Here is a 61277-nt window from a genome sequence, read left to right as displayed (position 1 = left end):
TGGCTGGCTTAAACAACACACATGTATTTCTCACAGATCTGGAGGCTGGAAATTCAAGATCAAGGCTCTGGCAGAATTGGTGTCTGGTGACAGACCATTTCCTGGTTCACAGACTCCATCTTGCTATGACCTTACATTATGGAGGAGAGAGGGAGCTCTCTGGGGTCCGTTTATGAGGACACTAATCCCATTCATTAGGGCTCCACCCTCATGACTTAATCATTTTCCAAAGACCCCCCACCTCCTCATACCATCACACTGGGTGTTAGGGTTCAACATGAATTTGGGGGCAGAGGACACAAACAATCCGGGACCAGAAAAATGACATTAGAGGGAGAAATGGTGAAATCCAAATAAGGTCTGTATATTAGATAATAGGATTGTATTGATGTTAATTTCCTGGCTTCAATAACCTGTCTTGTACCATAGTGACGTAAGATGTTCACATTAGGGGAAGCTGGGTGAAGGGCATTAGGGAACTCCACTATTTCTGCAGAAATAGCTCCCTCTTTGCAGCTGGCTGCTGTGGACCGTTAGGAATTGGCTCCATAAATTGGAGGCCGGCAGACCTATTCTGTGTTAAACACAGCAGGATTCCCTTATATCCCCATAACCTCAGCGCTGTGTTTAACCAGCCTGTCGCTATGGAGGATTCAACTAGTGGCCAAGTGCTTTTGCTAACAAGGTATTTCAGTTGTGAGTGGTCTTGAGTTTCCTACTCAAAGAGGGGTAGGTGTGTGTGTGTTTTCAGAAAGACTGAGCCCCAAGCCTCTTGTTTCTCCGTTTTCCTTTTTGCCTCCAAAAAACAAACAAAAAACTGAAGGGATTAAAAGAAAAAAAAAACCATCATTCCCAAGATCCTGCTTTTTGATCATGACATGAAATCTAGCAGTCATAGAGGAAGAAAAGATTTGATAACATGAGTATCACGACTCTTCTCTCCATGGTCAGGACACCATAAACAGGGTGGGTGAGGACATAATAAAGAGCATGCATGAAGGAGCTCCCTTGTGGTGAATAAACAGCGCTGTATTTTCTTTTTGGCCGCAGGGCATGTGAGATCCTAGTTCCCCGACCAGGGATCAAACCTGGGCCGCCTAAAGTGGAAGCACGGAGTCTTAACCACCTGACCCACTGGGGAAGTCCCCAACAGCTCTGTATTTTGACTGTGGTGGTGGTTCTAGGAATCTGTACAGGTGACAGTGTGGAATAGAACTACACACACACAAATGAGTGCATGTGAAAGCTGATAAAATCTGAATAAGGTCTAAAGTCTAGTTAATTGCGTCGTATTCACATCAGTTTCCTGGTGTGACAGTGTGCTAGGGTTAGGTAAGATGTAAGCTGGGTGAATGAAGGGTACACGGGACTCTGCACTGTTTTTGCAACTTCTCATGTGTCTGTAGTTGATTTTAAAAAAACAAACAAAAACAGAGGCTTCCCTGGTGGTCCAGTGGTTGGGACTCCGAGCTTCCGCTGAGGGGGGCATGGGTTCCATCCCATCCTGGTTGGGGACCTAGGATCCAGCATGCCTCGAGGTGTGGCCGAAAAAACAAAACAAAACACCATACAGCATTATAAATCAACTATACTTGAATTAAAAAAATAGAGAATTTTTAAAATACCATAAACATGTTCGAAAGGCAAATGACAAACTGGGAAAGTATCTGCAAACGATATGAAATGGGTTTTTATGTCCATCGCTTATGGGTTTTTGCCAGTTAGGGAAGAGCTGAGCACTTCCACCAAGAAAGGACTCGAGCACGTACACGGGTGACCTGAAACAGAGCGGGAACCCTCCCTCAGATGGAAATCCCACCAGTGGTGGAGAAAACAAGTGGTCCTGTTTCAACCATGAAGAAAACAAAGGTCTCTTAACCTGCCACCTCCAAGACCAAGACCTTCTGCCAGCAGATACTTGTCCTTTTGTAGCTGCCCATTCCCCATCCCCCCATGTCCCTCCCCAGGCCTTGTTGTCCGGGCAGGAATACAACTGACTGAAGTTTGGCCGATGGATGCTGAGTACTGACCGAGGAAGGTAGGGGTAGTAAGTTCCGATGAAGAGCTCCTGCTTGAGGGGCTTCCCTGGCGGTCCAGTGGTTGACTCCAGGCTTCCACTGCTGGGAGTGTGGGTTCGATCCCTGGTTGGGGAACTAAGATCCCGAATGCTGTGAGGCACGCCCCGCCCCACCCCACTCCCACCCCTACCCCTCAAAAGTTCCTGCTTGAGACAATTACAGGGCGCGGTCTGCCAAGCCTCGGCGGGCAACACCAGTGCCCCCTTGCTCACCAGCTTCTGTCATTCTGTGACTTGTGACTAGTTGCCTCTCCACTTTCTTTCACAGCGGACTAAGGGCAAGACATCTTCTTGTTCCTGAGATGATTTTAAACATTCACTGGCTGAGATTCCTACCCATAAAACAGTTTGAGATCAGCAACACAGTTCAACTTGCAATATGTATGACCATGGACTGATTTCCTTCATATATAAAGAGTGTCTACAAATCAGTGAGGTCAGTAGATCAAAAGAAAGGTGGGCAAATGATTACTCCTAAACAAGTGTCTTAAAGCATGAAAATATTCGTACACATAAATGTGCATTTGAATTACAGTGAGAGGCCACGTGTCACTCCTAAGATTGGCAAAAATAACACGTAGTAATGAAGGAATGGAGGAGCAAGCACACTTCACCACGAAGTGTGTACACTGAAGCATTCTTTAGAAGGTAATTTGCAATATTCTTCAAAATTAAAAATATGCCTTTTTATAATTCTAGGAATTTATCCTATACTCTCAGACATATGCCCCAACCATGTTACAAGGCTGTTTGTTGTAGGATCCTTTATACCAGGGGTTGGTCAATTACAACCTGTGGGCCAAATCTGGCCGGCTGTGTGGCTTTGTAAATAAAGTTTTATTGGCACACAGCCACGCCCACTCATTCACACATCACCCCTGGCTGCTTTTGAACTGCAAGGGCCAGAGTTGAGCGGTTGCAACAGAGACTGTCTGGCCTACAAAGCCTTAAATATTTACCATCTGGCCTTTGACAAAGTCTGTTGATTTATACAAAAAGCCCAGAATAATCTATGTTATCCCTTGATAGGTGCCTGGCAAAATAAATTATGGCACATTCACAGGGCAGAATAGAAGGCAGGTATTAAAAAGAGAGACTGGGGAGGGGTTACCTCTCGGGGGGGAGGGGTTACCTCTCGGGGGGGAGGGGTTACCTCTCGGGGGGGAGGGGTTACCTCTCGGGGGGGAGGGGTTACCTCTCGGGGGGGAGGGGTTACCTCTCGGGAGGGAGGGCGTATTTTCCTCTCTGTATCCTTTTGTACTGGTTTGTTTTCCTCTTTAAGCCATTAAAAATAAAACTGGACCTTCCGAAAGGATGGAGCAGGTGATGGCACAGGGAGAGGCCACCGTGCTGCTAGAAACTCAAGTACCAAGAGTGCCCTCTGCGCAGGCATGGTCTCCGGTCTCCTAGTCTCTCAGCTGTTAGGACAGACATGAAGAGGGGCACGGCCTGCCCTCCCTTATCGGTGTGTCCTGACCCCCAACCGCTGAGTCAAGTCTCCAGACAAGGAGAGGTGCAAAAAGGAAGTAAGGGCCAGGCCACCCATGACACCATGGGCTGGGCACCTCGGAGGCACCCACGGGCTGCCTCAGGACCTCTGGGCCTGTCCTTACTGGGCCAGTTGGCTGAGGGGTGGTGCCCCATGCCCCCACTTCGTGCCACGGCAGCACCGCTGGGCAAGCAGCGCCCCCATCCTTGGCTGCAAGGACTGCCGTGCCCTTGGCCCAGTCTCCTCCCAGGAGCCCCGCCCACTCAAGGAGCCCCCATCACCAGCCCCAGGGGTTCAGAAGGAACCTCAGGCAGGTGGCGACGCTTCCATCTGGCATCGTTTAATGAGTCTACTTCTTACACGCGTAATTATAAAAGAATAAGAATCGACAAAAATATTTTCTTTTCATAATGTGTAGAGGTGGTTCGTCTCTGGTGGGGGTTTTTTTTGTGGTTTTTTTTGTTTTGTTTTTTTCCCTCCGCGCCCGTGGCAGAACTCTTGGCGGGAGGAAAAGGAAGGAGTAAGGATAACCCTGAGGCGGGGAGGGTTCCACTCCCAGCCCTGGAACCCCGGTCTGGGCGGCCGGGCCAGGCAGAAACGTGTGGCCAGAGGGCGAGAATGGGGCTGGGCGCGCTTCAGAGCCTGCCTGAAAGCCGGGCCGGACGGCTGCCCCGCTGCCCTGCGCACCGCTCACGGCCTGCCGGGCACGACTCCCGCTGTGGGCTTTGGGTGCTGGCTGGGGTGAACCCTGTGGCCCGGCGGCAGACCCCGAATCTAGATTTAGGCACCCCTTGCTTTCTTTTAAATAATTAAGAAAAATGCCCACCCCCCACCCCAAAGAAAAACAAAACGAAACACAAATATGAAGTGGGCGGGTGGGGAGGAAAGGCGACGCATGCTCTGTGCCGGTGGCCGGGCTGGGCCTGGGGGTCCCCGGGGCAAAGGCCCGGCTCCTCCGAGTCTCTTCTGGCCTCCGGTGCCCAGTGGAGTTGAGGCTCCTGCTCCTGGACGACAGGGAGAGGAGGAACGTGCCTCGTGGACGTTGGCCTCATCTCTCCATCCTGGCCACGAAGAAGCAGCAGGCAGAGACTCCAGGAGCGTTAACGAAAACAGTAAAAGGCGTTGGGGTGAAGGCGGCAGCTCCCGGGGCAGGCGGTCGGGCAGGCGGTCGGGCGCGGGGTCGGTGGGAGGAGGCGCTGCACAGGGCCTGTGGGGCCGCTCAGTCCCTCCTGCCTCGTCCCCCACCCCCCTCCTGCAACGGCGGCGGCGGCGAAGCCACTTGGGCTCTGACTGTGCAAGCTCCGCGTGTGGCGGCCCGCGGGCTCAGAGGTGCTCCTGTAGAAAGTGCAGCAGCGTGACTTCATAGTGCTCGCCGGACTCGGGGCAGCGAATACTGTGTCTCTCGTTGGGGTAGATCTGGGTGGACAGAGGAGGCAAGGCTGGTGGCACCGAGGCACCGCTCCACCCCCGCTATCCCCGAACCCCTCCACCCCCGGGCTCAGAGTGTCCCTCCTCAGGGCCTTGGTCCCGCCCCCCCGCCCCCCGGGGAGGGTGCAGAAACAGAAGAGGTCTTGCTCCGGCACTGAGGGACCCAGGTTCGAATCCCCCCTCCATGGCCAGCTTGCTGCGTTAATTCTGGGCAAGTGACAGCCTGCTTGACGGCAGCCCTCCATAAAAGCTGAGCGAAGAATTCAGACCCTGTAGGGTCTTTGTGGCCTGGGCAAGCTAAGGTCTCAAACACAGAGGACTTGCACATAGGAAAGCCTGAAGAAACTGTGCTGCTGCTCTATCCCCCAAACCCAGGGAGCTGCAAGGAACCCAGCTCTGTGGAATGCCTGTGGCTTCACGTCTCACAGACGCTTGGTGCCTCCACCTGAGTCAAGTTCAGTTCACCAACAGGCCCCGCTGGGGATTATACACGCTAAGGCCCCAGGACAGCCTCCCCACCCCAGGCTGTGCCAGGTGCTTTCCTGGGTCTGCTCACCACCCGAGGGGGGGCTCATCCCCAGAGAGAAACGGCAGCATGCTGGTGCCAAGGGCCATGCCCAAGGAATCACCCAGTCCCTGAGACCTGGCTGAGCGCATGTCCAGGCTCTTGGGTAGATGGTGACAGGGATGTGGGTCTCGCCTCTGGCTATGAAATGAGGGCTCCTGCACCCCAACAGTTCTCGGAAGAGCCCTGAGGGCTCATGGGGTAGGCGTGAAACCTGCTCCAGAGTCTAGGAATGCATTACCCTAGGAATGCATCAAACTACCCAGAGATCTCCCCTCCTCCGCCCTTGCCTTGATGAATCCATCCTGGATGAATCACAAGTCTGATCATACGGTCCCCAGCTCAGAGGTCCGCAAGGACTTGCCAGCTTGAGATCAAGACCTGGACTCCTGGGTCCTGCTGCCCCTACAGCCTCACGGGCCCCACTCCTTCCAGGCCCGGGGCAGCGGCACTGCCTGCGACAGACCCCGCTGCACCCACCCCTTCGTGCCACCCTGGGTCCTGGGTGTCTGGTTACGTCCTCCTTCTGGGCTGTGAGGGCAGGGAGAGGGGCCATCTGGCTCCCCACTGCTCCCAGCCCCCAGTCCCAGGCCTGACATCTGACAACAAACGTGACGCACCGACAAGCTGGGCTGGCCTCCAGGCCAACTGCTGCCGGTGTCTGAAGAGCAAGCTGGGCGTGCTCCACCTCCCCCACTCGCAGCCCCCAGGGCAGCGACTTGTCTCACCTTCAGTTTCCCCTGGGGAGGCAGGGGCACAAGCCTCTGGGCCTCCCTTGTGTGCCAGATGCTTTTCCCGAGAGAACTCATTTGACCCTCCCAACCTCTGGGAGGCAGGGCTTATCACGCCCATTTCACAGATGCGGAGACAAGGCCCAATCTTAAAGCACCTGCCACCAATGGCCGCACGGAGAGGGAGCGGCTATGCCAGCCGCGAGGCTCAGGGCTTGAGGCTCAGAAGGGACAGGTGAGGATCCACCCTGCCCCCGCCTGACTCCTTTGCTCTGATGTGCAGCTGCCTCTGGCCTGTGTTTGGAGAGCACGTGCAGCTGGGGGCGGGACTGCCAGGCGGCGCCCAACCCAGCTCTTCACCCCCAGGGAGCCCCGCCTCCCTCCGGCCCTGTCTGGCAAGAGCATGCCCAGCCAGAGGGCCCTCGGCCCGTCCCTCCTGCCCGGCGACCCTCAGTTTCCCCGTTTGTTGAATGGCAACGTGTCTTCCCCTGACAGGTCAGAGCGCATGGAGGCGTCCGGGAAGCGGAAAGACTGCGTGGTGGCAGCGGGTAATAAAATCTGTCCCTCTCGCCTCCAGCACACCCCCACCCTCCTCCGCATCCACCAGGCCTCTCGCTCCCCACTCCCGTCCCCTTTCCTGCCGGGACAACTGACTGTGGCTCATGTCCCACTGGCCCCCATGGGCCTCTGTCTACAGGGCTGCCAGAGGGATGCCTGACACCTCGCCTCACCCTTCGAAACACAACAGCCCTCCCGGGGCCCACCCCTTACCGCCGAAGTCCCGCCCACGCGGCTTGCCATGCCGGTCACCACACCCTGCTCCCCAGCTGTTCTCCTGCTGGCTCCAGCCACCCTGGTCTCCCGTCCTGGAGCTGCTCCCTTCTACTAATTTCCTGTCTGGTGTCTTCCAAAGCCGCCCCCAGGCCTATATGAGTCCCCACTTACTCTTCAGCACCCTTAAATGTCACCTCTTCGGGGAATTATTTTCTGACCCCCGTCAAGGAACACCCCCCCCGCCCCGCCCCGCCCCGCCCCCAATGCTTTCAGCATTCTGTACAGTTCCTTCAAAGCAAGGTTCCTGGCGCGCATGCGCACTCATTTCGGTAACATCGGCCTCCCTCCACCGGGCCCAGTTCCCAGGTGTCGCCAGCAGAGGGCGGCGCGGACCCGGAGCGATCAGCGCACGACTGCTGAACGGTGGTCGGGACTCAGGGAGCCGGCTAAGTGTGGAGCCAGGCAGTCAGGTGTGAGGGTTGGGGGTGGGGCACGGGTGCCCCGACCCACTGCTGCCCAGCCTGCGGGCTCCTGGGAGGAGCCACTCACCTGGAGCTGGTAAGGCTTTCCTGCTCGGATCAGCTGGGAGACGAGGAAGTTTGTGTGGAAAAAGTGCACGTTCTCATCCAGGAAGCCGTGCAGGATGAGCAGGCGGTTGGGCCTGGAAGACAAGGTGGGCCTGAGGGTCTGGGGCGACGCCCCCTTCTCCCGCCCATAGGCAGTCGCACCACAGTCCACGCTCAGCCAGGGCTGGAGGCCCAGGGTCCCGCCCAGCCCCAGGACAGCGAGGGCAGAAGCAGCAGCTCAGCAGCAGACCGTGGCGGAACTCAAAGCCCGTGCACGGCGCACGACTGGCGGGTCTGGGAGACCCCTCACTTCCTTCCAGGAGAGGAGGGCAGGGGTGTGCGCAGAGGCTGTGCCTGGAATGCCCTGAGCTCGGGGAAGCTTCTGGAGCAGTGCTGCCCATGGGCGCTCTGAGACGATGGAACGTTCTAGACCTGCGCCACCCATCGCCGCCAGGTGGCTACCGAGCGCCTGACACGTGGCAAGGGTGGTCGAGGAAACTTACTTTTTAAAATTTTGGTTTATAAATAAAAATAACTCATTGAAGTTACACTCACACAACCTAAAATTTACTCATTTTAAAGGGATTTAGGGGCATTTGGTGCATTCGGCGTCATGCAACCATCACGTCTATCCTGAGTTCCAGAGCACTTCCATCACTCTGGAGCAAACCGCCGTGCCCATGAGCAGTCACTCCCTACCCCGGGCGACGACTGGTCCTCTGTCTCCATGGTTTTACTGTTCTAGTGAATTGGGATGAATGTGAACGTAAATCGGAGTGGCCACGGAGCAGTGGGTTCTGAGCTTGGCTGCACGATAGCACGCCACCGTGGAGCCCAGGCCACCTTCCAGACCAGAGAGCAGCCTTGCGGGGAGAGGGGCCCTGGCGGGGTCAGCCTGGGACGAGAACACTGGCACTAAAAACGGGGCCCAGGTTCATCAGACAGAGCCACGCCAGAAACTGGCCACACCAGTTTCTTTTTGATCGGCGAATCAGAAGCCAATGCCCAAAGTGTGACATGGGACATCAGAGCTGGTCCAACACACCTACATGTGTGTTCACAGAGATTAGAACCTGTGTGGACCTGTGTTCACAGAGATTAGAACCACAGAGGCCGTTCAGGTTCAAAACTGACTCAGGGGGTCCATGGTAGGCCGTGTGTTTGGGGGATGAGGGGAGCCAGCACGTGCAAGGTGCGACTCTAGACCTTCCCTTCCATCTTTCTGGGGGCAGGGCTGGGGGGGCTTCCCTCCCTCCTCGCTTCAAGAGAACCCAGGCACCTGCTTTCAGTGAGGAGCAGTGAGGAGGGGGGCTGCGGGAGTGGAGGGGACCAAGGGGCAGGCAGAGTGGGAGGTATGGAAGCCACACCCAGCCGGTCACAGACGGGCCAGCTTTGTAGACAGCCAGCCCTGGTGACCCTGAAGTCAGGGCAGGTGGGGGCCTTACTCATTGGGCAGCTTCTCCACGTGCAGGGCCACGGAACCCGCCTCGTAGCCAAGCTGGTTGTTTTCTGGGACGTCCATGTAGCGTTCTGTGTACCCTGTGTCGTAGGCCATCCAGACTGTGACCGGAGCGCCTGCGATGGCCACCTGAGGGCCACAGTGGATGGAGCGGGGGGAGAAAGAGAGAAAGAAAGAGAGAGACACATACAAAGGTCAGGTCCTGGGAGCCTGCGCTTGGCCGGCTGTCCCGGGGCCTCCCCCGGAGGACGTGAGGAGCGGGCATGCACACGGGGGCTGCCAGGGGAGGGGCCCTCAGATGTGTCTCCCCCGTGGACCGTGCATTGTCTCGGGAGGGTGGGTGAGCTGAACGAGCGCGCCGGGGCCAGGATCGGCCCCTCCCTGGGCCCACTGCCTTCCTGCCGCCTCCGCCTCCTCATCGCCGCCCCGCGGTGCCCTGACAGTGCCGCCGGCCTGGGGGCCCCTCCCCCGACGCTCTTCACACCATGCCCCACCTCTGCCCATCCGAGGCCGGGGTCCCGGGCTCAGCCTCCCACAGAGAGCTGCTGGCGGGGTTTTGTGCAGCCGGACGCCATCCTGGGGTCAGCAGTGGCGGGCAATGAGGAGGGGGGCTCGGCCCCATGGGGCTGCTGCGGGGAGAAACAGCCACGTGGCAAGGCCCCTGCCAAGATGCCTCCCCCGGGGGGGCGGGCTCCAAGGGGCACGGGTGGGCGCTGGCAGACAGGAGGGAGGAGGCGGGGGCAGGACCCACCTTGAACACCTGGGGCTTGTGGATCAGCCCCATGAGGGAGAGGAAGCCTCCATAGGACCAGCCGTGGATGGCAACCCGGCTCAGGTCAATGAAGCCGTACTTCTCGGCCACGAAGTGCAAGCCCTCCACCTGGTCCTCGATCTCCACCTGGCCCTGGGGGATGAGGCCAGGCACCTCTCAGCGGTCTCCTCCCAGGCGCGCGCCCTGCTGTCCCACCTCTTCCCTTGCAGGGAGCCCTCTTCCTCTGGGATCAAAAGCAGCTCTCTGGAAGCTACCCCTCTCCAGGCCCCATGCAAATCTGCTGTCTGGGGTGCCGGTCAGACAGGCCTGGCACCAACCCTGCCCCGCCATCCCCTGGCTGACTCTGAGAAAGTCATGTCCCTTCTCTGGGCCTCAGTTTCCTCATCCCCAAAACGAGGACGTTAACATGAATAGGACCGAGTCTACAGTGGGTGTGAGGATGAAAGGAGATGCTGAGTGTCCTATACTCTGAGGCCTGGCGTATGCTGAGGCTTGATGAACAGCTGGTGTTATCACCGTCATCACCACCACCAGCACCACCACCGCCAGCACCATCGCCATCATCACAACCACCATCAATATCCTCATCACCATCATCATCATCATCACCACCGTCCTCATCACCATCATCATCGTCACCACCACCACCATCATCACCACCATCCACATCCTCATCACCATCATCACCACCACCAACATCCTCCTCATCATCATCCTCAACACCATAATCATTGTCACCACCACCACCATCCTCATCACCACCACCATCATCACCACCATCCACATCCTCATCACCATCATCCTCATCACCATCATCATCGTCACCACCACCACCACCATCACCACCACCAACATCCTCATCACCATCATCATCATCATCCTCATCACCATCATCATCATCATCATCCTCATCACCATCCTCATCACCACCACCATCAACATCCTCATCACCATCATCCTCATCACCACCATCCTCATCACCACCACCATCATCACCACCATCCACATCCTCATCACCATCATCACCACCATCAACATCCTCATCACCATCATCCTCATCACCATCATCATTGTCACCACCACCACCATCATCACCATCACCACCACCATCATCCTCATCACCATCATCAACATCCTCATCACCATCACCATCACCACCATCCACATCCTCATCACCATCATCAACATCCTCATCACCATCACCATCATCACCACCATCCACATCCTCATCACCATCATCACCACCACCATCATCCTCATCACCACCACCATCACCACCAACATCCTCATCACCATCATCACCACCACCATCATCCTCATCACCATCATCATCATCAACATCCTCATCACCATCATCATCACCACCACCATCCACATCCTCATCACCATCATCATCAACATCCTCATCACCACCATCATCATCACCACCACCATCTCCATCTTCATCACCATAATCATCAGCATCACCACCACCATCACTATCATTATCTGCCTCATCACCATCATCACCATCAACATCCGCATCATGATCACTATTGTTATTATCACCACCACCACCACCACCATCACCACCATCAGCACCACTTCCATAGCCACCAAGTGCCTGTCTTGCCCAACCCTTGGGACTTCCCACTGATCAGGCCTACACTGACGTATCTGGCTGCATCTGGGTTTTAGGCACCAGGTGGGGCGTGTGACTACCTGTCTCCCCACAGGCCCAGCTCAGAGCTGAGCAACAGAGTGGATGTTCCCTCTGGTTCCAAAGGCTGCCCCACTTATGACTGACATCCTGGCCAGGACTGTCCTTGATGAAGGTGCCCCAGGGCTGCCCCCAAGCCCCAGGTCCCCCATCACCACACAGGAAGGGACTGGGAAGAGATGTTACCATTTGGTTTTTCAGGGCCCCTTCAAATCGGAGCCCCCGCTGACAGGAGCCCCTGCCATCAATCACGACCACGGCATAGCCCAGAGACGCGAGAGTGTTAAGCCGCAAATACTTGATTCCTTTGAAGGAGTTATTGACCAGCTGCACCTGTGGGGAAGGCGAGACGAAGCGAGTGTGAGAAATACAAGTAAAACACGGGCAGGAAGGGCTAGACGGGCGAGACGCCAGCGGGACGGGACGGGGGCTTACAGCCTGAAGATGGGGCCTGTGCTCTATCGTGAAGGCTACGGATGGCCCCGGGCAGGTTGTGGACGTGGTGGGGAGGGGAAGGTCAGACGGGGGCCCACTGTGCACCAGGCCTTGTGCTTGGGATGTGCTACAGAGAGGAAGGCCCCGGCCAGGCTCCCTTCTCGGCCAGGGCCTCTGCCCCAGGCCCTCCATGGAATTACTCCCATATTTCTTCAGCCTCTTTCTTTTCTACCCTTCAGTTATCTCTAAAAACAGACACAAAAACTGCCGAGGGTGGAGGGCGGTGTGCTTCCCAAGTAACGTCACTTACGCCAGTCCCTTATTTGGCACAATGAATGCTCGGGGCCTTATCGTCCTCTGGGGGTAGGGGCAGCCCGCTGACCGTAGGGTGTTGACAGCATCCGAGGCCTCTACCCACTAGATGCCAGGAGCATGCCCCACCCCAGCTGCGACAACTACAAATGTCCCCAGACATCGCCAAGTGCCACCTGGGGGACAGACCACCTCCAGCAGAGAACCGCTCTCTTAGATGGACCTGCTTGCCAACCTGCCGGCCTGGCCTGTCCCGTTCTCAGAGAGCTGGGCCCAGGGCCCTTGGCCACCTCTGTCCCCAAGCTGGTGACCAGGGGTGAGAGTGGGTCACTGCTGGGCAGGTGGCCCAGACACACATGCCGGGTTTAGGTGGGATTCCCAGAGGGACACGGGAGTATCAGCAGGTGAAAGGGTGGCTGTGCCGGAGGGTGGGGGGTGCGGAGAGCCAGTGGCCCCCAAGGACCCTGCATGGTCAGCGGGGATGGGGAGGGGCACTGGTGGAGGGAGGAGGGTGTGGGGAGCAGGGCAGCGCCCACCTGCGGGCCACCGTACACGAAGAGGACGGTGGGGTGCTTCTTCCCTGGCTGCACGGCGTGTGGCTTGTAGATCATGCCGTAGAGCTGCACATCCGAGCGCGTGTGGAAATGGAAGATTTCTGGGGGCACGTAATCCGGGGGGCAGCCTGTGGAGACAGAGCGGCTGTGGCTCTGAGGGCCGGGCTGGGCTAGGGCGGGCCCGGGAAGCCCACCTCGAAGCGGGGCCCACGGCTGGCCGACGCCCCCAGCCCCAGAGGGTGGACCGGAGGCACCCCATCTCCTGCACCGCCCGACAGTTAAAGTCAGAGGCTGAGGGCGGAAGTGGCCCTGCACCCTGGGAGCCGGCTCGGGCCAGGCCACAGCCTGGCCGGGACCAGCTCCAGAGCCCCCGGCACTGGCTCGTCTGGTATGGAGGTGGCAATGGCGCTGGGATCCGATTACCGGCCGGCTGCGTGGCGGGGAGGGGGCTCTCTCTGATTTTCACGGTTACCTGTATCTTTGCAAAGCAACACTGGTTTTCCAATCCAGTGGTGAAGACAACTCTTCCTCTAAGTCCATGTAGGTTAAATAGGGTGTCGATTTAAGAGGAAAATAAGTAAACAGTGATGTACGTCAGGGGTCTGCAAATATTTACCGTAAAAGGCTAAGTAGTGAGTATTTTTGGCTTTACACGCAGAAGAGCCATCGTGTGTCTCTGGGTTGTAACCACACTCGTCCCTCTGTATCCTCGGGGGATAGGTTCTAGGGCGCTCCTCAGATACCAAAACCTGCCCAAGCTCAAGCCCTCATATGAAATAGCACAGTATTTGCATATAACCTACGCACACCCTCCCGCGTGCTTTAGCTTTAAGTCAACTCTGGGTTACTAATAATACCTGATACCAAATGTTATGTAAATAGTTGTAAATACGATGCAAGTGCTATGTGAATATTTGCCACGCACAACTCAGGTTTTTCTTTTCGGAACTCTCTGCTGTTGGCTGCATCCATGGATGCGGAACCTGTGGCTAGGGAGGGGCTGACTGTACTTGACTCTGCTGCTGCTGCAGCCCCAAAGCCACCACGGGTGATGCCGAAATGACTGGACGTGGCCGGAGTTGGCCCACGGGCCAGCTTGCCAGCTTCTCACAGATATGGCCCACGAATACGGTGAGACTGGACTTTTGGGGCAGCGATGCCCCCCCCGTCTGCCTGCTGCACGCCCGGGGCTGGGCATCGGGACACCCGCGCCCCCACTGCTGTCCCACTGGCTGTGCTGGGTGCCTTGGCAGGCCTCTCCCTTCCCTCAGTTTCCTCTTCTGTGAACCAGGGCCAGAGGTCCCACGCTGTCACATCCATGGTGACATGGGGAGAGTCAGGGACTGAGCTGTCAGATGGAGGGGCCTGCTTACTTATTCAGCTTTTGGGGGCGGTGATGTGACAAACTGTTTTCCAGCCCAAACTCCAGGGACTCCTATTTCCTACAATGTTCTAGAAATCTGCAAGTGGCAGGGCTGGGTTCAGGGAAGAGTGTCCTCTTTCGTGAGCGCTTCCTATGGGCTGGCTGCTACGTGAGCGCTTGGTTTACATCCCACGGGCTGCCACTCACTGGACCGTTCTGTAGGTGAGGAAACATTTCAGCGAGATGAGCTGACTTGCCTTCTCTTCCGCAGCCAGCATTGGAATCCGGGGTCAGCCGGGCAGAGTCCTGGCACCCTGGAGGCTCCCGGGCAAACTGACAAGCTGCCCTGTGCTCCCCGAGGCCCCTCGCGACCCACCCCCGGCTCCTTCCACAAACGAAGGCTTTGGAGCGTCTGCTCTGCACAGGCGCCCTTGGAGACGGCCGCCCCTGAGGACGAGGATGGCCTGTGTAGGGACCCCATCCGCCCGGCAGAGTCGGCTCCTGCACCGAGTATGTGCTCCACCCGTAACAGCAGCACAGAAACCAGAGACTGTCTCGGGGGGCGCACAGCACAGTTCGGGGCCTGTGGTTACGCTCAACCTGCTCTCGGGGCCGCGCCGCCCAATGCCTTGCGCTCGCCCAGACGGCCCCCTCTCACCTGCCTTGTTTACCAGGCCTGCGACGAGCAAGCCGGGGCTCCCAAGGGGAAGGACTTGCTCAAGGGCCCGGGGCCTGGGGTTACTCACTGGCCGCCTCCATCATGCTGGCCCAGAACCGGGGCTGCTTGTGCAGGGGGTCGTCATCGGGGCCGCTCAGCTTGTAGACGTGCACGCAGGGTGGCGTGCCCACGCTGCTGTAGTGGCTGATGAACATGTCGAAGTTCTGCAGGCGGGACGGGGTGCTGAGACCGCGGGGCGCCTCCCCCTCCCCCTCCCCGCTCGCCCGCCACCTTCGTCAACCACACGCCACCTTCACCCCGTGCGGTGTGTTCCCCTATCTAACTCTACTGCTGTTACCACCAGCCCCGCCTTGCAGATAAGCAGACTGAGGCGAGAGAAGCCTGTTCCCTGGCCAGGGGACCCCAGGCGGAGGCTGCTGGACCCAGCGGGGGTGGGGGTCCGAGCCAGACCTGCCCGACGCCAAGCGTGCCCATCTTGCTGGTTCTGCAGCCAGCAAACGGCCACCGGCTGCTTGCCCGGGATGGAGGTAGCCCTGTGCTCATGTTCCAGAACGCTGCCTGATGTTCTAGAATGTTCCAAGGGAGGGAGCATCAGCGAGGTGCCCACCTGGCTCATGGAGCAGCTGTGGGAGAAGCCGGGCGTGGTGAGGCGCACGATCTCACCGGCCGACTCGTAGCTGACCACGTAGAGGTGGTGCTCCAGGGGCGTGTCCTTCGTGCCTTGGAAGTACACCAGCTTCGTCTCCTCGTTGACCCAGATCTGTGGGGGCACGGGGGCTCTTGGTGACAGGGCCGCCCTCCCCACCCCCAGGGAGGGCCCAGCGTTCTGTGGACAGGGGACCCGTTCTCCCGGAGCTGGCTTGAGCCCACCGGCTGGAGAGCTGTCTGGGAGACTTCACAGACCCCGTGGGGCAGGAGCAGACCCCACTAGGGCTGGGCTAACCGCGCGTTCTCCCGTCTGACTCGGAATCAGAACTCCAGGTCCGGACAGCTCCTTCCAGGCAGACCCAGAGCGGCCACAGAGCGGGGCTGAGGCCCCAGTGCTGGGACAGAGGCCCTGGGCCCCAGCGGGGACAGCCCACCTCTCTGACCCGGGTGCTCAGGGCCAAGAAGTGTTAACTCCCTGCCCCACCGGTTTCCTGGGGCAGCGTCCATCAGACCCCTCGCATGGCTCTTGGGCACTGTCCTCAGGAGGAGCAGGAAGGAACCTTGCTCCGGGGCCGGGAACAGGCACTGCCTTGCTGCGGCTGACCACGCAGTACAGACGCTTAAAGAGGCACTTCAAAGAGGCACAGCCTCTGAACCGGCAGTTGCACCCCTGGGAATTGCTCCTGAGGACGCCACCAGAGAGGTGAGCTCAAAACGAAGGCACAGAGATGCTCCAGGTGTTCTTCAGACTAAAGAGAGGTGACACCCTGGATGCCCAGAAGACGGACTGGTTCCATAATTAGGGCACAGTTCTCCGTGGCCACAAAAAGCTGTACTGTCTAAGAAAAACCCTACAAATCCTCTAAAATGATGATGCTCCCGTGGAGATGTGTGAAAATAGGAAAGATCTGCGGTGATTTCTCCCCGTGGTCACCCCTGAGGCGGAGTGGGGAGGTCACAGGGGTCTGGGGGGAGGATGGAAGGGGATTATTTAGAACGATTCCATTTTTACAACAAACACTGATGTGTTCGCTGTCACTGTGCTTGAAAAATAAATGCAGGTTTTCTAGAAACGGAGGATGTCGTGGGAAAACCCCACACCACATGTAGTTAAGTCGTGAGCTGCTGTTGTCACAAGGACCATGTGAGAAGAGATGCAGGCGGGAAGGAGGATCTCCGGGCAGGGGACCCACCGAGGCCCGGGGCCATGGCACAGGCCACATGGAGCACGTGGCCGTGGCGGTGGCAGAGGGCTCTCTTTCCCTTTTTAATTCTTAAAATGCTTTTTTTTTTAAAGAAAATTTCTGCGTAAAAAGATAAGGCGTACAGAAGGTAAAACTTTCATGTTAAAGAAAGGTTTTGGGGTTTTTTTGGTTGCACTACACGGCTTGTGGGATCTTAAGTTCCCTGAGCAGGGACTGAGCCCAGGCCCTCGGCAGTGAAAGCGCCGAGTCCTAACTACCGGACCGCCAGGGAAGCCCTTAGAGGAAGGTTATAATACTGTCTTGTGTGTCTGCCAGATGCTACGCTGAGGGCGTCAAAGTATTTCAAAGCAGGGTCCTCACCCAGGGCTGTTCTGCCCCCCAGGGATGTTTGGCAGCCTCTGGACACATCTGTGGTCGTCACGCCCAGGGTGGGGGCCGGGGAGGCCGCTCCACACCCACGGTGCCCATCTGTGGCCCCGAGTGTCCATGGCGCCGAGGGAGAAACTGCTGTGTAGAGGAGCAGCGCTATCTGATGGTCCCATCTCACAGGTGAGGAAACTGAGTCTTCGCACCCAGCTAGCGAGAGGCCAAGCGAGGCTATGAGCACAGGGGCCTCCAGGGAGGTTCAACCACAGCAGAGCGACTGAGTAGGGCCAGGTGTGGTCATACTGGAACGGACACGGTTACCTACAGAACCGGAACTCAGCAATGACACTTTTCTCTTGCTCGAGTGTTTTCTAACCAATATTTCCCACCGTATGAAGAGCACAGCTATGTACACTTGCATGTTAACCTCTCGAGTGTGCCCTGGGGTGGCCTCATAAGGTCCACGCCTAGACCTGGGGCTGCCGGGTCAGATGAGACGGGGGTTGACGCTGTAATAGATGCCGCCTCTGCACGCCAGAAAGGCTGAGCCACGTCACCTGGCCGTGCTGCCCAGGGGTGCCTGGCCCTCTTCTCTTGGCAGCCCTGGGCAGCACACGGGCGGGCCCACCTCTCAACTTTAAAAGGGTTGGCCTACGTCTCCTCCTGGTTATTTGTATGGTTTAGTTTTTTCTGTCTAAGTCTTTGGTCCAGGAGGCCTTTATGCTGGTGTGAGGTAGGGATCCAGGAGGTCTGACTGAGGGGTCTCTTTGTAAAATCTGGAATTCTGTAGACCTGGACCCCGGTGAAGATACTCTGGTCACCACATTTTTATGATGGAGCATCTGGGTCGGGGAATGGAAGGTACACCTCTCAGCCCTGCAGCTGCATCTTTTGTTCCCGAACCTCCCGGGGCAGGCATGGGGGTGGGCCCCCGTTGGAAGCTGAGGGACAGTTCTACGGTGGGCATCACCAGCGTCCCACAGACTCACAGACTGCTGTCCTGGGAAGAGGTGGCTTCATGGAGTGGATGGAGGCTAAGTGAATGCTCCAGGTGGCACTGAGAATGGGCTGGGCCTCACCCACTAGGATCCAACAAAGGATGCTCAGGACAGCCTGCTTCCTGGACCCAGGGTCTCCAGCTGGTGGGAAGCACAGCCCCCGTAGCCCTCGGCGTGCAGAGCAGGAGGGAGTGGCCGGGTGCGGGGGTAGAGAGAGAAGCCACAGGCCCGGGGGGTCTGGAGGGGGCGGGAGCACGTGTGCACTGTGTCTGGGAACATATGCGTGCACAAGCGTGCATGGAGACTCGGGTACCTTGGAGCCGTGCCTTGCCAAAACCTCCCATTCGCCGCTGGTCAGCGTGACCTCCTCCTTGATGGGGCATTTAAATTCATCTGGAAGAAAAGAAAAGAGGTGAAGGGGGCCCGGGAAGCTATGATGGGGACTCAAAGCACACAACGAATTCTCCGCGGAGCCCAGGCAGCCAGGTGACGGGCGGGTACACCGGCTGGGCCCCAGGGATGGCACAGGGACCCGCCACCACACCACGGCCCAGGGAGCGAGGTGTGGGGCTCCCACCATGTGGGTGGGGCTCCAGCATTTCCCCAGAAAAACCAGGGATCTGCATTTTTATCAAAAGCACCCAATTTTCAGGACTTCCCTGGTGGTCCAGTGGTAAAGACTCCGTGCTTCCTCTGCAGCAGGTGTGGCTTCAATGGCTGGTTGGGGAACTAAGATCCCATATGCCATGCAGCCAAAAAGCACCCAATTTTAGAATCCTGCAGGTCAAACCACCACCTTCCATGCCCTGGACCTGTGACCGCTTAGGCCACGTAACCAGATCTTGATTAAACTCTGGGGCTGAGCAAAGGCTCAGTGGAGTTACAGTAGGTTTTTTGTGGGTTGGTCTCGCTTTTGAATTTTTACCAGGTAAATAACAATATGGAATGTGTCTTGCCACATATTAGAAATTATTAAGACAGTTTATGAGCACTGGCTAAAATTGTTTTCTTTCCTTTTCTTTTTTTTAAAAAAATATTTATTTATTTATTTATTTATTGGCTGCGTTGGGTGTTCGTCGCTGCACATGGGCTTTCTTTGGTTGCGGCGAGCGGGGGCTACCCTTCGTTGTGGTGCGCGGGCTTCTCATTGCCGTGGCTTCTCTTTGTTGCGCAGCACGGGCTCTAGAGCACAGGCTCAGTAGTTGTGGCGCACGGACTTAGCTGCTCCGCAGCACGTGGGATCTTCCCGGACCAGGGCTCGAACCCATGTGCCCTGCACTGGCAGGAGGATTCTTAACCACTGCGCCACCAGGGAAGTCCCTAAAATTGCTTTCTATCCTCTTGGATCTGAAGCAAACTATTGCCAACGTCACCTAGGGAGGGACAGATGTCCCCGCACAGATCCACAGGGCTGCACAGTCAGGAACTTCCAGTGCAGAGACCTGGGCCGAGTGACTTGTCACAAGAAGACCCGGGAGGGAGGGCTGTCCCTCCGCCCCTCACTCACCAGGGGCCGGACGCGCCACTTCCCGCCCACTCACGCCTTTGCTGACACCCACTCTGCTGGCCCAGGCCGGGAGCCCAGTCGCACAGGCCTCCTCTGGGGCTGGCCCTGCCGGCACGCCTGCTCCCAGTCCACAGCCTCTGTGCCCTCAATCCTGCCGCCCCCGGGAGGCCCCCAGGAGGCATGGGCGATGGCTCAACCCGCTGGTCCCCCTGCCTTGCTCCCACTCGCTGACTGTCCTCCGTCGTCTTCTGGGCTCAAACCCACGCTGCTCACGGCCCAGAGGGTCCCGCCCACCGTGCCAGGCCCCCCCCCCCTTCCCGACCCCTTGCTGGGGAGCCACCTGTGTCACCTGGACACAGTCCTCCTGACCGGGTCCCCCAGCCTCCTGACCGCCCTCCCACTCGGCCGGGACGCCCTTAAGGAACCCCCTCCTTCGGCCTCGCCTTTTGGACCGTTCAGTCGCCTGCAGCAGGCGGAGGCCTTGAGGCAGGGCGGAGGAGAGGATGCAGTCGGGGCGCCACAGGGCGGAGGGGAAAGCAGCAGGGCCCACCTCAAAGGCAGGGGTCCCCCAGCGGCACCTGCCGTGAGCTCCACTCAACCACCACCAGGCAGGACGAGAGCTCTTGGCTGCCCATTTCAAGAGGGAGGGTGAGGATTCCTCCAGTGAAATCTCCAAGGCGAGGGGGTTCCCAAACAGAAAAGCAGACGCTGACGAGCATCTCTGAGGCAGCTCAGCTGGCCCGTGACAGCCGCGCTCAACCCTGAAGGACAACAACACCCAGACGGTGGCCACTCCTTGGTCCTCATCTCACCTAACGCCCCGGCAGCTTGTGGCTTCGTCTGTTCCTGACCCTCGGGCTCCTGCGGAGCCTGAGCCCCCCAGATAGCCCCTCCCTCGGGTGGCCGTCTCCACACTGCGGCAGCCTCATGCTCCTTAGCGGGCATGGCCTCGAAGCCCTGTGGCTCATCCAGGACAGTCCCACCCCCAGGGGACACCGGGTGGTGTCTGGGGTCATCTGCGGTTGTCACGACGGGGGCGCTCCTGGCATCGAGTGGGTGGCGGCAGGGATGCTGCTCCACACCCCGCAGCGCCCGGGATGCCCCCCAGTGAGTGACCCGGCCCTGATGTCCGCAGTGCCGGCGAGACCCTGCTCCAGGCTCTGAGAGCCGTGGCTTGGCACTCAGACCACACCCTCCCTACCCAGGCTCCGCCCTTGGTGCCCCAGCCTGTCCCTAGGCTGAGATGCCATCCGTGTGTGAGGACGCCCACGTTCCCACCGCGGACCCACCCTGGTCCCCGCAACCTGCACGGAGCTTCATCTTGAACACATCCAAAACCCAACTCAATAGTTCTCTCCTAAACTGTCCCCTCAGAGTCTTTCCGTCTCAGACTGGAACTCCAAAACCCTTTCAGACATCCACGCCGTCCCTCTCCTTCTCTCTCAGACCCCAATGCAATCCACCGTGTCAGCTCAGCAGTCAAGTACATCCAGAATCAGGCCCACCTGGATCTACAGCAGAGTCAGCTCAGCGCCACTGCCTGACCCCAACTTTGTCACCTCTCCCCTCCCTCAGGCTCTGCTCCATGAACAGCCACAAGAATCATTCTAAACCGGCCGAAGGTCAATGGTAAAAGCCCTAGTCCTCCCAGCGGCCCACGAGACCCTGTGCCACCTGCCCCGTCCCCTCCCTGCCCTCCCCTCCTCCCTCTCTCCCCATTGCTCACTCTGCTCCAGACACACGGGCCTCCTGGCTGTCCCTCCAACACACCAGGCCCAGCCCTGCCCTGCCGCAGGGCCTTTGCACGGGCTGTCCCTCAGCCTGGAGCGCTGTGTTGTGGCTGCTTCTGCCTCCACCCGGTCTCTGCTCTGTGGCACGTTATCCACTGATGTGCCCCTGGCCTCCTGGCCTCTTTCACTGTATTTGGATGATGCCTGCCTCCTCCTCCACCGGAGCAGAGGCCTTCGCTTTTCTCTTCCTACAGTGATAACCCCCCACACCTAGGGCGGGGCAGCTTTTCCTATAAAGAGCCAGACAGCACAGACTTGCCGTACAAAGGGCCTGGCATTTAGTCGAGCTCAATGGATACCGCCCTGCGGCCCTGTGGCCTGAGAAAGGACGGCCTCTTAGTCATTGGCGCCCACTCCCTCTGGGGCGGGACCAGGGAACAAATCACAGGCTTGAACCACAGGCGATGAGCAAGGTGTTAGTCAGGGTCGCTCACCTTCCCTGGGGCTGAAGGGCTGGGTCCAGTCGTAGCCTCGGGGCTTCAAAACGGCAGTGACTTTGTACAAGTGGCAGAAGCCGGTCTTGCACTCGTTGGCGCGGATGAAGCAGAGTTCGTCCTCTCCCTCTGGTTGGGGGAAGGGATAGAAGATGTCGTGAACCTGTCCGGGCAGAGAGAGAGAGAGAGAGAGAGAGAGAGAGAGAGGACATGTCAGAAGCGGGGGCTGGGGTGGGGTGGGGGGACACATCCCTCTGAGAAAGGGGAGGCTCCGACAGCCCGGCTAGAGGTCAGACCCCACCGGCTCTCCCTCCGGAGCTGGCTTCTCCACATCGCCAGCCCCTGCCCAGCTGGGGACCTGGGGGCGGGGACGCGGGACCCCGGCCCGGGTGGGGCACCCCCGCCCCCCCCCCCCCGCCCTTACGTTGATCCACACGTCGGTGACCTCCTCGTACACCACGTGCGGCTGGACGTTCCTGGGCACGGCTCTGGCGAAGGCTGCCCGCTGCTCCTCGCTCTCGGCGGTGGGGATGAACAGGGCCGGGGGCAGGAGGACGAGCTGGAGCCGCTGCTGCGGCCGGTCCAGGAACATGGCCCAGGCACTGGGGGGCAAGAGAGCACCGGCACCTCAGGGGCCAGCGGACGTCAGCCAGGGCCCGACGGCCCCCTTTCCACACTCGTGTTTGATCAGAACGGCGCCTCCTTTGCCGACCTCACCGACACCTGAGCAGGTGACCCTGCAGCGCGCAAAGGGTCCCTAGCCGGCACGTCCGCTCAGGGGGAGACGGGGGTGCTGACAGAACCGTGCAATCCAGCTTGTTCTGAAAACACCTCACGTCATTTGTAAACTTGGCCGACTTCCGCCAAATCCTCAGCCTTTATTTATCCTTTGTTTCATATTTTACTCTAAGTGGACATTTTTTTTTTCCCCCCAGTCATGCTGCGCGGCATGTGGGACCTTAGTTCCCCAACCAGGGATCGAACCGGCACCCCCTGCAGTGGAAGCGCAGAGACCTCACCACTGCACCACCACGGAAGTCCCCCAAAATACTCTTCTTTGGATCTCCCCCTGCATCACTGAAAAACGGACAAGCCATTCTCGGCTTGTGGGCTGTATGGTTAATGGGCAGCGGGCTGCATTTGGCCCCCGGGTGGTGGCTTGGGGCCCTGGTTTAGAGGTGTCTGCCTCAACTTGGGCAGAAGGGTTAGAAAATGACTGCGAAGGGACACCTTCTACCTCGTGAGGGAGACACTCACTATTTGCCGTCGCGCGTCCAGCCGGCCCTGGCGATGTACTCCACCTTCGGGAAGAGCGTGCTGAAGGGCCGCACCAGCTCCTTCTCTTGCGTTGACACAATCTAAAGGCAAAGCAGACTCGGGTCACGGTCCGGCCTGCCCATGTGCTACCCAGGAGGAGACAGCCACTGTTGGGGGGAACTGTGTCCCCACTGGCTCCACACGTTGGAGCCCTAACTGCTGGTACCTCAGAAGGGGGCCTTATTTGGAAACGGGGTGGTCGCAGGTGTAACTAGCTCAGATGAGGTCGTACTGGGGTGGGTGGGGGCCCAACATAACAGGACGGGTGTCCTTATAAAAAGGGACAGAGGCACCACACAGGCAGAGAACGTCTTGTGACGAGACACAGGGAGCAGGCGGCTGTCTCCAAGCCAAGGGGGGCTGCCTGGAACAGATCTTCCCTCAAGGCCTCAGAAGGAGCCGGCCCTGTCAACACCTTGATTTTGGACCTTTAGCCTCCAGAACCAGATGATGAACTTCAGTGGCTTAAACCTCCCAGTGGTACTTTGCTATGACAGCCTGTTGCCTGGAAACCAAGGGCTCTGGCCTGGGCTGTCACTGAAGAGCCAGGTGGCCTTGGGTAAGACACAGCCTCTGGCCGCTGCAGCTTCCTGGAGGTGACACGGGGCTGGCAGGGCATCTCCCCGGGAGGGGCCACAGGAGAGAGGCGGGCAGGGCCTCAGCACGGCCCACACCGAGGCTCGCCGCCAACCCCCGCCCGCCCCAGCTGCCTGTTCAATGGGCAAAACCCACACCCGCCTCGGGACCCTGCCCATCCGACGGGGCCAGGAACCATTTACAACAGCTGGTGGGGGCTCGGCAAAGCCACTTAGGGCAGATCCCTGTAGAATCTGCCGTAATGTTCCGGTCAAGAGTGCAGAAGGGGTTTGGTTAGGGCCTAATCGTGCCCAAACCAAAAACCACCCCCCCAATCACGAAAATAGGTGTATTTAACCTCATGCCTTTTTTATGAAACATTACACGAGAAGACATTTCGGCGAAAATACGCAGGGGCTTCCCTGCTCGACTGCCTGCTCCAATCTCTGCCGCGAGGGGCGTCGCCCTCTGACACCCCCACGTGGGGCTGGGCATTCCTACGGCCCTTCTCGCCCAGGCTCCTCTGCCCTCCCGGCTGTGGGGTCCTGAGGAACGACTCCCTGGGTGATGAGGACCCTCGTCTGCGACGGTGCCCAGCTGACAGAGGGAAGGATGCAGAACGCTGACGGGGCCGGTGAAGTGATGTGAGGAGCTGCCCAGAGGCTGGGGTGGGGCACCCCCGGCCCGAGGTCGGGGTGCTGCAGGCATCTGCTCCCCACCCCTCTGAGCTCCCTGTTCTGGAAGCTCTGCGAGCCACCGCTCTCGCGCGCGTGGACATCCCCTCCCCACGCCTCGGGGCCACCTGGAGGCAGGCGGGGCCGGGCTCACCACTCCCCGTCTTGGAGTCCAGGTCCAGAGTGACGGGCGGCAGGGCCCAGCCCGGAAGCCGGGGCTCCAGGCAGAACCTCTTCGGCTTCAGCTGGCCAAGAGAAGCACCTGCCATGCAATGGGGGCGAGCGGCCTCCGGACCCGTCTCCCAGCACACACCCCGGCCCGCCTCTCCTCATCCAGAAGCTTCTCCCGGGCGTCCAGGCCCCTCTTACCTTGCCCTGACTGTCGGTCTGAAACTCAGCCAGTTTCAAGGCGATCTTGGGATTCTTGCTGCCTGCAGAAATGAAAGCGAGGTGGATCCGGCAGGTGTCGCCAAGAGGGCTGAGAGCAGGTGTTGGGGGCAGCGGCTGGGGGGGTGATCCTCACAGGCAGTGACACAGCCGGCGTTGGGGGGAGGGGAGGAAGGCTCCAGGTGGCCAAAGGTCTCTCTGTAGGTGCGTCACCCTCTCTGGCCCGGGCACAACGTCCCCCAGGCAGGACTGTCTGACTTTGGGCCTGGACCTTAGTCCCAACAGTGACGTGGCAATGTCTCTGCTGTTTAAGAACATAGGTCAGCCCTGGGCTGGTGGGAGGGCCGTGCAGGGGACACAAACACGAGGAAGATGCCTCCCTGACTCTGGAGAGCTTGAATGCTGGCTGCAAAGACAGCACACGCCCGTAACAAAAGCACCAATGATGCAGAAAGGTGGCCCATGTCCCAGTGACACAGCCAGTCTTCAGCTGTCGGGAGGCAGATGGCCTATAGGCTGGGGTGACCGAGACATGCCCTCCAGGGTGGGATTTGGTTCAGGCCCTGTTATTCCTATGACCGATCTCAACTCTGGCCCCCGTGGCTCTAGCACCCCAGCAGGTAATGTCTTGGTGCCTCTGTTTCCTCGTCTCTCCAACAGGGGAAGGGATGGACCGACTTCCCCATTCACACCAGGGACTGGAAGTTTCCCTTAGAAGGCTCTGCCTAGCATGGCCCGCAGTTAGCAAGAATGAGTCTGTCATGGGCGTCCACGGAGATCCCAAAGATGCTGAACCTGGCCTGCACGCGTGTTTTGCGTGGCTAAGTCTTTTTTTTTTTTTTAATTGGCCGTGCCACGTGCGGCACGCGGGATCTCAGTTCCCCGACCGGAGATCGAACCCGTGCCCCGTGCGGTGGAAGCACGGAGTCTTGACCACTGGACCGCCAGGGAAGCCCTGCTAAGTATTTTTAAATGATTCGAGCCACGTTGAAGAGTTGGTAGATTTCTGGGACTTCCCTGTATTTCTGGGCAAACCCTGTATTCTCACAAGGCAGTGAGTGTCTGAGGTGCCCCCGGAGGGGGCCCACACCTCCCACTGCCTCCCCAGGGCGCCTACTGTCTCCTGGGCCCCGAGGCAGGACATCAGTCACCACTGACGGTGGCGCCGGCCTGGCTGTTGCTTCCAAGTGCAGCTTGCTTCTCCGGGTCCATCCCTGTCTGGGTCTTGTGGGCCCATCCTGGTTGGTGCCTCACCGTGTTCTATGAGGCTTCAGACCACCGCCGAGCCGCCCTCGTGTGTCCTGGGCCCTCACCTGTCCTGGGGTACCGGTAGGAGTCCGTCTTCCTCTCCTCTAGCGCGGGAGAGGGCACGTGAATGATCTCCACCTCGGACTCGTCCACTTCCTCGTACAGGATCCGCAGCGTCTTGCGGCCTTCTGAACCTGGGAGGGGGCAGGGCAGCTGCTGAGGGTGCCGGGTGTCCCCTCTGTCACCCCGCACACCCCTGCCCACACGGGGACTCTGCTCTACCATGGCAGGGCCCAGACAAGAGTGGTCCCTGGGGCCGGAAACCCAGCTCTGCCGTGTACTAGGCCTGAAGCCAGTCACATGTCCTCCTGGGGCCTTGATTTCCTTCCCTGTAAAAGCGGAGCAAGAAAGGAGCTCTTCCCAGCGCAGGAAGGCAAGGGAGATGGCCACGTGGGGACTTACGGGCTGAACCACACGCCCACCCAATTCCTACATTCAAGTCTCAACCCCTGGACCTCAGACCGGGACTGTATTTGGAGATGGGGGTTTTAAAGAGGTGATTCGGTTAAAATGCGGCCCTGAGGGTCGCCCTGATACAGTATGACTGCTGTTCCTGTAGAAAGAGCTTAGGACACAGATGCGCAAAGGGGAGACCACGTGAGGGCAGGGGAGAGACGGCAGCCGTCTGCAAGCTGAGGAGAGGGGCCTCGGAAGAAGCCAAACCTGCCGACACCTCCGCCTCAGACGTCCGGCCTCCAGGCTGTGGCGTCTGAGACGCCCCACCCGTGGGGCGTGGCCACGGCCGCTGAGCAGACCAACACTTGGGGCCGCGGGGCTCAGGAAGGGGTGCGGTGAAAGCTGGAAAGCTGTCACGAGAAGCAATCTGACAGCCTAGCAAGGGGCGCGGCGAGTGGCAATGCCAACGCCAAGGCGACGGAGCCCACGGCTGTTCCTTTCTCGGCTGCCGAGAAGGGTCCCCATCTGCTTCCTGTACCCTCGCCTGACTCACTAGGACGGACCAGTGACATCCGCTGACCTCGGCCAAGCCCACCCTGCCTTCAGGTCTCCACACCTGCTCTATGAGGCGCTGGCAGCCACAGGGCCGAGGCGGCGGAAGTGCTGCAGCTCAGACTCAGTGCTGAGGGCTCCTGTGTCTGTCCACTGCGCATGGGTCGTTCCGGGGCCCTGAGTTTCCTGGCCAGGAAAGACCCTCTTGGGTTGCTATGGCCACGTAGCTCCACGGGCGCATGCCTTGAGTGGGGCTACAGCAAGCGGGGTAAACGCCCCTTGGCCTCAGCATTCAGGGGCTCTATCTGAGGAGTTCTGAGCTGTTAAGAATAGCAGAGTGAGTACCTTGATGTCACTGAGACCAGTGGATGGCAACCAGGGGCCATTCTGTGTCCCCAGGGGCCATGTGGCCATGTCTGGGGACATTTGTGGCTGTCACAACTCAGGTGACACACCGAGTCACCAACGGCCCCCCACAGAGAATGACCCAGCCTCCACGTCCACAGGGCCGAGGGCGAGAGACCTCACTTTACAGGCCGGAAGTCGAAGGGCGGATGGTCACCTGCTTCAGGCGCGCAGAGTCACAAGCTGAGTGACCTGACCCAGGACCCTGACTCCTGACCTGGAGCACTTTTCCCCGGAGCCACGGACCACGGGCACACACAGCGCTGCGGTGGTGAAAGACCCCGGCCCAGACGAAGGGGGAGCGCGTGCGGCGTCCCACCCAGGAACGTGCCGACCCCGGCCCCGTCTCGGGAGCACCAGCAGCCCTTAGGCGCCTGACGCCGGCGAGTCGCCCTTTTCCTGGGCGCTGGCTAGAATGTTCGGCGCCGGTCTCTCTCCGTTGCACAGTTTTCATGCCCAGCTTCTATTCACGGCAGGACCGTGACGTTTTCTTTTCAAATCGATTTAAGGGGAAGGCACGCTGCCGTAAAGGCAGGGGCGACTAGCAGATGAGGTGGCACTGGGCGGAGGCGGTGGATGGCCAGTGCCCGGCGCCCGGGATCCTGGCTCGCGTGGCCACTCGCCCACTGACGCGCACAGAGGCGCGAAGGCCAGGGAGGGCTCTATGCGCGGCGGAGGGCTGGCCCACTCCTGCTCGTGCAGCAGAGGGTGCGATGGTACTCACGCACACCAAGCAACGACTCTCCCCGCGCTCAGGAAACAGACTTTGGTCCACTGAGCAGCGGAGATAAGACACCCTCGCCTCACGCACAGCACAGAAAAACAGACACAAAGCGGCCTGCTGATCTGGCTTCTAACTTGTTGGCAAAAATCCATCAAGATTTAAGGTGCGTGTAGCTTCAGTTCATCTCTGTTACAGCTGGGAATTTTCTCTAAGGCAGGATTTTCAATACTTGGCGCTGCGGACATTAGGGTCGGGTCATTCTCTGCGGGGGGCCGCTCTGGGGTGGGGTGTGGAGCAGCATCCCTGGCCCCCACCCCCTCAATGCCGGGAGCAGCCCTAGTCGTGACAACCACAGATGTCCCCAGACACCGTCCAGTGTCCCCGGGTGTGGAGGGTGGGGCAGGACCACCCCTGGCTGAGGAGCATTAACATACTCCCAGGAGGTCACGAGGGTAAACGTACAAAGATTTCGCTGCAGCATTGTTTACAGCGCCAAAGCAAAACCAAATCCGGAAACTGGCAACAGCCAAAGCGCCCATCAGTGTGGGCTTCTTGAATCAACTGTGGTACATCCATGCCCCCAGGGCATCCACAGTTAAAGGATTCTCTTGGTGCTGACTGCAATGGACTGAATGTCTGTGTCCCCACAGAATTCACAGGTTAGACCCTAACCCCCGGTGTGACGGATTGGGAGGTGGTTAGGTCACGAGGGTGGAGCCCTCAGGAAGGGGATCACCGCCCCTATGAAAAGGAACCCCAGAGTGCCCCTGCCCCTTCACCATGTGAGGACAGGGCGACACGACAGCATCCACGAACAAGGAAGAGGCCCTCACCAGACACCAAATCTGCCTTGGACTCGGACTCCCAGCCCTGGCAACAGTGGGAAATAAATGTCTGCTGTTTATAAGCCGCCCTGGCTGTGGTATTCTGTCACAGCAGCCTCAAAGGACTGAGACACGGATGTTGATGGGAAGGTTGCTGAGGTTTATCTTCAGTGAAAAGAGCAAAGAGCAGACTAGCGTGTACCCTGTGCTTCTGCTAACAGAAGAAGTGCTTGCAGAAGTGTTTCTAAAAACGGAAAGGCGCTTACCCTCCCAGGAGGCTGTGGGACACCACCAGTAGCCGGTGAAGCGGTCAAATTCTTCCTGGATGACGAAGGTGGCTACACCCGCGGATCTGGGGTCGTCGAGGACACTGCACAAGCCTGGAGGGGGAGGTGGGGGGGAGGGGGCCGGGCGAGAGATGAGGAGTCTGGTTTAGAGCAGGGCTTCTCCCCTGGCACGGCTGACATCAGGGCCGGACCGTGCTCTGTGGGGGCATCCTGGGCGCTGTGGGGTGTGCAGCAGTCTCCCTGGCCGCACCCACTCGATGCCAGGAGCATCCTCCCCTCGCTGTGACAGCTGAAAATGTCTCGGCACATGGCCAGGAGCCCAGTCTCCCCTGGCTGAGAAGCTCAGGTTTAGTGAGAGGGCACCCGGGCCTTGGGGCAGGACAGGAGGCAGGGATCGGGGTCAGCGGCCACAAGCCATGCAGTCCCGCAGATACAACTGCACAGGGGTGATGTCACTGTCGGCGAGCAGGGGCCTGAGGGGGAGGCCCGGCTCTGGTGCGTTCTGGGCGGGAAGCACGGCGTGGGGACAGGAGAGCGGAGGCAGGAGGGGCTGAGGGGAGCAGAGGAGCACAAGTGTCCGGCGTGGAGGCCAGGCCCCGGTGGCTGGGGCGATTCACACGGAGGAAGACCCTGAGCCAGGCGGCTGGACTTTCCGTGGGGCCAGAGGGGGAGCCACGGGAGGGGGGCCGTGGGATCACGGTCTGGGAAGGCGCCTGGTGGTCCGGCGGGGAGCACAGTGACGGGGGCGGGAGTCTTTCTAGAAGCTGGACTGGTGGCTGTGACGACAGACCACGCCAGGGGCCCCGGCCACCCCGCCCTCCTCCCGGCGCCCTCCGCCCGGCCTCACCCTTGTGGCAGAAGGTCAGCCGCCGCTCCTCGCCCGTCTCGATGTTGGCCACCCACAGGTCGCTGTTGTTGATGAAGGAGAAGAAGGCGGGGTCGGCGGGGCAGATCTTGGGGTCCATCCGGGGCCCGGAACACTGGGTCTTGATTTCCAGGGGCTTCATGGGGGACACCTGGGGCCACACAGAGACCCAGCTCAGGGCGTCAGGAGGCCGCCACCCGCCCCGCCCCGCCCCGCCCCCCACCAGTGAGCGGGGCTCACCATGAAGCCGTTCTTGCCGCCGTCCCGGCAGTGAAAGAGACTGTTGCTGGCCTGGAAGAGGAAGAGGCCGCTCTCGCCGTGGAAGTCGTAGGAGGTGATGCCGAAGACGCCCAGGCGCTTCCGCTCCCGCAGGAGTTCCTCTTCCCGGGAGTAGACCCCGTGGTGGGGCGTGGCCTGGGGACACATTGGGCGGGGCCGGGGGGCGGGACGGAACACCTGCATCAGCAGCTGGAGGCCCCAGCACCCTGGCCACAGAGCGGCACAGACTGGCAGGGCTGCGGGGCTCGCCTGTGGTTCCAACCTTCTCACCCCCCACCAAATCACTCCAAGACAGACGAGGCCCTCCTCCCTCCCTGGTCACAGCCCCTTCCTGCGAGAGCATTCGAGCTAAAGCCACCCACCACCAGCCGTTCCTGCTCTTGGCGCGGGTAGGGGTGGGGCAGATTCCACGCCCGACCGCCCTAACGCCTGACCTCGGGCAGGGCGGGCAGGGAAGCTATGGTGGACACCATGCAGCTGCCCCAAGAAGAATTCTGAAGATGATGTGGAAATTCAGAGGAATGTTAAAGGGAAGAAATACATTTTTATTTTTTTAATTTATTAATTTTTTGTTTTTGTTTTTGGCTGCGCTGCATGGCATGCATGGTCTTAGTTCCCCGACCAGGGATCGAACCTGCGCCCCCTGCAGTAGAAGCGCGGAGTCCTAACCACTGGACCGCCAGGGAATTCCCAGAAATGCATTTTTAAAGAGCAGAATCCAAAGCAAAATGAGCCCCACGCTGCGAGGAAAGCCATGTAAATAGGAGTTGGTCAGCTTGGGACAGGGGACAGGCACGAGAGAGAGGGGCTGCAGGGGTTCCCTCCCCTGCGTACTGTCGTGTTTTATTTTTGATCAAAAATAAATCAACATACACCAGTGCACAAAGCACTCTTGCCGCTCCCCGGCCATCTCCCCCTCTGGAAGCGAGGTGACTTTGGGCGACATCCACTATTAGCTAAATTTCTATAAAAGGGTCTCGGCCCAAGTTACTTGCACGCCGTTGGTGAGGCATTTAAGAGGAAGACGTGCTTCTGGCGGGAGCTGTCACCGCAAGCTACACGCTGGGGCTCGGGTGTGCACGTGCACGGAAGGGAGGGGGCGGGCGTGGCACAGGTGTCCAGGGCCAAGGCGCTCCTCTCAAGGAAGCTGAGGGAGGATGGAGAAGGCCTGCCTCGCCCGCCCACCGGGAGGGACGGACTCCCATGACTCACCTGAAAGTGATCCAGCATCTGCTTCCAGGACAGGAGCAGCAGCGCTTCCTTCCGGACCTTCCTAGGGATCTCGGAGTAGAGGAGGGAGTTCTCTCGGCTGCCGTAGGGCATCCCTTGGGAGGAAGAGAGGGAAACCAGAATGGGCGCCCTTGCCAGGGTCGGGGCGACCAGCCTCGGGCCCTGACTGCCCGTGGCTGGGCCCGGCTGGTTCCTCCTGGTTCTACAGCACCCTGACGGCACACCCCTCCCCGGAGAAGCCATGGACCCTGGGTTACACCCGCCAGCAGGAGCAGCAGGCAATTCCACCTGAGATGTTAGTGCTAAATATCTTAGCTTCAGTTACTGAAGAAACAGCGCACAACGGGACTTCCCTGGCGGTCCAGTGGGTAAGACTCCATGCTCCCAATGCAGGGGGCCCGGGTAGGATACCTGCTTGGGGAACTAGATGCCATATGCATGCCACAACTAAGAAGTCCACATGCCGCAACTAAAGATCCCGCGTGCCGCAACTAAGACCCAGCGCAGCCAAAACAAATAAATAAATAAATAAATAAAAAGAAATAGCACACAAGAGGATGAAAAAAGGGGGGTTGGTCAGTGATTCCCAGCTCTCCACAGGTTAGGCTCTGGTCCAGGAATTAATCGAGGATCAGAGAACGGGCAAAGCTCCAGAGGGATTGGGAAACATATTATCCAATCCAGCCTCTCTCATTCGGTGCTGCTGACACCGGACCGGCCATCCTCTGGGGGTCCATCCCAGGCACTGGGGGGTGTAGAGCAGCCTTCCTGGCCCCACCCACTGGATGCCAACAGCCCCCCCAGTGTGACAACCACAGATTTCCCCAGACACTGCTGAGCACTGTCCCCTGGGGCAGGAGCACCCCGGCTGAGAACCGCTGAGCTAATCTAACCTTATCTGTAAAATACAGTAGCTGCCTAGTGAGGCCTCTGTGTGGATTAAGTGAGGTAAGAGATAAAAAGCACTCAGCACAAATAGTGGCAAATAAAACAAGGACGTATCTACTAACCAGGCTTTTTTTGGCCACGCCACACCGCGTGGGGGATCCTAGTTCCCTGACCAGGGATCAAACCCACGCTCCCTGCAGTGGAAGCGCGAAGTCCTAACCACTGGACCGCCAGGGAAGTCCCACCTGGAAGTGCCTTTGCCTCGATGGATGACGGTACTATGGCTGTTAACAAAGTTAATGGCGGGAGCAGAACGGTTCTCTTGGGAAGCTTCGGGTTCCCCCTCTCCGGGCAACGAGGTGAGGGACTGGGGCAGAGCCCCCGGCAGCAGGCGGGATGCTCTGCGGTGGCCCAGGAACGCGCCGTGGCCAACAGCGGGTCACAGAAAGCAGGCGCCTCGCTTTGACCCCTCTCAATCCCAAATTTCTCCAGGAGGAAGGCTCTGTTTGGTGCTGGCCTCTTCCTCGGAGGCGCTCTCACTTCTAAGAGTGGGAGAACAGGCGGGCCGCCCCCCAAGCTCGGCGCCTCCAGAGTTAGATAGAGCTTCATAAGTAATACCTATTCCACCACAGTAACTCTTAGGGGTAGCTCCTCAATATGGCAAGCGACTCGCGTCTTCCACTCATGACAAAGTTTCCTCATGAAGTATAGTTAGTAAAAAAAAAAAAAAGAGGGCTTCCCTGGTGGCGCAGTGGTTGAGAATCCGCCTGCCGATGCAGGAGACACGGGTTCGTGCCCTGGTCCGGGAAGATCCCACATGCCGCGGAGCAACTAAGCCCGTGAGCCATGGCCGCTGAGCCTGTGCGTCCGGAGCCTGTGCTCCGCAACGGGAGAGGCCACAGCAGTGAGAGGCCCGCATACCGAAAAAAAAAAAAAAAAAAAAAAAAAGAGTGAAAACGCAAAGCTACAAGCGGGAAGCATTCACAGTTCGACTTCTAAGGACTCTCTAAGCTGCCACAGCCGGAATCATTCCCAGCTAGAGGCACGGATGTGACGCCGCCCATCTGAGTTGCCGACGGGGCCATCTTCCTAAGTTCACAAGACAAGTTGGGACGAGAATCGTGCGGTGCAGGATTCCATCTCTTTTCTTTTTTTTTTTTTTTTTGGCCACACGGCTTGTGGGATCTTAGTTCCCAGACCAGGGGTGGAACCCGCGCCCCCTGCAGTGGAAGCGCGGAGTCTTAACCACTGGACCGCCAGGGAAGTCCCTGTGATTCCATTTCTGTGAAACGTCCAGAACAGGCAAATCCAGAGACAGGAAGCAAGTCAGTGGGTCGCTACGGGCTGGGGGAAGGGGATAGGGAGTGACTGCTAATGGGCACAGGGCTGCTTTCTGGGGTGATGGAATGTTCTGGAATTTGACTGTGGTGACGGTTGCACAATACTGTGACTGTACCCAAAACCACTGAGCTCTCCACCTTTAAGAGAGGGAATTTGATGGGATGTGAATTACATCTCAATTTTTAAAAAAGCAAACACCACCCAGCGCGGTGGCTGGGAGGGGCAGCGCGGAAAGCTGGGAGGGAGCAGGTGGCCGCTCTCGGCCGAGCGCCGTGGGCTCTAGAACAGCCCCTGTCCGCAGGCTCTCTGGTAGCCGGAGCCTTCCAAACAGGAAATCAATGGCGCGGCCTTGCCAAGGACATCAGAGCCGCCTCCCCCCCGCCAACAGTTCATAAGCAGTGACACGAAACAGCCCATTCCGGCACATTCCCTGGAGGAGCTGCCCTCGGCACCTGTGACGGTGTGCACGGCGAGGGTCTGGGACGGCTGACCACGGCCACTGACTACTGCTGTCACGGTCCCTCCTGTGCCTCCTCTTAGCAGCTCCACTCCATCTCTGGGGACAGCACCCCACCCCAAAGCCCACCAGCATGGCAGGTGGCCCAGGCCTGGGCAAACACTGCGTGGCCTAGATGAGGGGCCACGTGGGGCCTGTGACCCTGGGCCTGGACGTAGGACACGAGGGACCCCCTAAGGGACCCCCAGTGCTGTCTGGGGCCCTGTGCCCTCGTCCACCGAATGCAGGACACCCGTTTGCAGTGGGGAGGAGCCGACCCACTAGGAGGAGTTGAGCCCTGGAACCGTCTTCCGGGGACGTGCCCGAGCAGCAGGCATGCGGCTTTCCTTTCCTGCTCCAGCCCACGTGCACTGGGCTCCCAATGAGCCTCCCCAGAGGACGGTGACTGGCAAGCCTGGGGCCCGCCCAGGGGAGCAGGGGGCCCAGGGGAGCAGGGGGCGGGCTGGGCATCGCCCCTAGAGGTCCTTTCTGTTCAATCCATAAACGCTTCTGGCTGCCAGCGTTCCCCCGGCCCTGGGCTAGCGCAGACAGATTATAAATACACGGGGGTTCTGGGGAGACCTGCCCCAGGAACTTGGACATGGAGTGAGGTCAAGGGTACCCCGAGGGTGCTGAGTGACGCAGGCTGGATCAGCTCAAGGGTGAGCAACGCCACCCCAAGAGAAGCAGGATGGCTTTGGGCTGTTCTCGGCACTTTTTGGAGCCGCAGTGGGTCCACAGTCCTTGTCTGGAGCTGGCCCCTACAAGAGTGGGCCCTCAGCACCTGCTAGAGACGGCAAGGACCGCCCGCCCCAGGCCAAGGATGACCGGATGAGTGGATGTCTGAGCCAATCACACTCACTCTCCCAGAAATGCAGAGAAAGCTGGTCCGTTTCTGCTGGTGGCTGGAACCGACGTGCAATCCCGGGAGTGGAGGGTGGCTGGGCAGTGAGGGTGGATCCACATACGAGGGCAGATGCCTGGGCTCCTTATGGTTGCGCTTCTCAGTGCTGGTCAGGAGGCTGGGGGGGCTCCCTGACACACCCGTGTCCTTACTGTGACGGGACTCTTGGTGGCTTAATGTAGCTCGGAGCATTTCTGTCCCTTTCGGCAGCTCTGTGGTTGGCTTAACAACGGCTACACTCATGTCCTAATCCCTGGAAACTGTATGTTACCTTCCTGGCAAAAGGGCCTTTGCAGATGGGATTAAGATCAGTGGGCCCTAAATGTAATCTCGTGCCTTATCAGAGGGAGACAGAGAGATTACAGACACACAGGAGAGGAGGAGGCGATGAGGCCATGGACGCAGAGACTGCAGTGACACAGCCACCAGCCAAGGAATGCCGGTGGCCACCAGAAGCCTCAAGAGGCAAAGAACAGACTCTCCCCTAGAGCCTCCAGAAGAAGACTGGCCCTGCGGACACCTTGACTGGCCTAGAGAAACTGATTTCAGACTTCTGGCTTCCGGAACTGAGAGGGAATATGCTTCTGTTGTTTTAAACCACTGAGTCGGTGGGCATTTGTTTCAGGAGCAGCCCCAGGAAACTCATATAAGTACTGTGGCCAGGACGGCACCTTGAACTTGAGAGAGCGAGAGGCCCAAGAGAGACTGCATTGGGAGAAAGGGATTGGGGGCCACGGAACCACAGGAAAAAAAAAAAACAGAGAGAGGCAACAGCTCACCACTGTCCCAGAGCCTTGGCCACTTTCGGTCCTAACAGCCAACTCTCCCTTGGGTAAATGAAACTTGAAGCATGCCCTAATCTCTCCTAGGCTAGAGTTGGCAAACATTTTTCTGCAAGAGGCCAGAGACAGTAAGTATTTCTGGCTTTGCGGACCACATGACCTCTGTTGCAATTATGCTCGAAAGCAGCCACAGACGGTCTATAAACCAGTGGGTATGACTGTGCATCGGCAAAACTAGATTTCTAAAAACAGACCGCCGTCGCTTGCCGACCCTTCTAGACCATTCCCCTCCCTGCCTCTGCTTCCCAAACTGCCATCTGGTTTCCACATGGGCCTCTAGGAGGAGAGATGGCATGGACTGTGGGAAAGGGAGAGCCATCTGGCATCCATCTCAGTCACTCTCACGGTCCTTGCCCTGGGGTCAGCCTCAGGCAGGGGATGACCTTCACTCATTCGTTCACTCCATCACTCGCTTCCAATACTGACTGAGGGCTGACTGGGGGCAGGCTGAAGATACACCGAGAAAGCGCTGGCCTCAAATGCCCAGTGCTGAGCTTAAAAACCTGCCCTAGGGCTTCCCTGGTGGCGCAGTGGTTGAGAGTCCGCCTGCCAGCGCAGGGGACACGGGTTCGAGCCCCGGTCTGGGAGGATCCCACATGCCGCGGAGCAACTGGGCCCGTGAGCCACAACTACCAAGCCTGAGTATCCGGAGCCTGTGCTCCGCAACAAGAGAGGCCGCGACAGTGAGAGGCCCGCGCACCGCTACGAAGAGTGGCCCCCGCTCGCCGCAACTAGAGAAAGCCCTCGCACAGCAACGAAGACCCAACACAGCCAAAAATAGATAAATAAATTAATAAAACAAAAACCAAAAAAACCTGCCCTGGATCAACAATAACACGTCAGGCTACTTACAAAGGGACATGCTTGGCACTGTTCCTTCCTGCCTTGGAAGACCTTTAGGTGAAATTCATTTGCTCAACAGATATTTGCTGTCCCCCTACCAGGAGCCAGGCCCTGGCCCAGCTGCTGAGGCCACAAGTGTACACGAGGCCTCATTCGTGCCCCAAAGGCCGGCAGGGAACACAAACACATAAATAACTGCCAGTGACGTAGAAAGCGCTGCTCTCAAGGCACATACCAGGAGGCAGACGTGATTAGCCATTAATGTGCTTAGCCGCCAGGGATCTCGGGCAGGGAGAGCAAACCCCAACTGTCAGCCCACGGCACACGGTTATGCCACTGTGGCACCTTTCCTCGAGCCTCAGTTTCCTTCTTAACGCGTTGCTAGCCGGCAAGCATCTACTGGAGTTACTTTCAACTCCCACTGGGGGGAAGTCAAGACGTTTGCTAGCCAGGCCCAGCCCAGCCCAGGTGGCGGGGAAGTGACTCGGGGGGCCGGCCCCGCTGACGAGGGCTGGAAACGATCTCAGGGCCTCAGGCCCACGGTCCAGGCCCGAACCATGGTGCTGCTGTCAACACAGATGGGGCAGGACTGCCCTCTGCTCTGGTCACACACACATCTGAGCCCCGTGGGGGACCCTTGCCCCAGACTTTCCCTGTAGACAGATGTCATCCACGGGTGGCATCACACAGGGGCAGCACTGCGTCAAAACCGTGATGGGACAGTTTGCCCAGGGCCAGGCCCTCTACTGGGACCTTCTTTTTTTTTTTTTTTTTTTTGTGCTAGGCGGGCCTCACTGTTGTGGCCTCTCCCGTTGCGGCCATGGCTCACGGGCCCAGCCGCTCCGCGGCATGTGGGATCCTCCCGGACCGGGGCACAAACCCGCGTCCCCTGCATCGGCAGGCGGACTCTCAACCACTGTGCCACCAGGGAAGCCCTACTGGGACCTTCTGACTAACTGGAGCGGCCAACATCTGGAGACTAGAGGACTTAGTAACAGCTGTCCCAGAAATGCCTCCCGGCCCGAGGGCGGCCGCAGGGGTCCGAGGGGAACCGGGGGCTTACCCAGGTAGTAGAGGCGGTGGGAGTGGGGGCCCGACTCGTCCGTCTTCTGCACAAACTGGAAGTCGTGTGGCGCTTTGTTGGCGACGAGGCCCGAGTTCTTGCGGCTGCCGTGGATGATGCTCCGGAGGCCGTCCCACGAGCGCTTCTGCACCTGGAAGCGGGCGGCCGGCTCCCCCATCTCGACTGCGTCGCCCCGGTCGCGGTCGCGTGTCTGCGCCCCGGCGGCCATCCTCTCCGCCCCCTCGGAATTCAGCGAGAAGCTAGGAGGAGGGAGGGACGGGTGGGAAGACAATGAGAAGGTGCGGGGTGGGGGGGGGGTGGTACCTAGGTTCCACTTACAAGCTGCCTCCCATCAGACTCTCTGACTCCCCTGGCAGGGCCCCAGCCCCGTGCAACCTTCCCCGCCCGCCTAAGTATTTCTCAAATCGTTTCTCTTCTCTCCATCTACGAATCCTGAGGTCCAGGCCACCATCACCTCTCAGCTGAATGACTGCAACCGTCTCTCAGCTTGACTGTACATGCACCGCAAATCTGATCCCCTGACTTAAAACCCTTCCTTGGTTTTCCACACCCTCCAGGGTTAAAAACCAGCGCTCACGGAAGGCCTTCGATGGTTTCTGCCCTCTGACCTCTGCCAGGCCCTCACACCTCACGCCCCTTCATTACTAGGCCTCGGGCAAACTGGCCTTCTCTCAGCTGCCCAAACAGGCCAGACTGCTTCCTGCCCCAGGGCCTTTGCATGTGCTGTCCTTACTGCCTGGAACACTTTTTTCCCTCTTTCTACTGGGAAATCAGATCTCAGCTTAACTGTCTGTCGGGTCCTCAGATGAACATCTGTACCAAAACCTGTCTCTCCGTTCACCTTTCACCTGACACCTGGTTGCCCTGCCCTCCGAGCATTCGTCACAGTGGCTGTTCATGGGTCCCGTTCCCATCTCCCCCACGTCTGTCCCGTTCAAAGCAGCATCCCAGTACCTCACACGGCCCCGGCGCACAGGAGGCGTTCCTCGCAGAGCCACAGAATCATGGTCTCCCCTACAGCCTGCTGGGAGACGGGCTCGCTCCCGCACCAAGAACTGAGTGTAAGCAGTGGGTCTGCAAACCTCCTCACCGGTGCTGTCAGCTTGCTGGCCAGCGGGGGAACCTCTCGTGCCTCACCAGAGGTGCTCAGAGGCCCAGGCAGATATTCGCTGGACATCTGGGGAGCTCCACGTGAGAGGACGGATGTGCAAGCCTCCCCCAGAGGCCGTCCCACTCTCTCCTCCCCTTCCAGGCACAGCGGCTGCTGCGCAACGGCCTCCCCTCCTACCCCCACCCCCTCTGCTCAGCACACTTCTTGACTGAACAGGGCTGGCCAGACAAATATTTGTTTTAGGGAAATCTAAACATGGCCACGGTGACCCGGTTCTGGAAGAGTCAGGGTCGTCTAGAGAGGCCAGCCAGTGTGAGCGGGCCAGGCTTGATTTCCTGCGAGGGCACCGAATGGCTGAGGGCCTCTCCAGACACTGGGATTCCTTATCCTCTGGGATTAGCGGCTTTGCGGGTACAGGTCGGTGTTCCCTTGTAGGAGGGGATGGCTTTAGAGAAGTCATGGACAGAGCTGGTGCCCCCCATCCAGTGGGAGCCTTAAGACTCCCAGAAGGCTTTGCCCCTTGCCAATACGAGACCCTGCAGTGACCACCACAGGACAAAGGACCCTGCCCGCTCTGAGAGGCAAGGGGAGAAAGAGACACGAGGCGTTCCCACGGCTCCTGAGCACCCACCGCGGGCTGATTATCAGAATGCCCTTTCCAACCGCACCCCCCGCCCAGTCCTCCCTGACCCAGCCGGGCTGGGGAATAGCGGTGGCGGGGCAACAAGCCGGCGTGTCCTGTCCCCCAGACACTTCAGCTCCTCCCACGGCGGCTTTGAAGACACGGACCACAGGTCATTAGAGCCTTCGGGGCCCTCAAGTCAAATAAAGCAAACCCTGGAAGGACAGAAGCCTTGCCGAGGGGCACGCGTGGCCCGCCCCGGCCTGCCGCAGAGCTGCGGTTCACCTCGAGGACGGCAGGGGCCACAGGCGGTGCTGGGCAGCGGCCGGGCCAGGACCCGCTGAGCGCTGCGGAGCCCACACGGCCCCAAGCGCTGCCGGCACCAAGCCCAGAAAACCAAGGCAGGGCATGTCCTCTAACCCGCCGAGTACCCCACTGACTCGGCTGCCACAATTCAAGCCCCGCTCACGGCACAAGAACAGACCGTGGCCTCCAGGCTCCCACGGGGAACCCCCGAAGCCGAGAGGCTGGCGGAAGCACTCCCGGAATCTCATGGCTTCTTTCCACAGCAAAGAACGATAAAAATGATCTTGCCTCCGATCCGCGCAGAGAGCCCAGGAAGCAAAAACACGATCCAGGAGATGAGAAAGGAGATGAAACATCGGGAGAAAGTTCTAGGAATCTTCTAGATGTGGCCAGGCAGCCTGAGCTCCCAGGCTAAGGCTTGCTGCTACACCCCGGCCCTCCGCTCGCCCCTCTCCTCCCCGGACGCAGAGGGAGCCTGGGAGGGGGGAACAGGCGAACGCAACGCAGCCCTTAGGAAGCAAGCCTGTGCCGGCCCCGTCTCATTCAGTGCCAGCTGAGGCTCGGCTTCTTGACTCAAGAGTTTACACAGCTGGGGAACTGAAAGTGGATTCTGAGCCACTTAGGCCAGGTCCACCTACGCTCTCCTGCCAATCGGTAGGACGCCTCACTGCCCGCGCCGCCGCCAGCGCACAGCTTGGGACCCGCTGGTGCGGTCACAGTCGAGGCCCGACGGCATCCTGTGATTTGTCTCAGCCAGCGCTTCATGGGCTGGGACCACCGCCCACAGGGGCACGTGGTGGAGACCCAGGCGGGGCCAGCGATGAGGGAAGCAGATTCTCATAAGGCACAAGGGGAGGGGCGGGGCGGGGCCCGCCACACTCCGGAAATGCCTCAGAGTGGCCCTCAGGGAACTCGCGCGTGCCTGCCTGCGGGTGCGGGTTCCCTGGAAGCAGCAGGCCGTCCTCTGCCCTATGAAGGCCATGCCCTGGCACTGCCCGGGCCTTCAGCTTCTTCAAGCCAGTGTGCAGCCCAGCCCGTGCCCACGTGGTACCTAGCGCACGTGAGAGACGAGACTCGGGGTCCCATCACTAACCGACACCCGAATGCACGCACACCACCCGTTTTCAGGGCCCACATCCGGGAAACGAGTGACTGTGCTTAACGTCAGCCCTGTCTTCCAGAACCATCTTCCGTTCCCTTCCTGCCTCCCCGATCCTTGCGCTCCCTAAAAGCCGATGAGCCTGAGGACCAGAAAACTGATAGTGAGAGAGGTCGGCTAGGTTGCGGAATTCCTGTGGTCCCTTCATCCCAGCGGGCCCCACACGTGGAACTTACAAGCGCCTGGGCCTTGTGTGGATGATTACGTTGACTCCTCACTGCAACCCTGGTTAGTGGGTTCTGGGCTTGTCCTCATTTGGACGGGAAAGTAGGCTCAGAGGTCATGTGGCTCACCCAAGGTCACCCACGAGGAAGGGCAGGAGCCCAAGTCTGTTGGACCCCAAACCCACACCCTGACCATCTGGCCAGCGGTTCTCACCTGGGGCCGATCCCGTCCCCAGGGGACACGGGGTGATGTCTGCGGACATCTGTGGCTGTCGGGACGGGTGGGTGATGCTTCACACCCTACAATGGCGGTGCGGGCACCGAATGACCCAGCCCGCGTCGACTTTGCCAAAAGGCTGAACAGCCTCTCCCTAGCTCACGCTGCCGCCCGCACGGAACAGCCAGGCGTGCACCCTGGGGAAAGGCAGAAACATCGGGGTGGCCAAGGTGCCTTCCCAGACCTAAGACTCCGCTGGAAATTCGGGAACCTCTACCACGCCCCCTCCGCCCAGGGCTCCCACGGCACACGCCTTACCTTCTGCAACGTGCTGTGTTTGTGTTGTCCAGCCGCACTTTCTTAACCTTCCGCATTAACCGCTCGGCTGACCTCAGGGTGGGTGAACCTGCGAGGGGGCGGACGGCGGGGCTGCAACTCTGGCAGCGTGGGGGTGTGGGCCCCCCTCCCCGCTCCCATTCCTCGAGGCCGCCCTCCCGTCTGCGGGGAACACCCAATGCCAAGGGCCTCCTCATGAGGCAGATGGTGCAGGCCCTGTCCTGAAATTCGAAATTCAAACACCTGTCTGGGCATTTGCCAGAAACCGGGCGGATCTCCCAAGATGAGAGTCCCTGAGAAGACGAGAGTTTCAAACGATTCGGGGGCGGCCACCCACAGCACTTGCTGGAAATCAAATAAACCCAAATTCTCCACTGTGGTTGCTCCCCGATGGCCTTCCCGACCCCACCTCCTTGACCATGATCTCCAGACACGCTGGCCTTAATCTCCCCTAAACACGCTGACTCAGCCCGACCTCAGGGCCTTTGCACTCACCAGTCCCTCTGCCTAGAACACCCTTGCCCTGCTTTTTGTATGATGTGCTCCCTCTTATCCTTTGGGTCCCAGTGTCACCTCTTCAGGGGTCTTTCCTGGCACGAAGTCCAAAGTTGCTTCCTTGTTATCCCCATCTCAACACCTGGGCCTTTCTGCAAGCACTCACTCTAAAATGGTAGTTCTCAGCGGGGGTGATTTTCCCCCTCTCCCCGCCCCCTGCCCAGGGGACCCTTGTTGATGTCTGCAGACATTTTGGGCTGTTACCGCTGACTGCGGGAGTGGTGCCGTGGCACCCGGTGGGTGGGGCCAGGGGTGCCGCTCGTCACCCTACTGTGGCCGTGACGGCCCACCCCAGAGAATGATCTGGTCCCAATGTCCACAGTGCCCAGGGGGAGAAACTCTGTATTCATTGTCTGAGGGAAAGAAATGGAGTTAGCTCCTCAGGCTCACACGAGACACCAAAACAAATTCCCAATGGTTCAGATGGTATCAATCAGGGTGGCCCCCAGCGTCTGTGAGTCGCCTCCGGTCCCTCCCTCTTGGTTTGTGTGTTTAAATGTGTGCAGCATCCTAGGACCTCTGCGGGTCAGATGGTCATGGAGCGCAGAGTCTCTCGGGGGGTCATTGAATCCCCTAAGCCAGGGGGTCTTGACGAGGGCTGGTGCTCCCAGGAGACGTTTCTGGTTGTCACGACTGGGAGGCATGCTGCTGGCATCTGGCTGGTGGAGACCAGGGATGCTGCTAAGCCCCCCCACAATTAGCAGGATGCCCTTCCCCCGCCAGAAAGAATAATCTGGCCCCAAACATCGCTAGTGCTGAGGCTGAGAAGCCCTCTCTGGGTGGGTGAGCGCCCCGCGCCAGGCTGTCAGCTCCATGGAGGCAGGCCCCCATCCCTCCTGTTCCTGCTGTGGCCCCGGCACACAAGAAGCACTCAATACAGCAAACGTCTCAGGGTGAGTGAACGAGTCCCTGTCCGCACTTGAACGCTGAACAAAGCCAAAGGGACCCCTGATTTGGTGGGCACCCCACCCCCTTCTTGATGAGACAGGTGCCCTGATGGTTAAAGGAAAAGAAAGCAGCGCCTGGTCCCAGGACAGAGATCCCATGGAAGAAGTGAAGCAAAATGTCACCATAAAGAAGCACTGATTTCACCTCAGTCCAGTGGTGAAAACTGTGGGCTCTGGTGTCAGAGAGGTTTGGGTTCAAATTCTGACTCTGCCACTACTGGGTTATGTGACCTTGGAGAAGCTGCCTAACCTCTCTGTGCTTCAATTTCCCCAGCTACAAAATGGGACTGCAGGGCTTCTCTGGTGGCGCAATGGTTAAGAATCCGCCTGTCAACACAGGGGACACGGGTTCGAGTCCTGGTCCGGGAAGATCCCACATGCCACAGAGCAACTAAGCCCGTGTGCCACAACTACTGAGCCTGCGCTCTGGAGCCCGTGCGCCACAACTGCTGAGCCCGCGTGCCTAGTCCCCGTGCTCCGCAACAAGAGAAGCCACTGCAACGAGAAGCAGCCCCTGCTCGCCGCAACTAGAGAAAGCTCGCATGCAGCAACAAAGACCCAACTCAGCCAAAAATAAACAAATAAAGTGGGGCTGCAGTGCCTACACCTATACGACTACGGCGAGGATTAAGTAAGGTTGCACGGGTAAAGTAGCCGACATAGCAGAGACTACGGGCCAGCTCATACTGTCATCTAACCAAGTTGCTTAAAATTATACCAAGGGGAGAACTGGGCTCAAGTTCCTATCACTTTCAGAGCCAGAATCCACACCATTCACAGACTGAGCGCCAAGGCACCGTATAAGGTGTGTGTGTGTGGCAGGGGAGGGGGAGATGCAGCCACACATCCGCCAAATCCAGCTGGAATCAGTGCTCCCTCCTTTTTCTCCCCCAGTCCTTCCAGGGCCTCTGTCCGTGGACATCTAGCATACGATGCTGGATAGAAAGAAATGTCTCCAGCAAGAGCACACGAAGCTGCAGCCCCTGGCCTGGGGCCTGGCTAACTGTCCCCAAGACCAGTGACCCCAGGGCTGCAGAAAACCACTTCCTGCCAAACTCTGTATCCAGGAGCAGGCAAATGAATCCCATCAGCACACATCCAGCCTTCCCGGCCACCCCAGCCCAGCACCACTGACCTTCTAAAGGGTCCAGAGAGCCTCCATTCCAGCTGCAGACGTGGGACACAGACCTTGACAGAGTAAATGTCTTATTAACACGGTGATTTAATGGAGGGACCGGCTAACTACTCATTTTCCTGCCACCCGGGGAGTCCCTGATGGTCGGGCCTGATTTTCTGTACCCAATAGTTCCTAAGGATGCCTCACAGCCCTGAAGCGCTGTCTGAACCACACCAGGGAGGAAAGTCCTGCCACGGTGCCCAATTTGCCCAGGATCCAGCAAGGGACGACAGGGATTGGTGGCCACAGGGCACCCCTCCTGGGCTTTAGTCCCAGCTCCTGTAAAGGTTTGCTCTTGCCGCTGGGGCAAGTGACTTCCTCGCGGTGGGGGGGTGGGGGGCAGGGATGGGCTCAAAGGGAAAGGGCCACTTCTAAAGGCTCAGCTGCCTCATGGATGGGGAAGTGTCAAGGCTGGTCGGAGCCTCTGTGAGAAGAAGGTGGGTGGCCGGATTGGCCTGGGAGCGAAGCTGAGGGAAGGGGCTGGACCTGTGGGGGTGGGGGTGGCGAGGAAGCCGAGTGCTGGGGAGGGGTGAAGGGGTGGGAGCAGGTCAAGGAAGTGGTCTCCGGTCTCATATAGATACCATGTGTTTGCATGGGGAGGGGGAGAAGATGGGGACCTCCAGAGCCGACAGGGAAGGGAAGGCGTTACTGGTGGCGGCCACCCCCCGAAGGGGTCAGAACCAGGTGGTCTGGGCAGCAACGGGATGGGAGAGGAGGTCGGGACAGGCCGGGCGTTGGAGAGGCTGAGAGGTGGCCCTGCCGGCGGAGGGGACTGGCGCGAAGGAGTGACGAGAGGCCGGGGCGGAGGGGAAACGGAGGCGAGGACTGGAAGAACCGCGAGTCTGGGCAATGGCGGGGCCGGGGTGCGCGGAGGCCGGGACGGAGGGCACCGGGGAGGCCGGTCAGTGGAGGATCCAGAGTCGGGACTGAGGTGGGGCCGGTCAATGGCGGGATCAGGGTCGCGGCCGAGGCCGGACGGGGCGCGCGGGCACTGCTCACCGGGGCTCGGGGCCGGCGCGGGGCGAGGGCCGGGCTGGGCAGGGCGTCCCGGAGCCAGCGGCGCCTCAAGCTCGCGGCTCCATGCCCGGGACTACGGCCCAGGAAGTGGCGGACGCAGGGGACAGCGGCGGCAGCGGACACGGGATACCCGGCAGCTCAGGCCCCTTTGACCCGGAAGTCGAGCGGCCCAGGCGGCGGCCTGGGATTGGCCACCTCCCGGCCTGCACCAAGGAGTCCGGGGCGCTGGTCGCGGGGGGAACGCGCCAGCACGGACCCCGCGGCAAGTGGGGTGAAACGTCCCAAACGTGGTGTCTTCCTGTGTGAGCAGGGACGTTGGGAGAGACACCCCTGGTAACTTGGTATCGCCCGGTCTAACCGATAATACTTCTACTAAAGGGCCTTAGAGAGAAACGTGTCCGTCCAAAGCGTTGGTGGTATAGTGGTTAGCATAGCTGCCTTCCAAGCAGTTGACCCGGGTTCGATTCCCGGCCAACGCAGTTGCGTTTTGTTACTTTTAACCTTCCCCTTAAAACTTTCTCGTCAAACACCGACCTAGAATTTGTAATACTTTGCAATAGCTTTTAAAATTCCATAATATCTAAAAAAGACCAGAGAAACAAGAAAAAGGCACGGCCGTTGAATTTCTACTGAAATTACTTTGAAGCAAATTTTAAAATTCTATAGTAAAGATGTAGAAATGTTTCCGCTGGGGATCGAACCGGGGACCTTTCCCTTGTGAGGAGAACGTGATAACCGCGGCACTAGGGAAACAGGTGAGGGTCGCCATTCTTAAGCTTATCATAAACAATGTTACGGAGATTGTTACAGTGTAGCTCCTGAAATGAACATTATTTGTTTCTTTCCTTCATGGTGATTTCCGCTCTTCCTGAATATCCATCACTCTGCTTGATGCAATGGAAGCTGGAAGGAGGAAAATACAGAATTAAAAAAATCCAATAACCCCCTTCGCAACACGCACAAACACACTATTAAAACAATCCAAGAGAGAAACTGCTCTCAAACCTACCCTGAAGCCCAACAATGTTTCATTAGTTCGTCTCATAGACAGATTTTAAACTCTTGCCTGTCTACAAATGCTTAAGTTGTTGCTTCAGCCCAAACCACTTTCTACAAGAACTTTCTGTAAGACCTCTGAAGGACGCCAGGTGCAGCAAGTAGCGAAGGGATTAAAAACCCCACCAAAACAAGCCGGACTTGGAAAGAAGATAATTTAAATGACTTCTCATCTTAACCCAGAGTTAACTCATTTTGGACCAATCTTTTTTCTTTTCTTTTTTTTTTTTAAAGAGAGATAGTAGAATGAAGGGAGGTAATGGTAAGGAGCTAGGATTAGATTACTGTAAAATCTGTTTTGTTTGTTTTTTCCCCTTACAGGGCCAGGATTAGAAGGAGAGTGAGGCAATGACCTCAAGTGCAAAAATTAAGGTGGCTCTAAAAAACTCAATAATCAAGATAAATAATATTTTCATGCGTTATTCTTAAATATCAAATTAATGGCAAAAAGCAACCCCATGGTGAACAAAATATCAAAATCTTAATGCAAGACAGGTTCTGACAGTGTCTTACTAAGCCATATTGGAGTCTGAGGCAAAAGCAAAAACGTGTGCCCCTCTAGATATGGTTTTTTTTGTTTTGTTTTTTTAATTTATTTACTTGGCTGCATCCGGTCTTAGTTGCGTTGCACTGGGCTTAGTTGCCCTGCAGCACCTAAGATCTGCCTTTCAATAGAGACCATAATTTAGGCTAATTCCCCAAAGGAGAAAATGTCTGTGACACTTTTCTGGAGAAGTTCTGATACAATAGTGAAACTTTTCTACAGTTAGATGTGAAATAACTAACAATGGTAAACATTTTAAAGGAAACCTTAAAAGTCCACGACTATTTAAAGAAAGTAGTATCTTTTTGCGGGGAGGTGTCTGACCACAGAGCAGGAATCATTGTGGAAGGACAGACGTACAGACACAGGGCAGGGCCCGCCCCACAGAAGGCAGCATCTTAGTTCCCTAACCAGGTATCGAACCCGTGTTCCCTCTATTGGCAGGTGGATTCTTAACCATTGCATCACCAGGGAAGGCCGGAAGGTGGGGGGTCTTAACCACTGGGCCACAAAGGAAGTCCCATATGTCTGTTTTTACGCATTTTTAATGGTTATTTTCCCCCAGGACATCGTTGAAAATATTGAAACTTAAAAATAGGTATATTAGAATTCACAACATTAAGAACTTATAATTTTACTTTTCTATTTTTTTATAATTTTATTTTTCTGTGTTTAATGGAAGCAAACATATCGATAGCATTCTCAACATATGCTTTTGGGGGGAGGAATTAACTACTAAAAATAACATAAAACATACCAAGAAGCACACGGTTTTCCTTTTGCCTCAGATCCCAATATGGCTCAGCAGGGCACTGTGACAAAGTAATATATCTTGAAGATCTTCTGTTTTAGTTTTCTACTGCTGCTGCGACAAATTAAACACTGGTTGAAAACAACACAAATTTATCATCTGACAGTTCTTGAAGTCAGAAGTCCAAAAAGTGGTCCAAAGGGGCTAAAATCAAGGTGTCCACAGGGCTGCATTCCTTCTGGAGGTGCTGTTCCTTGAGAATCCAGGAGAATTCATTCCTTGCCTTTTCCAGCTTCTAGAGGCTGCCCACACTTCTGGGTTCATGGTCCCACATCACTCCAACTTCTGGTTCTGTTGTCACATTTCCTTCTTTGATTTTGACTCTCTTGTCTCCTTCTTACAAAGACCCCTTTGTTACATCAGACCAACCCAGATAATGCAACATAATCTCCCCATCTCAAGATCTTTAACTTAATCCCACCTGCAAAGTCCCTTGTGTTATAGAAGGGAGCATCTTCACAGGTTCTGGGGAGTAGGATGTGGACATTGTGGGGGGCATTATTCTAGCAACCACACCTTCCCCCCGTCATTAAACATTCTTCGGTGACATCCTTTTTGACGGCTGCATAGTATTCCAGCTATTCATTCATTCATTCATTCATTCAACAAGTATTTACTGACCCGTACTATGTGAACTGGGGAAAGTGGAGTGGGTAAGGCAGAAGTCAAGCTGACATGGAGCTGATGATGAGTGAGCTGATCTGATGGATTTTTTTTGGGGGGGCTGTGTCGCGGGGCATGCGGGATCTTAGTTCACTGACCAGGGATCAAGCCCTGTCCCCTGCTGTGAAACTGCAGAGTCCTAACCACTGGACTGCCAGGGAATTCCTTCTTTTTTTTTTTTTTTCCTGAGGGATATCTGGAACCTAATGTTGACCAGACTTACCAATTCACCCCCACTAAGAGGGTTGTAATCAAGAAAAACAATAACAGGGAATTCCGTGGCGGTCCACTGGTTAGGACTCCGAGCTTTCACTGCAAGGGCACGGGTTCAATTCCCTGGCCAGAAATACATACATACATACATATGTATATACAGGAAAAAAAAAACAATGACAAGTGTTGCTGAGGATGTGGACAGACTGGAGCCCTTGGACTTTGCTAGTGGGAGTGAAAAATGGGGCAGCTGCTGTGGGAAATGGTCTGGCAGTTCCTCAAAAGGTTAAACAATTATCATCTGAGCCAGCAATCCCACTCCTAGGTATCTACCCATGAGAAGTGAAAACACATCCATGTAAAACCCTGTACACACGTGTTCATAGCAGCATGATTCACAATAGCCAAAACGTGGAAACAACCCAAGGGTCCACCAATGGATGAATGGATACCCAAAATGTGGTCCATCACACAATGGAATATTATTCAGCCATAAAGAGGGGAAATAAATGTATTGGTGACTTCATGTTAAGTTCAGCATCTGATCCAACCGCCCCCTCCTCCTGGGAAATCCTCAGGGACCCTCCTGTCCTCAATGGCCCCATTGGTTTGCTTCTCTCTCCCTCGTTGGCCCAGGGCTGGGTCCTCAGGTCTTTCCCCTCTCCTCTGGCAGCCTTCTCCTCCTCCACTCCTAGGACGTTAACCCCTTCTATACCCCGATGACACCGAGGCCTCCCCTGAGCTCCAGACTCGGGATCCGACTGCCCCTGGATGTCTGCGCTTGGAGGGCTCATGGGGGACTCACACTTGCCATGGCCCTAACTGAGCTCCTATCTTCCCCAACCTGCTTGCTAAGGACTTAATGTTTGTGTCCCCCTAAAGTTCATATGTTAAACCTAACCCCCTATGTGGTGTCTGAGGAGGTGGGGCCTTTGGGAGGTGATTTGCTCATGAGGGTGGAGTTCTCATGAATGGGATTAGTGCCCTTATAAAAGAGACCCCAGGGAGCTCCCTCACCCCTTCCTCCAATGAGGACACAGCAAGAAGACATCATGTGTGAACCAGGAAGAACACCGTCACCAGACACTGAATCTGCCGTCACCTTGATCTTGGACTTCCAGCAATCTAGAATTGTGAGAAATAAATGTCTCCTGTGTATAAGCCACCCAGCCTATGGTGGTTTGTAACAGTCGCCCAGACGAACTATGAAACTGCTTCTCCCTCCATCTCCTGCCCCAGTGGAGGACAGCTCCTTCCTTCCAGGCACTCAGCCAGAACCTGCTCTCCCACCCCCACCCAATCCCTTAGGAAATCCAATTGGCGCTGCTTTCAAAATACACCCAGAATCTGATCACTTCTTCCCTCTTTGACGGCCATCTCCCTGGTCCTCCCCATCATGGCCAACCTGGACAAGTGCAGTCACCTGTTGTTTCCCGCAGCAGCCACTGCACCTGTGAGCACCAGACTCAGGTTCCCTCCCCTCCTCTGCCCACAGCCCTCCAGGGATCCCACGTCCTTCCTTCGAGGTAAAAGCCCAAGTCCTCCCCAAAGCCCACAAGTCTCTGCACGATCTGCCCTCCCCTCCTCCCTCTCTCCCCCTCACTCACTCTGCTCCAGACACACAGGCCTCCTGGCTGTTCTTCCAACACACCAGGCATGGTCCTGCTCCAGGGCCTTTGCACATGCTGTGCCTGCTGGCTTTCCCCAGTTATTTCCAGGGCTCACTCCCTCTCCTCCAAGTCTTGGTTTGAATGTTACCTCCTCAGAGGTGACTTCCCTGAGCTCTGCTAACTTTAATCTTCTCCCCCAACCTTGGCACCCATAAATTCAGTCCCTATCAGTTCATTGTTCTTTCAATGACTTATCAGTCTCTGAAATAATCCCATTTGTAGATTTGTTTACTTGTTTCTCCTTTGCCTACCCCACTGGGCTGTGAGCTCCACCAGCTCAGGGTTTTTGTTGTTTGTTTGAATCTATTTTGTTCTCTACCTGTCACTACGGGCTCAGTAAACATTTGTTGAAATTATGAACAAATGAACAGCTGGCCGGTGGAGAGAAAATGCCTGGGAGTGGGAATGGAGTAATACAAGTGGGCTTCCTGGTGGAGGGGTAGAACCTCCGAAAACATGTTCTCTCCCCCATGAGCCCCATCAAGGCCTGAGAGCTCACTTACCTGCAAAACAAAATTTTAAAAACTTCCTTGGGGCTTCCCTGGGGGCACAGTGGTTGAGAATCCGCCTGCCAATGCAGGGTACACGGGTTCGTGCCCCGGTCTGGGAAGATCCCACATGCCGCGAAGCGGCTGGACCCGTGAGCCATGGCCGCTGGGCCTGCGCGTCTGGAGCCTGTGCTCTGCAACGGGAAAGGCCACAGCGGTGAGAGGCCCGCGTACCGCAAAAAAAAAAAAACCACCAAAATAAAAACTTCCTTTAAAATTATATCCGGGGTCCTTCAAACCCACTCAAGGGGCATTCTTATACACTAATGATGAAAAATCTGAAAGTGAAATTAAGAAAACAGTCCCATTTACCATTGCAACAAAAAGAATAAAATCTAGGAATAAACCTACCTAAGGAGACAAAAGACTTGTACACAGAAAACTATAAGACACTGATGAAAGAAATTAAAGATGATACAAATAGGTGGAGAAATATACCATGTTCTTGGATTGGAAGAATCAACATTGTGAAAATGACTCTACTACCCAAAGCACTCTACAGATTCAATGCAATCCCTATCAAATTACCACTGGCATTTTTTACAAAACTAGAACAAAAAATTTCACAATTTGTATGGAAACACAAAAGACCCCGAATAGCCAAAGCAATCTTGAGAACGAAAAATGGAGCTGGAGGAATCAGGCTCCCTGACTTCAGACTATACTACAAGGCTACAGTAATCAAGACAGTATGGTACTGGCACAAAAACAGAAATACAGACCAATGGAAGAGGATAGAAAGCCCAGAGATAAACCCACACACGTATGGTCACCTTATCTTTGATAAAGGAGGGACGGATATACAGTGGAGAAAAGACAGCCTCTTCAATAAGTGGTGCTGGGAAAACTGGACAGCTACATGTAAAAGTATGAAATTAGAACACTCCCTAACACCACACACAAAAATAAACTCAAAATGGGTTAAAGACCTAAATGTAAGGCCAGACACTATCAAACTCTTAGAGGAAAACATAGGCAGAACACTCTATGACATAAATCACAGCAAGATCCTTTTTGACCCACCTCCTAGAGAAATGGAAATAAAAACAAAAATAAACAAATGAGACCTAATGAAACTTAAAAGCTTTTGCACAGCAAAGGATACCATAAACAAGACCAAAAGACAACCCTCAGAATGGGAGAAAATATTTGCAAATGAAGCAGCTGACAAAGGATTAATATCCAAAATTTATAAGCAATTCATGCAGCTCAATAACAAAAAAACAAACAACCCAATCCAAAAATGGGCAGAAGAACTAAATAGACATTTCTCCAAAGAAGATATACAGATTGCCAACAAACACATGAAAGACTGCTCAACATCATTAATCGTTAGAGAAATGCAAATCAAAACTACAATGAGGGCTTCCCTGGTGGCGCAGTGGTTGAGAGTCCACCTGCCGATGCAGGGGACGCGGGTTCGTGTCCCGGTCCAGGAAGATCCCACATGCCACGGAGCGGCTGGGCCCGTGAGCCATGGCCACTGAGCCTGCGCATCCGGAGCCTGTGCTCTGCAAAGGGAGAGGCCACAACAGTGAGAGGCCCGCGTACCGCAAAAAAAAAACAAAAAAAAAAAACTACAATGAGATATCATCTCACACCGGTCAGATTGGCCATCATCAAAAACTCTAGAAACAATAAAGTCTGGAGAGGGTGTGGAGAAAAGGGAAGCCTCCTGCACTGCTGGTGGGAATGTAAATTGATACAGTCACTATGGAGAACAGTATGGAGGTTCCTTAAAAAACTACAAATAGAACTACCATATGACCCCGCAATCCCACTACTGGGCATATACCCTGAGAAAACCATAATTCAAAAAGAGTCATGTACCAAAATGTTCATTGCAGCTCTATTTACGATAGCCAGGACATGGAAGCAACCTAGGTGTCCATCAGCAGATGAATGGATAAAGAAGATGTGGCACATATATACAATGGAATATTACTCAGCCATAAAAAGAAATGAAACTGAGTTATTTGTAATGAGGTGGACAGACCTGGAGTCTGTCATACAGAGTGAAGTAAGTCAGAAAGAGAAAAACAAATACCGTATGCTAACACATATATATATAATCTAAGAAAAAAAATGTCATGATGAGATTAGTAGTAGGATGGGAATAAAACACAGACCTACTAGAGCATGGACTTGAGGATATGGGGAGGGGGAAGGGTAAGCTGCGACAAAGTGAGAGAGTGGCATGGACATATATACACTACCAAATGTAAAATAGATAGCTAGTGGGAAGCAGCCACATAGCACAGGGAGATCAGCTCGGTGCTTTGTGACCGCCTAGAGGGGTGGGATAGGGAGGGTGGGAGGGAGGGTGATGCAAGAGGGAAGAGACATGGGAACATATGTATATGTATAACTGATTCACTTTGTTGTAAAGCAGAAACTAACACACCATTGTGAAACAGTTATACTCCAATTAAGATGTTTAAAAAAACGAAAAAACAAAAAAACAAACAAAAAAACCCACTCAAGGCAGCCAGTGAGCTGTGTGATGCCCAGAAAGTCGCTCCCCTTCTCTGAGCCTGTGTTTGCCTGTGTGAGGTCGGGTACATCTTCCTGGGGAGACTACAAACTCAGGTTCCTTGCATTAAAAAAGAAGATTATTCTGGCATTCCACTAGGTGGCAGCAGGAGCCCAGACCCTGGGCAACACACAGTTATCTCCGCCACCCACCCACCATTATCCCCTGACTGCCATCCACCCCATCTTCCCTTCCAGCGCCACTCTGAGCCCCAGACCTCAGCATCTCAGAGTCAGACACCCCTAATATCCCCCCCCACCCCAGTATTTGCAGAAGTGTCCTTGTCCCGAAGCAGGTGGCCTCAGCAGGCAGGGTTGCTGGCCTGTCCTACCAAAGTGTCTAGCTTTCCAGGAGCCTTCAGGAAGGTTGGGGGGAAGAAAAGGAAGAGGAAAGAAAGAAAGGAAGGGGGTAAGGATTTAATGTTTCCAGTCTGGGAAACATTTCTTGCAAATGCTGGCTGCAACAGATCCCTTTGTATGTCTGGGAAGAGCATGCATAGAATAATGGAAATGTGAGACAATGTCACATTTTAAACTCATTTAGACCTCCCAACAACGCCCCGATACTGGCGCTATCATCAGCAGCCCCCTTTTAATGGGTGAAGAGACCCAGGCATGGAGAAGTTAGTAACACGCTCAAGGAGACACAGAGAGGTTAAATAACTTGCCCAAGGTCACACAGCTTATAAGTAGCAGACTAGAGATTCGAAGCCAAATGGTCTTGCTTCAAAGTCCATGGCACAGACTAGATTGTGTACTACATAGTTGAAGTTCAAGGTCATCAAGATAACTAAAAGTAAAATGAAAGTCGTTGCATCGGAACCAGCCATCGGAACATTCAGCCTGGGCCGTACCAGGGTCACTCATGAGAACATCAAGACAGTGTAGCCCAAGAGCTTTCTGGGCAAAAGAACAGAAACAGCCCAACTGTCCACTCACAGCCATAAAATGAATTAGGAGGCCCTTTGTGTTCTGAGCTGGGACAGTTTGGGGAGGTGTATGTCCTACACCACCATTCATCAGAATAATCACGATCCAGAAAGGATACAAATGTACATGAACACAGTCGGGTGTATCCACGGAATACCCCTGGAAGGAATCCATGAAATGGGCAGCAGGGGTGCCATGACCTTTGGGTGAGGCTCCTGAAAGCTGGGGGCTGGGAGCTCGGGCAAGACTGACTTTCTGCTGCTCAACTTGTATACAAATTGAGATACGGTTGTGGAAACCATTCCAAACATACAGAAAAGCTTGTGGGACAGTAGAATCACGGCTCTAATGCAAAAACCTCTTTTCTTCAACAGCTCATTTAAAGAATGGCGCCACCCTACCCCTCCCCGGGGAATTCCCAGGCGGTCCAGTGCTTGGGACTCGGCGCTTTCACTGCCCAGGGCGAGAGTTGGATCCCTGGTCGGGAACTAGGATCCCGCAAGCCGCGCAGCGCGGCCAAATAAATCAAATCAAATAAAGAATGGTACCCCGCCCCCCACCCGGGCGCCCCCGATTTCAGTGGAGTTAGGGAAGGAGCGGAGGGGATGTGCTGATGTAGAAAGACACCCCCCTCCCCCAGCAACCTCGAGACATTTACAGTTAAAAAGAGCAAACAACAGATGGGTCTCCCCTTTGCACGGGGCAGACGCGCGAAAACAGACGTGCTTTGGAAATTGCTAGAACCGAATAGGAGACACCGAAGAAAGTAATTTCTGGCAGGAACTACACTAGACGGCCTTCTATATAGATAAAATTCAAGGTCATCAAGATAACGGAAAATACAATAAAAGGCCATCGAATCTTTTTCACAAGGTGGGAGAGAGCCTCGTTTTTCATGGCACACCCTTATGCACTGTTGAATTTTGATGAGCCACGTGTCATCATTAAAACCCATTAAAATGGTAAGAAGTTGCTTTGAGTCTTTTCAAAACAATAAATAAGTCATTTCTGATACAGGTGATGTCCTCTGTGAGCTGGGATTACCTTTTTAATTAAAAATTAATTAAGAAAATCATGATCGTTAACTCCTAGCTAATGAACTGGTTAACTAGTAGTTAAATAATGATACTTAAGGTGCTGGGTCCTGAATTAGTTGTTTTAATCACTTCCTTATCAGAACCCACATTTATGGGGGTCGAGACTCTCATTATGCCCATTTTACAGATGGGGAAACTGAGTCTTGGCAATTTAAGTTACACAAAAAGCAGTGTATGGGGGAGGGGAGGAAGGGAGGGAGGGAGAGGGGGAGAGAGGGGGGGGATTAATTTCATAAACACCTCACTCACTCCTTTTTTGCTGTTGAGAAATACTTTCAAACTATTTGTTCCCTGGGTGTTGGGACCACAATGATCATGTTTGAATGAATCAATTCTTTGACTACCTGGGGAGGTTTGCAGTAGCTGGGAACTCCACTGCTCACCTTATCTTTGCAATTTTCATCGATTTATGAAATGATGTCTTTTCCTCCGCAGCCCGTGTGGAGTTCCCCCGCCAACACACAATCCCTGCTGTTTGGGGCTCCTTAAATTCTATCCCACACGCCACCATCACCACAACCATAACTGCAGATAACATTAATCAAAGACCTCGTAGGTGCCCTTCTAAGGTATTTCATCCTCCAGCGACGCTGTGAAGTGTGATCATTAATACCATTTTACACATAGGGAAACCGAGGCTGAAAGAGATGAAGTCACCTGTCAGCCAGCCGGGGAGTGGCGATTCTACAACCCTGGCATCCTGACTCTGGAATGCAAGTCTCAAAACCTGTCCGCAGCTAGCCCAGTACCTATAAATATAGAAAGGGCCCTCCTAATCCGGAGATGATGACAAAGTCGGCTTGTTATTTTTTTTATGGGGCTGCCGGAATGGTAGATAAGAGAAGCAGCAGCCCTGGGCTGTTGACAGAAGCTACTGATCAGGGAGTCTGGGCGCGGGGGTGGGGGGCATGCCTGGATGAGGCTTGCCTCCCTGCCTACTTCCTCCTCCCCATCTCTGCCTCTCACCTCCCTGAATCTCCAGGTCGCTTTGCCGTGGAGGGTTATTCTTAGCTCCGCACAATCAAACCGTCACTGTCTGAAGGCTAAATGTGGGGGGAGATGGGATGTGGCGGGGGGGGGGGGCGGTGATGGAGGGACGTGAGAAAGCTTTTCTCATCCCCCATATCTGTCTCCCCCATCCCAACACACACACACACACACACACACACACACACACACGCACACACCACTGGAATTTCCCCAGGACTGCGTTTCTGTCTCACTCACTCTTGGGTATCCTGGTGAACTCAGCCTCACTGTGTGATACTGGGCAGGTGGCTTTCCCTCTCTGAGCCTCAACTTCTTCATCTGTGAAATGGGAGTGATAATAATAACGCTCTCTCGTGGAGGGTGATGGGAGGATTAAATAAAGTGAAGGCTAACTACGGGGCTGACACAAAGTAGCTCCTTGATACAGAGCATCCGTGGCGATTTTTATTTGGCCCCAGGGCCCCTCCGGGTGGGGACGCTGGTCTGAATCCTGCTGCTGACTGGGAGTGTCATCACACGGACACTTGTCAGTGCCTCAGATCCAGCAGAGGGATCCTCATCCCTGACGCCGTCTGGAGCCCACGATAAGAAAGAATCCGCCCCCCCACCAATCGACCGGGCTGGACCATCACGTGACAACGCCCACCGTGACTCTTCAGCTGAATTTTCCAGCTCCTTTACTGCCCTCTCTGTGTGCACCAGGCCTGCTCCTCACCCCCACCCCTGACACGGCCGGAGAGGCTACAGCACGGATGTGCCAACGAGCGCAGCTGATGCTTGCTGGGCCCCGCCTGTGATGCTGGGCAAGGAGGGTCCTGCGACGACCTCAGTGTTCTCATCTGAAAAATGGGGGTGACCGTAGCATATGCCTGCTGGGGTTGTCGCAGGCACTGACACTCAGGAATGGTTTCCCACCGCAGGCCCCCAGGGAGTCAGTGGTGCCCTTTTCCCTGTTGCTCAGCCCAGCCCCCTCCCCAGTTGTGCCCTGACCTGTTCCCCACCCAGGCAGGGAAACACCGGGGTCTCCAGATTGTCCCTTCAGATGTCGCCTTGCCGTTTCTGCTTTCCTCCAAGCCATGCCCACCTGTCTTGGCCACTGCTCTGTCCACAGTACCCAGCCTGTTGTGTTCAGGGAAGACATTAATTGTGTGAATGAATGAATGAATGAATGTTTCCTGTCTTCCTTTTAGAAATCTCTTTCCTTTGTTTGAGGAAGTAAAGGCCAGCTTGCCCAGGAGTCTACTACATTCAAAGTTCATCCCCTAAATTAATTCTTTCCCCAAGCTTAGTTCATCCCCTAAGCTACTATATCTTAGTGCTTAGGAACACAGGCACTGGACCCCTGAAGCCTTGGTTCAAATCTCAACCTTGCTGCAGCTTTTTTTTTTTTTTTTTTTTTTTTTGGCTGTGCTGCACGGCTTGCAGGATCTTAGCTCCCAACCAGGGATCGAATCCATGCCCCTTGCAGTGGGAGCGTGGAATCCTAACCACTGGACACTGGACCACCAGGGAATTCCCTCAACCTTGCCCCTTAATTGCTGTGTGATATCAGATATGCTACTGACCCTCTGGGTGCTTCAAGCCACCATCAAGAGTGGTTTTATGGGCCTTCCCTGGTGGCTCAGTGGTTAAGAATCCACCTGCTAATGCAGGGGACACGGGTTCGAGCCCTGGTCCGGGAAGATCCCACATGCCGCGGAGCAACTAAGCCCGTGCGCCACAACTACTGAGCCTGCGCTCTAGAGCCCGCGAGCCACAACTACTGGGCCCACGAGCCACAATTACTGAGCCCACGTGCCACAGCTACTGAAGCCCGCGTGCCTAGAGCCCGTGCTCGGCAACAAGAGAATCCACCGCAATGAGAAGCCTGCGCAAGAAAACGAAGAGTAGCCCCTGCTCACCACAACTAGAGAAAGCCCGAGCGCAGCACTGAAGAGCCAACACAGCCAAAAAAACAGAGTGGCTTTACGTCAGGGTTAATCTATGTGTGGGGAGCTGTGCCCACTCTGGTGGGCCCAGAGCCCCTTGCTAGATTCACAAACCATGACCTTGAATTTAGGGGTGGAGTAAGAGAGATTCCATTAAGGAATGGGGCTCACTGGTGTCTCCAGGACATGGGGGAGGGTCGCCGATCTGAGCAGGCTGCTGCCCCTGCCTCCAAGTTGCGGCGGAGACAGGTGGGCACCAGTTCCTGGGAACCAAAGCTATAACCATTTCCTAGATGGCAAAACTGAGGCTTGGAGGGCCTTTCTGTTTTCCGGCCCTCTCCTGGCCGGGGGAGGGGAGAGGAGCTGGGCCGCTGGGGGAGGATGGAAGCGGGGCCGGGGGTGCGAGTGAGACAAAGCAGGGTTGGGGTCCACTTATTAGCTCTAATCGCTGTCTCCCCGGCTGAATTAGACCAAATTACAGCAGCCCGCCCTTAAGGACAGCGGGCTCCCAGCATTGTCTTTAGGAGCGAGCAGGCGGCGGTGGAGAGCGGGGGTGGGGGCGGGGGGGCCTCCTCTCGACAATAAAGCCCCCCAATTAGCCAGGCAGGGAGGCGGGAGAGCTGCAGCCCGGCCCCACCTCACAGAGCTGTGCAGAGTCCCAATGAATTCAGCTCCACGAAAGCCAATTAAAGTCGGCAGGGGGCCCAGTGGGCCGAGGAAGGAGGGAAGAAGTGGGGGAGGGGAGGGGATCACGTGATCCAGGGTCGGGGCACCTAGGCTGGGGCTCCCAGGCCCATGGGGACCTGTACCAGTGGGGGCAGCTGAAACCCCCCAAAGCACAGAAGGGGCTGAGTTCTGTCCATTGCCATGTCTGTGCCCCCCAGACCTGATTAGGAAGACGGAGATTCACACACACACACACACACACACACACACACACACACACACGGCCCTGTGCCACTCAGAACCTGAACTGGCGACCAGCTTTCCTTGGTAAACCAGGGTCAGCCGGTCAGTCCCCTTGGCCATCTACTCGTGGGGTCCAGGGTCCACTCCTCCAGGTTGGGAGGTGGCGGTAGGAAGGACTCTCCCAGGGGGAAGCAGGCCAGGCCTCCTGGAAGCCCTCCAGGATTGCTGCAGGCCTTCTCTGGGGAGTCCTCAATCCCAGGTGCCCCACCCCTCTTGGAGCCCACCTCTGAGACCCCCTCCCCTTTGGAGCCCCCTCCCCTTCGCTGAGCCACTCTCTGACTTTGCTCCCTCTCTGTGAGCCCCCTTCCCCACTCTGAGCCCCCTCTCCTCCCTGAGCCCCTTTCCCCCGCCTTCCTCCTCCTGTTGAGCCCCCCCACCCGCAGCCTGCCTCCCTGGGGACCTGGGGATGGAAATCCTCAACTGGGCCTGGCTTGAGAGGCCCCATGATTCCTCCTTGGCCAGGTTTTTGGGGTTTGGGGGAAAAGGGGGCTCCCATCCATTTCCCCTTCTCAGTGTCAGAGCAGGCTGCTTGTGGGTCTGCAGTCCACACTGGGTGGGTGAGATGGGGTGGAGGCTGCCATCTGAGACCACAAGGTGACTGTCAGCCATGGGTGGGTCCACTTCAACGTGAATGATGGCCTGCAAGGCGTCAGCCGCTGCCATGGTGACCCCACCCCCAGGAGCTGCCTTCTGTACCGACACACGCCCCTTCACCCACAGCACTGGCTGCCAGGGAGACACAGAGACAGAGACTCAATGACAAGAGACAGAGAGTCGTGGGAAAAAGCTGGGAGACCCGGGATGGGGGAGAGAGACAGGGAGAGAGGATGCTAGCCTGGCCATAAGGCCAAAGAGCCGCATCCACGCAGGGCTCTCCCTCACGCTCATGTGCACACACGCTGGTGCGTCGCAGCCCCCTCTCACCATGCTCCATGCCCAGGTGCCTGCCTGCCCCAATTGGCGTCGGTGACTGTCAATTCCATCAGCGGTCCCCAGCCGTGCACATGTAGGAAACTCCTGCGAGGAGCGTCAGCTCTTCTGTTTGTCTCCAATGATCGCTCTACCTTTATGCCTATTTCTCTCTGTTTCTCTGCACTCTCTCTCCGTCTCTGCTTCTTTTTGTCTCTCTCTCTGCCTTCGTTTGTTTTTGGCTGTGCACCGCGCGGCATGCAGGACCTTAGTTCCCTGACCAGGGATCGAACCCCCTGGACCAGGGATCCCCCCTGGACCAGGGATTGAGCCCTCGCCCCCTGCAGTGAAAGTGCAGAGTCCTAACCACTGCACCACCAGGGAAGTCCCTCTTTCTCTCTCTCTTATTACTCCTACGCTATCTCTGCCTCTCCCCATCTCTGGCCTGAGCCCCTGACCCCAGACTGCTAGGTGCTAGGGGTCACAGGAGGTGATATTCAAGCACACACCTGTGTAACAAGGAGCAGCCGCGTGACCATCCGGTGGTGAGGATGGAGCCAAACTTAGCCCAAATGAATTCAACACTCCATGCCTTATCTTCCCCATCTATAAAATGGGCACAATAAGAGTACCTGCGTCTAAAGGAGGTCAGGAGGGAAAGGTAGTCCGTGCAGACAAGCTCTGTGGTGTAGACTGAGTGCCTGGTGTACACTGCTGTCTTCATTATGATTAT

At 56.6% G+C, this 61277-nt stretch overlaps 1 protein-coding gene and 1 non-coding gene across 5 annotated transcripts; one reads left to right on the top strand and one right to left on the bottom strand.

Moving 5' to 3' along the window:
- Positions 1–3885: 3885 nt before the first annotated feature.
- DPP9 (dipeptidyl peptidase 9) lies at positions 3886–45846 on the bottom strand. 4 transcript variants are annotated; one of them, XR_010840461.1, is made up of 23 exons: positions 45667–45846; positions 44626–44678; positions 41971–42058; positions 38053–38312; positions 31658–31770; positions 30407–30580; positions 30149–30317; positions 29281–29394; positions 26119–26247; positions 24788–24849; positions 23109–23209; positions 22276–22453; positions 21852–22014; positions 18434–18513; positions 15511–15663; positions 14971–15106; positions 12844–12989; positions 11747–11893; positions 9841–9993; positions 9584–9718; positions 9076–9218; positions 7614–7725; positions 3886–4982 (listed from the first exon to the last, which is right to left on the bottom strand). XR_010840461.1 is itself a non-coding variant. In XM_059062032.2 (22 exons), the coding sequence occupies exons 3-22, from the start codon at positions 42024–42026 to the stop codon at positions 4890–4892; spliced, it is 2682 nt and encodes an 893-aa protein (XP_058918015.1). In that variant the 5' UTR covers positions 42027–42058; positions 44626–44678; positions 45667–45846; the 3' UTR covers positions 3886–4889. The 4 variants fall into 4 exon arrangements, 2 of the variants coding, with proteins under 2 accessions (XP_058918015.1, XP_058918020.1); XR_010840462.1 differs by having other exon boundaries at positions 9584–9715; XM_059062032.2 differs by lacking the exon at positions 9584–9718.
- Positions 45847–46091: 245 nt separating this feature from the next.
- TRNAG-UCC (transfer RNA glycine (anticodon UCC)) lies at positions 46092–46163 on the top strand. Its single transcript has one exon. It is a non-coding gene; the product is annotated as a tRNA-Gly (tRNA).
- Positions 46164–61277: the final 15114 nt, after the last annotated feature.

The sequence above is a fragment of the Kogia breviceps genome, chromosome 4 (assembly GCF_026419965.1).
Source record: "Kogia breviceps isolate mKogBre1 chromosome 4, mKogBre1 haplotype 1, whole genome shotgun sequence".
In the NCBI taxonomy this organism is placed as follows: Eukaryota; Metazoa; Chordata; class Mammalia; order Artiodactyla; family Physeteridae; genus Kogia; species Kogia breviceps.
This window is presented reverse-complemented; position numbering and strand designations above follow the sequence as displayed.

Excerpts from the sequence above, each read along its gene's own strand:
- DPP9 (XM_059062032.2), bottom strand. The coding sequence starts at position 42,026 with ATGCGGAAGGTTAAGAAAGTGCGGCTGGACAACACAAACACAGCACGT. Across the intron at positions 38,313-41,970 it reads AACACAGCACGTTGCAGAAG|CTTCTCGCTGAATTCCGAGG; the intron begins GTAAGGCGTGTG and ends CCCTCCTCCTAG. Across the intron at positions 22,454-23,108 it reads TGGACGCGCGACGGCAAATA|TGCCTGGGCCATGTTCCTGG; the intron begins GTGAGTGTCTCC and ends CTTGCCCCCCAG.